The 58489-nt window shown below is 31.4% G+C and overlaps 2 protein-coding genes and 2 long non-coding RNA genes across 4 annotated transcripts in view; 2 read left to right on the top strand and 2 right to left on the bottom strand.

Annotated features, from left to right (window-relative positions):
* Positions 1-666: 666 nt before the first annotated feature.
* LOC129988249 (astacin-like metalloprotease toxin 5) lies at positions 667-26481 on the top strand. Its single transcript, XM_056096468.1, has 6 exons — positions 667-772; positions 2254-2321; positions 5714-5789; positions 5873-5987; positions 8838-9013; positions 26132-26481. The coding sequence occupies exons 1-6, from the start codon at positions 721-723 to the stop codon at positions 26347-26349; spliced, it is 705 nt and encodes a 234-aa protein (XP_055952443.1). The 5' UTR covers positions 667-720; the 3' UTR covers positions 26350-26481.
* On the bottom strand, positions 16427-23420 carry LOC129988518 (uncharacterized). The gene is made up of 4 exons (XR_008785653.1): positions 23286-23420; positions 22097-22268; positions 21223-21322; positions 16427-19916 (listed from the first exon to the last, which is right to left on the bottom strand). It is a non-coding gene; the product is annotated as an uncharacterized LOC129988518 (long non-coding RNA).
* A 10091-nt stretch (positions 26482-36572) lies between the features above and the next one.
* On the top strand, positions 36573-38757 carry LOC129988584 (uncharacterized). The gene is made up of 3 exons (XR_008785661.1): positions 36573-36707; positions 37743-37910; positions 38673-38757. It is a non-coding gene; the product is annotated as an uncharacterized LOC129988584 (long non-coding RNA).
* Positions 38758-54825: 16068 nt separating this feature from the next.
* Positions 54826-58489, bottom strand: part of LOC129988340 (astacin-like metalloprotease toxin 4) — a 10776-nt gene continuing 7112 nt past the window's right edge. The window contains exons 4-5 of the mRNA XM_056096579.1: positions 56629-56804; positions 54826-55264 (exon numbers count right to left, since the gene is read on the bottom strand). Coding sequence (XP_055952554.1) covers positions 55062-55264; positions 56629-56804 — 379 coding nt within the window. The 3' untranslated portion in view covers positions 54826-55061. The remainder of the gene's footprint in view (positions 55265-56628; positions 56805-58489) is intronic.

Here is a 58489-nt window from a genome sequence, read left to right on the forward strand (position 1 = left end):
CGACATTTTTGAGCAGCATTTTCTGTAGAGGTCTTGGGATGGGGAGAATTGGATCCCAAGAAGAATTTATTTGAATCAACTAATCGCTTATTGGATATTTTATATTATTAATGACTTGTTCCGCACTCATCGCATGTGTGTACTACGTCATAACTTATACAGGCTTGAAAAATGTACCTTGTCACATGTAAAAGACTTATGGTCTAAAGACTTAGACCTCTTAACTTAGAAAAAAAGAAAATTATAGTTAATTTACCACAGCTATTTTTTTAGTCAGTCAAAGAAGAACACGCATGTTAAGTTTCATCAATAAATCAACTGTTGTTTCGAGGAGATGATTCAATGAATTGAAGGCATTTTGTTGAATGCATTGTTCAATGAATTGAATGAAATTTTGCATTTTGTTTTCTGAAAATGTCTCGGAAAACGAAAAGAAGGAAAAAAGTAACATGCACTGAAATCAGATTTTATTATAAAACGAGTATGCTGATTCTCTTGTGAATTTTCTTATGACGTTAAATTGTTGTTTCATCATTTCAAGTTTCTAACAATAACTAATCTACCCTGTAACTAAAATTTATCATTACAGCTTTCTTTTTTCCCACGAAAGTTATTCGCACGAAATTATTAGATAATATGCTGAGGATGAAAGTGTACTTTTATGCAAGGTACTAGATTTGTGACCAGAAAAGTCTGATCACTGTTTTCCTTACCTTAACAATGAAACTGTTACTGCTGTTGGGAATCATAGCAGCCGTTTCGGCTGGCCCAGGTAAAAACTCTATGCTTATATGAAACAATTCTTTGTAACTAAGTTTATTAATAATTTAAAAATTTATGTTCAATATAAATTTATAAGTGAACTATCGTTACATGAAAAGTTTTGATCTTGAAATAATTATTGAGTTGATTTGAATTCAGACTCTGTAATTCCGTGCCGTTTTCTGTACTAGCATTGCCCGTTACTTTTATTCTTTCATAATTCTTTTTTTTACTATTGCAATTTTTTTTAATGTACAAGATATTATTTGGAGCACAAAAATCAACTTCTCTGAGTTTTCCAGCTTCTGCTATTGAGTTTGTGAGACAGAATATTTTTCTTTATCATAAAAACAGTTTTTTTTCTCACTGTTTTTCTACATATTGTAGCTTATTGAGTTCGATATAGCTTTATGTTGAAATTTTTTAAAGTCTTTTTTTTCTTCTCAATTCTATCTAAGTATCCCATGATAATAGATGGTCTAGTGAAATACATAACTTGATTGCATGTTACAACTTGTTTACTCTTTCATTGAATAATGATTGAGATTCATTTCTGAGCAAAGTAGATTTTTAATGCCTTTACCAGGGTGGGCTGGAAGTCTTGTTTAAGTCTGAGGAAAGGATAAAAAGAAGTATTATTAAAATGAATTATCATTTCTTCAGTATTAATATATTTTTTGAAAGTAGAAATATTTGTTAGAAAATGTTGATTCATTTACATATTTACTTCATGATTCTACTTTAAACAGTCTATTCGAAGAAGTGCTTGTTGATGTGTTATTTCCTTTTGTATCCAGCAATCTGAAGTCTATTGCTGAACAAGTGCGCTTTCTGATTCTTTCTCTCGGGTGTTAGGATGTATTGGATGCCCTGTTTAAAGCTGTACTGTGAATTATTTGAAAAGTAGTACAGTATTTGAGTGAAATAATAATTCTTCACCATTTTATTTGAAGAAAAAATTACATTTTAGAAATATGGTGATGCTAAGCGAAGAAAAGAATTCGCTTGAATTAAAGCAATGTGACTAACATTTCGAAAAACAATTTCAGTTATTTCATTCAATATTTTTAGGATATATAACTAAAAAAAAACGATGTTCACTCCTAAGATAGTAACTCCCTTTTGCAGCTTCATGATGGACTAAAACAATCACCAAAAATTATAGAACTGTATGTTCGGAAATTAACAATATTGTGTTCTAAATTAAATATTTTGAATTGGATATTTTCACGATTTAATTACACTTAAAAATCTTTAATATAATCATATTGTTTTGATACCAATAAGATCATGCTAAAATGTGACCGCTATAGCATTTCTCTTATATATTTTTGATTTAATTAAGATATATGACTATTAAGAAACTCTTTCTAAAACTGCTGATGACATGCAAATTAGAGAATTGGAATATATTGTTCGGAATTTCAGAACAGAATACAAATATATTTTATAATATATTTTTATTTTTTTTCCTGTCTCTGTCTTTCTCAGTTTCTCGCCATGATCCTATGATCAATGAAGGCCTCTTCGAAGGAGATATCCTGCTGGATTCCAATGATGTAAGTTACTATGGTAACGAATAATATATCCCATCTTTCATACTTTCAATTTTTTTCAATTCTGCAGTTGAAAATAAAAAACAATTTTCAAAGCAAAGCTTTTCAGTTATAAATGAAGAAATCTGTATGTTAAAACTACTTTTTTCTTTTGAATAAAAGGAATGGTTTTAATAATTTTCATTGAAAAAAGAAAATTTAAAAATTTATTTTCTGAGGTACTGATAGTAATCGAGAAGAATATAGCTTCTTTGCGTATGTTAGATTTATTTTGCGTAACTTGTAAATTATGCTTAATTATAATTTTCTATTTGCATTTCGGTGTATTCTCTGCCCAGTCGACATGTTTCTTTCATTTTACAAAATATGTATAGAAACTCTGCTAAATAGGCAGCAAGACCTTTCGATTTATGTACTATAGGTCAATGTATCATTACCATTAATAGCTTGTCTTAAAAATCATTCAAAATATTTTTTTTTAAAGATTTGGTTTTAAATTAGAAGGACAGGAAGAAAATCGCTAATTTTTATACGAAAACAAATAACAGGACGCGAATTGAGAAAAAGGCCATTATATGACGACGATTTCTAAAAGGATGCAACTTATAATTTTTCTAATTTCAAATTTAACTAATGCAAAGTGTTTTTGCATTGTTCATCCTATAAATTCTTTTTTTCGAAATGTTCGAAAAATAAGTGTTTCCCCCCGTTATTAATTTCAAATAAAAAGTTTTTTAAAATAATTAAATTGTATTATCTGCCTTTTAAAATATCGAATTATTTTAGAATCGGATTAATTTTGTTGATATCTCGTTGTGCGTAGTAAAAAAATTTATACTGTTGCGTTTTAATTAAATAATGATAATTCACATAGAAAACATAGTTCCAGAACGAAATCTGTCTTTAATTTGATTTAATTTTTCTAATTGTAAAGTTTGTCACATAGAATTATTGCATATGAATTTATATATATTAATTCATTGTCAAATATTCATTCAAATATTATGATTCATGATATGATAAATAGTTGAGGGAATTCTCTCAAGTTTTCCATATACAGGGCATTTTTAAAGCTCTACATGTGATTTAAGAGTAAAATTTTGAATAATTACAGGTTGAATTCAGCACAAATGCAGACTTTTGTTTGTGAAAAAGGGGCTCCGTTTTTAGAAAAGGATTATCCAAAGGTTTTAACACGCTATATTATAACCATACGCTGATCCTTTAGCAGTGACACAATATAGCGAGGGTGGGGGTGAGGGTGGAAGCGATTTAAAGTCTGATATAAAAATTTGAACCATTTATTTTCATATTTTTAACACACTTGTAATTCCGACCGATTAAAATGCGTACGAAACTTTTTTATTATTTAATAATAAATGTCGGAGATATTTCAGAGGCGCACATTTTTGAGGACAGAAGTAAAGATACTAATTTGCCCTGTGGCAATGAAATGAGTTGGGAAATGTTTCCTTCCTTAGATAAAATAATTGTTGAAATTCATGAGAGATTACAGCAGCTATGGAATTTAGCTTAAAAATTTGCATTTCTAACGTCAGTTACACTATTAAATTCGGACGACACCGAAAGCAACGTATCTAGAACACACATCTACCGAAACTGAAGAACAGGAGTTCAATTTCGAACGAGTTAGATTACGGGCTATCATAACTGCCACAAGCAATATCAATTAATCAAGTAATGTGAATCTATTATCATTTATTGTGAAATACAAGCTCGAAAATACTCTGCCCATTATTATAATAATGCTCCGAATATTCCTCGCAAATGCCATAAGCAATTCCAGCCGTGAATTTCAAAATTGATCAAAATAAAGCTAACTAATTTGGTTGTCATATCTTATAACTGTTGCTATAGTCATTGATAGTAAAATAAAAGATTTTGCTCTGATTCTTATTTCAAAAAAGGACGAATAAAGTTTTAATTAAAAACTGAAGTTTTATTCTTAATTTCATTATTTTTTCAACAAAAATCTATATATAGCAGCATCATTCAAGCTTTAATTGGAAGTTTATTAGTGTTTTATATTTTATTCCCTATTATTCGTTATGTTTCTAAAATTTTATGCTATAATAACTTAGTCTTATTGATGCATGTCAGAAATGTTCTGTATTATATATGTATATAATCAAGGACTATTGTAACAAATGTGTTTATTACATTTTAAAATATATATGTCTGACTTCGGTATTTATATCTTGTAAAACATACAATAACAAATTAATTCGAAAATATACATGCGCAGCTTCATTATTTGTACTTTGTAAAATACACAACAACAAATTTATTCATACTAAAAAATTCCTTAACATTTCAGTAAGCATTGGAGCCTTTTGGATTCAAATATTTAAATAAAAGGACAGCAAATTCGGCTTACGCTCCGGGCAGTTAAAATTCAAGCTATGTCACTTACCTTTAGTTTTAGCTATGGCACGGTGATTTCATCTGTTGCTGAGATTTCGATTTATTAAAACTGTTTCTTTTTTGTAATGTTGACTTGCATGATTCTTTGTTGGAGATGCTTGTAATATAATCTCCTCTTCGTTAAACTTTCTCATCTATAAACCTGACGACACTCTCAATAAAATTATGGGAACATTTCTCAAAAGTTTCAATTTTAGAAAAGCTCGCACCCATTAATATTTGTTCAGAATCTCGTTCCTATCACTTCTAGACGATTTTTCTCAGCAGAAGAATAATACGCAGTGAATAATTTAGTTCCCTTCCATTTTGGTAAAATCAAAACTCATTGTGTATGCGCAAAAGCACTGGGGTTTTTCTAAAGTTAGTAATTACATATTCATCAGTAATATCTTTTCTTATGTCTAATTAACTACAAAATAGTCCGTTTGTGGATAGTTTTAATACCCAAAATAAACAGTCAGGCTATATCCTTACATAAGAAATGAATTCGATTCAAGTGTTATTTCAGTGAAACTAGTGAAACAAATCAGGATTATGTGGTTATTTATTTAAAGCAATGCAAACGTTCAGAATATTAAAAGAGCGATTTCGAAATCTCGGATAGCGTTAAAATCAGTAATTTGGCAACTAATGAAGGTAGGAAATGGCATTTGTACAGGAAAAAAAAGAAGAAAGAAAGAAATGAAACTGTATTTTTTTCTGTCACAAAAACCTAAATGTATCGGAAGCATTGTTTACAATTCTCCAGATGGTTTGGTGGTAGATAGGCCGCTGTGTAGTATAAGACAAAAACCCTCAGCAGCGGTTTGCAAACTCTCAATGCAGTCTTTGTTTTTATTCACTGACCTATTTTAAGTCGCTTCGAATTTTCATAGCATTTTACAATCTGACTAAAATATAAGTTTTATGCCACTATATACATACATGTATGATTTTTTTTTTCTTTGAAGGATAGAAATGCAGTTCCTCGTGACTCACAAAGATGGCCAGGCGGTGTTGTGCCTTACATGATCTCACCAGAATTAGGTAAGATTTATGTATCTAAAAGAATAACATCTCTTTTTCGAGGTAAAGAAATGACCGATGCATTCTTTTGTACATTGTTTTAGCCCACTTGACGGAGAAGATCAGAACAGCTATGAAGCATATCGAAGACAATTCATGCATTCGTTTTGTACAACGGACAAATGAAGAAGATTATGTGAAGATCTTCAAGTATAACGGGTTTGTGATGTTATTTTTTCTTTGTTAACTGCAAATTTTTAGGCATTTTCCAGAAAGATTTGGAGGGAAATGAGGAAAGGTGAATAGATTGTTTATACGCCTGATACACAGCATCTGATAACTTCTTTTTGAGTAAATTTAATTTATTATGAGTTAAGTTTATTTTAGTTTTAATAGTTATTCCCCCAGAGTGATTAAAAATAATATAACAGTATATAAATATGGAACTTTTGGGTATTTTCATATTAACCGCATGCCACAGACTAATAGCGAAAAAAATCTCCAAAGATGTCACGCTAGTTTATTGATTATATTCGCCAATGATATACGGTTAAACCTAAAGTTCGCCAATGAAATGTGCTTATTACACAGATATCAACTTTTGTAAATTCAGTGTTTTCCTCGTCCAAAAAACACTGCTTTAAATTGAATTAAATACGCTATGTCAAAATCCTGTAAAAACGCATATCCACAAATAGCTTATTCATCGATAAGACATTGTATTCCTTAAAAAAAGATTGACTACAAAACTAATAATGTTGTTGTGTTGTGACTTATGGCACTTGATCAGCCCGATGACATTTTAAGCCAAGTGAACGTCTCTTGTTTTTTCAGTAGCGCCAACTAGAGCCAAGAATATGACTTAGCTACTCACGCGTCACAACCCTTTTTACGGGGCTGACTTCATTCATGCATTTCATTCACTCATCCACAGATCGTAATTTAGATCTGATTACCTCTGAACCAGTACTTAAGTAAATTATAAAAATATTGATATATTTTAAATGATAATTCAATGATTTAAACGGAACATCAAATTGAAACATTTTGGCAGCCGTTCTAACGTTTGGCAAAAGTTCTGGGAATATGGAAAGGGTACGGTATCGTATTTTTAACTCCATCCTTATTTTACATAAACAGAATTATAAGATTAACTTTTCCATCTTGTATTATACAAGCCGACGCGGAAGAGTAGTCTGCAGAATTATCTGACGATTTTAGTAAATCAGACATACTGATTACAAAAAAGAAATATTTCTTCCTTCATCTACATGTTTTTCATAAATAAAACCAGTCGAAATGATATTCTAAAAATTTATTTGCCCTCTTTTTAATAAGGAATATTTATTATCTCTCTTCTCGTCGCAGAATTGTGGACTTTGACAAAGCCTGTTTATAGCCCGAGTACTCAGAATAATGTTTTCTGTGTCCCACATATGACAGTTGTGTGTTTAGTAACACAGGAAAATAAAATAAAATCTGTGATTATTAATTGCATCGCATTGGCGAAAAAGAATTATGGATCTTTGGCATGAAATTAGCGCTTTAATTGAATCAGTGTGCATATTTGGCGATTAATACACAAGTACTACAAAAACCGAATATGCGTTTTGAGCGCATTTTTTTTTTCGTAGACCGATTGGAAACATTTTATCAACACTTTTGGTAAGAAAAATAAACAAAGAATGTGTTTGCTAGGCCAGGAATAAGACAGTAATGAAGGCAATGTTTTAAAAAACTGAGTAAAGTATGAAATCTACAAAGAAAAAAAAATGGAATAGTTTCAAAGTCGTCACTCTGAATTTTTTAGGAAATTACAAAGATCTTACTTATGGAATTATATGGAGTAAAAATTGCAACAAAACTTTACACAATTAGGCTAAAATTTACACAAAACTTTACACGGCTATACCACAAACTTAAGAATTTTTTTTTCTTGCATGATTGTCTTGAGTATTTTCCAGAAAATCTTGTTATGCTGAGTCAGAATCTGGCAAGAGATTTTTCTAAGACATAAAATACGAGAAACAATATCAAGAACACTTGGAATAGGAGTATTTTGGTAGGAAACTGGTTAGAGTTAAAAAACAGGCAATGAACCAGTTCCAAGATTTAAAGAATACAAGACTTTTTTTAAAGCAAAAATAAAATAAAACTGCAATTTTTATAACTAACACATTTTTAAACACGTATCTAGCTTTAATATTATCTATTTGATTTTTATCATTTTTGTAAGTAAATTTTATGTTTTGGATATTTTATATAACAATTTTTTTTATAAGTATCTCAAATTCGAAATGTTTAGTTCGAAACAAAACTGCTTTACTCTAAAATATTAAATGGAGACCATATTGTGATATATTACTTCGTAAATCAATCATGAGTAAATTTTTTCCCAAAGGGAATTTGGTTTAAGAAAGTATAAAATGTTTGGCTTCTTGAATCTTGCCTCTAGAATAGGCCATCATTTTAATTAAAATTTAAGAAGTTTCCAGCCGCCTTCGGTGATCTGCTGTTCAATAATCATAATATTAAATTAGTTATGTCAACCACCATTGATTAAAACTATCTTATAGCAATAAAAGAAAATATAATTTTAAAGTAAACTTGGTCAATAAACTTAGAACACTGATTGAATATTATTGTCTGTAAAGAGGCAAAATCGGTTCAATAGTTAAGACTAAGGCTCTAACCAAAGTTTTATTTTGCGATCTCTCTCGAAACTTTAGAATAGCGAGAGCAGATGAGGATTAATGACTGATCTATAAGTCATGAACATTCATATAAATAATAGCTTATGGGCGAGGGTGCTTCTTCAATGTCTTCCACAATGGTGGACGCTCAATGAAGTAGTGTTTTGAAAACTTCCCTCAAAAATGTGGGGGAGGAAGCAGATGCCTATTGACGATATATCTAGAAACATGGACTTCCATATGAAATGAAAATTCGCGAAATCAATTAAAATATTGGGATATGTAATTCTCAATTATTATAATTATTTGATTTGAATTCTAACTTTTTAAAAAGAGAGCCAGATGAAAATATTTTTCTTTTCCTCAATGTCAATAGATGTTTCTCACACTGGGGAAGAATTGGTGGCCAGAATCAACTTTCCCTCGGAAGTGGTTGCGAACCCTTTGGAACTATTGTGCACGAGCTTATGCATGCAATAGGATTTGAACATGAACACAACAGATCCGACAGAGACGAGTATCTTACCATCCACTGGGATAATATTCCTAAACGTAAGTCAGTAGAGTTTTTCTTCATATTTCTTTTACTCAGAATAGTGATAATCTATGCGTAAGATAAAAGTTTGTAGGTAATGAATGGACTTGAAATGAGGAGAAACGCTTTGCAAATTTTTTCAAATATTAATTCAAATATTGAAATAGCGTCTTTGAGAAAAGCTTAATGCTATTTGAATACGCATCCAAGAAGGACCCCCTCCCCCCTAGAAAATTACATTCGTAATACAAGATTACTATTTAAAACAATCTAAACTAGGGGAGTTTTCTTCCCTCGGCTTTATCATACACATTGGCAAAGTCTATCGTACATAAAATATATTTTTACTAAACACCGGCATCTCTTGAATGAATCAAGGGCTCAGGAGTAAGGAGATAGGTAGCAAACCTTCCAAGGCCTTGGTAAGTCCATAAAAACGAGTCCTCTACCCCATCCGACTTACAAAAACAGAAACCGTTACACGCGTAATATACTGAAGAAATACAAGAATGAATTTTGGATATCTTCCTTTCATTATATTTATTTTAAAATTGAATATAGATCTATAGTTTTGGCCACGAAGCAGCATACCAAATTATGAATCTAAGTCATTGAATTCGCAAATATACAGACAAATGGTTATCTACTTAGACTTGGTCCAAAATTTAATTTTTACATAAATGTAAGTTAATTTTGAGGTTTGACAAAGTAAGTTTGAGTAATTGTGTTTGTATTCAAATGGGTAGACAAATAAACTCTTCAAAAGATTTGTATATCAAATCTACAAATTTGGCGTTGAAGTCATATTCAAAAACTCATCCATGCATCTCAATACGTTTGAGTCATCGTGTTCACGTTCAGTTTTAGCGGAGCGATAGACAAATTTCAGATGTGCGCTTTTAGACTCTGAAAGTCTAAAACAAGGATATTAAACAGAGTCTATTTCACTTTCTTTTTGTTTATTTAATATACAGAAAGTAAATCAACGGGGGTGGCCGCTCCAAAATTTTCTTGCACACTTCTCAAATGTTTTACCAACAAACCGATACAAAATTTTACTTAATTACAATTGCTGTTACAAACTCCCATACCACAGTCGATAGCTTTAAGTCACTGCGTTTGAATTATCGCGTTTACATGTTTCAGAAATGATAGACATTCGATCCTTTGTTGGATTTGGCTTAAAATTTGTTAGATGTCTGCACAATAGATCTGTGTACTGAATTTTATTTATCTAATTCTCTTTGCTTTATAGTTATCGCGTTCACTTGTATTCGAACAGAAGGACAGATAGACGTCCACAGACGGACAAATACTTTATTCAAGAGTTGGCAGAAATCTAAATTTGGCAGGAAGATCACATTTCAAATTTCAACCGTTTCGCTCAATGTTTGAGTTCTGTCATAGGCATCTTCAAAAGATGTGTTCTTCGAAGTCGTGGAGGTCTGAAATGGAGACTCGGATTCAAAATTTTCACGAATATTTAAGATTGCAATACTTCGTATAGAAAAGAGTAAAAATGAAGTGACTGGGAGATTATTTACTAAATCCTCGATGATGACCAAGAATGAAGAAATATTATGTTCCAGGCTTGTATTTTCCCTGATACACGAGGAATTCATATAGATGCCCGATTTTGATCCCGTTCGCGTTTTTAATCTTAAATTTAATTGTGAAATTCTTTAATATTTTAAAGCGCATAGCATTTTAAAATCAATTTATAAGTTATAAAATGCGAATAAAGTTAAAATTTATAAAATTAATATTCACTGAATAAAATTCGATGTAAAAATATAAATTTAACAAAACTCGTAACAGATGAACGTTTCTATAGTGTAAAAAGATTTGTTTTCGATTATGGATGCTATAGATGAGCGTAATGAAACTAGATTGCTTAAATTTTAATCTCTGGTGCAAAGTTTTCAATCTTTGCTTAAATTTTAAAAATCATTAAAACTTTTGCTTATGAAGAGCAGACTCAAGAGTTTGCTATAATGATTTTATTCGAGAAGTACCCGAAAATAAAAATTCCCAGTTGTTTTAACGATGAGAAATTTGTTAGCTCTAATTAGATTAGCAGGGGGTAGAGAAACTACTGTAAAGCTTACCGTAAGTGTCGTTAACGAAGGGAGGGAGAGGACAGGCGAAAAAAATCTTCCGTAACCAAAATTTAAGGCAGAACGAAATGAGACGTTTTCGGATTTTAAAGTGGATTCGATTTGCGATCTTGCGGAGGATATGTTCTTGCCAACTAGGATGAATATTCATAAAAATTCGCGCTCACACGGTAAGGAATTTATACAGTTCCTTGTTCTTTAGTACGATAAGTAATTCCAAAACTCGGGGAAAGACGTAAGGAAATGACTGCATCGTCAAAAATTTCTCGATTTTAATCTTTTAGAATGATATTTCACTGATTACAGAAATTAATGTCTGAAGATTTTAAGAAGCCGAAAGCTGGGAAACCGATTTAAAATTGTTGCTCCGTCCGTAAAGTTGAAGTCGGTCATAGAAAACAGTCTCTCTTCCTTTTTCGGTATGCATAGAACAAGTTATTTACTACGAGCATATGAAATTTTGTACGATATTTACGAACATAATGCATCTGTTGACCTACTGAAGAAACAATTCGAGTTCAATAGTTTTAGATTCAGAATAAACGACATTAATACATTCTATTAAAATAAATAATCACTGCAATTAGACATTGTATGTTGTTCCAATTTTATAACGATTTCACTGTTTTTACAAGCGTACCGAGTTATAGTTACGAGATAAAAAGTCTTATCGCAATACATTTGCTTTGTAAAGGCAAACAAGATTTAAAAGAGATTTCAACTACAAAATTTAGATGAATTATATTGATTTAACATTTAGGACGTGCAGAAGAGTTTATGTTCGGCATACAAACTTTACTTCCGGCAATATTTCCTTTATTTACAACAGACATCAACGATATTCCCTTTTATATCGGATATGATTAAATATTTAGAGATGAAACGTTGCTTCTCATAAGGTAAAGTTTAACACTCACTGGAAGAAGGAATTCGCATAAACACCAAATGGGTTATTATTAAATATTTAAAAATTTTGCAACAGTTTAAAAATTCTTCCAAAGGAATTTTCAGAATTTCGTCTATACGACTACGTTTTTACGAAAAAAGAATCCAAAGTTTAATCATTAGAAGGCAATAGCACTCTAGCTGGCTAATCATTAAATAGCAAGTTGCTATCAAAATCCCAGAAACCAAACTGATTATAAACTAGCTGGCATTATTTCCATCATTTGGAAAACAGATCCAAGATTAGACAGGATTTTAAAAATGCACCAACAAACAAATACAATACCACTACCGGAACCTTTCAAATTGAAGTATTCTATACGTCTATTTAAATATAGTCTGAACAAGATCTTAAATTGAAACACTGAAGAATCCGAAATTTAAAAACAGATTTGACAGCGTTGGAAATTTAAGTGCCTACTGTTTGAACAAGATATTCTCGCGGTGACTATAAAAACTGATCTTAAAACAAATACTCCAGATTATAAAGAATTAAGTTTATTGGGTAACACATTTAGTACATTTCAAGAATCTCGCAGTTATTTCAAAATCTATATTCATATCATTAAGCACAAGAAAGTGAATACGGCATTTAAATAATTACAATAGACAAAAGTGCCACATTTACGGTATTAGGCTTGTTAAAAGCCTAAGTATCTAGAGGCAAAAAATCACACATAACGAATATAAGAGATGACAATATAGAATAAAGATTAAAGATAACAAGCTATAAAATTTTACATAAAAGCAAAATAAAAACAACGAGTCATTGTTTGCAGGAAAAGTTTTAATATAAAGGATTGCTTAGTACATCATTAACATGATTTGAAATAATGGCTATATAGAATATACGGTGACATCATAAAATGCTAGATCTCAGTCTTCAAATTTAGTCATTAGACTTGCGTTTAAATTTACCATCACGACCGCTTCCTATGCACTCTAATTTTTCAATACATTTAAAGCACTCGAGTGGTGTACTTGCCCGCCACTTTTTCTAATATTAATGGATATATTTAAGAATTGAATACATTCCATTAATTAGTATAAAACAAATCGATATATTTATTCAAAATAAGCATATTTATTATAAGAGAACTGATTAGCAATTGTACAAGATTTCGTATTTAATTATCCATTCAGAAGTTGAAATATGGCAGTTTGTGGATAAAAACTTGCCGTTGGTTATGACACGCAGATTGGGATTAAATACAATACAAGAAACGAAAGCCTCGCATACATCCTCCAAAATCATACAAGTTCTATAATGCAAGGATGACAGCCGAGGTTTCTCTTGATTAGATACACGAAAGATTAGCTACGATTCGTTACCCAATTGCCACACAAAAATGCGAATCTTAGATAAATAGTTCGTTACATAGGAGTTTCAATTTGAGTATTTGCCTTTTCTGCCATGAATTATTTAAAAGCTTTAAGCATTCATACATTTGTAATTAAAATTAACGTAGAACTAGTAATTCGTTTTTAAGCGATTACAAATTCACGCAAGTACAATGGGAAATTTAATGAAGTTATGACAGTTTACTCGAGAAAATGGTAACCATAATTTTAAACATTGAATACATTTTTTTTTTTTTTTTTTTTTTTTTACAAGATAATACTCGTACACTTCAATTTTATCATTGGAGCTATAAAAGCATTTATTATCAGTTTAGCATTGACAAAATTTACAAAATACAAATGCTCAAAGTTTTAGAGTTTCAAAATAATTAAAATTATATAAAGAACAGAATTTAAGGAAGGCTGGATGATGTAAATACAAATATTCAAATCATTCCGCGTCGATTCTGAAGCTTGTAAAAGTTTTTATTAAAGATTTTTCTGAATACATTTAATTTAGCAGTTTTAAAGGCGTTGCTTCCTATTGGCTCTGCAAGATTAAACGAGGAATTGCTATATTAAAACTTCACTAACAATTTAGGATAAGTGGATTTCGATTGATTTCGCTGGATTTTAAGTTTTGCTTAGAATTTGTTGCGATTAAAATTCACTTATTTATGAGAAAGCGGTTACCTCGATTCGCAGTCATTTGTTTGATTGCCAACTTGTCTTTCAATGTATCTGCCCATTGAAGGTGAAATTCGTCCACTACACTTCTCAAAATTGGTTTTGACTATAAAACGGCTATGCATTCGAACTGCGTATTTCTACTATATGATGCCGTGTAAGCGAATGCCAGTGAAAAATAAGCGTATAAGGATACGAAATGTCAGGTGATGAATCTTACGATTTAGACCCAATATCTGCAATGCTGTAGTTATTTAATTTACTTTAAAATCTGTACCATTTAATGAATTTTAAAAGATGGGCATTTACAAATAACATCTCATTAAGACGGTACATTTACTTAAATTTAAACGGAATTCTTAACTACTCTTCCTGAAAATGCTTAATTTTTTTAAAGCGAAATTTGCAGTCAAGGGTGTGTTATACGTTCTCGGTATGAAGGGGGTATTAAATACTGAAAATTTCTGCACGACTACTTCGGAGTTTCGTTTCTACCGATATTAAAAAATCTTAATAGTCAACGAAAATTATAGCATTTTGATCGCGATAGTTTAAATTATCAACAAAGTTACAACCGTGGTAGGTTATTAAATTCTCAAAATAACCTATGCGTTTTGAAATTTTTGATCGTATTCGTCTTTTGAGCATTGAGTTTCTATCCGGATCTACTTGTTCATCCTAAGGTTTCAATTCCGAAGACATTTTGAATTCGATGGTGATCGGGCATCGAATTCGAAAATGTCTACAGGAATTTTGAGGACTGTCGGTTAACTGGCTAGCACAGCTACCGACAGTCTTCAAGCTGAAGGTTTGAAGTCCGCGAATTTAAAGAAATTAAGCTTACAGGGTTAAAAAATCCGAGTTTAAGAATTTAATTCCATTTTGCAAAATTCTTAAAGGAATATTGGATGAACACTAAGTGTTCAAATTTGCTTGTATCCTATACAGAAATTTATATTCACAAAACCGATTGCTTCGAAATATCATTGGCAGTAAATGATTTCTTAAGATCAAGAATTGTAGTTCCATCGTTTTCCTTGGTGCGCAAGATATCGTAGAAACCTATATTTAAAGTTTAGAATTTTAATAACAGTTGAAATCAAAACGGAATTAGATTATCTATCCCATCGATTTTTGTCAGAATCAAAGTTTATGAACAGTTCTATAACGCTTCTACTAGAATGAATATTTTTTTTCATCACGACAAACTCGGGATTTGAATTTTAAGACGATTTAAACACAATTAAAATTTTACATTCAGCGATAGAAATATCTAGTTACCCAAGCCAAACACGAATTAACCGGATCTTACAAATTTAAGAAACACGTGAAACTCGAGAGTTTGGCGGAAAAGATCTGGGAAGCTACCGCATATTGTAGGGAACTTGTTTCAAACGCGAGATATAGAAGAATGGGTGTTACTACAATGTCCATGGGAGGTCTGATGATCGTAAGGGTTCCATCTTGTAAATATTAAACAGACAAGTTCCGTTATAAAAACGGTCATCTATAGGTCCGCTTCCTGCATAAGCAATACTCAAGTAATTTTTCTACGCATTAAATAATTAATTTAATGAAAGACGCGGCATGGATGTTCCTACGTTGCTACCATGAAGTACACCGAAATTGAGACGTTTCCAATTTTTAATATGAAGTTGGAAGATATTTAGAAGCATTTAAATTACTACAAGCGTTTGCTAAACGACCGAATCCTACAATTGCTTTAGTTTGAAACTTTTTGATCCGATGTTGGCCAGGCATCGCTATCAAAACGTTTCGATTTTTATCAGAAGTAAAAAGCGATAGCGTAGCTTGCCGGCAAAGCTAGGGACCGCTTTGTTAATTCCGTAATTTAATTTTTATTTTAACATTTTAAACTTTTCAGTCGCACGATTAGTCTCAAGTAGAACTTAAAGTTAATTTAATCACGAAAAGGTTCAGAACATTTGTATTATAGGTTAAACTAACGCAGATAAAAGATAACGGACTTGTCTGATTCAATGAATTTAGAGGGGAAACCCGATTGAATTTTAGAATTCTTTTAACATTACTTAACCCGTAATAATTCTGCAATTGCACTTCAATACAATACAAAATTACAGGTATTAAATACTCGGGTTGATACAATTGTATTAGAAATTCTTGTTAATACTAGCAATATACAAGTTTCCGTTTTCAATGCAAGGTAGTACAATTCTCATTAAAGAAATGAAATCACCTATCCAATCTTCAACTACGATATTGGTTTTATTTAAAACGATTGAAATCCACTAATTCTTATAAATTTATCGTTAACTGGCAATCATACTAATCAAACGATTTTTGTAGGAATAAAAGAATAACTTCAGTTGTTTTTATTTTAAGTTGGATTTTTAAGGCAAAGGGGCATTCCTATATAATACGAGAAGCGTATGCAGAATTTTAGAGTTTCAACCTATATCTAAATCACAGTTGTAAAGCGCTGTGTTTACGAACATAAGCTCATTGCACAATAAAAAGTTTTAAACTAGAAAACTGCATTCTAAATGTGAAAAATGCTTAAACTACGATTAATCTGCATTTTGTAGACGTTTCCATCTCAAACGGAGGCGTAATTGCTCTTAATTGATCTGGATTTCTATTGTAGCCTTTGCGAATGACCTATTATGAAATATTTAAACTTATAAATTAGTTTTATAAATAAAAATATTCGCGAATAAATTATTATGCTTCATGGAATCTATTTAATCTATACACCATCCAGCCTTGAGAGTAATATATTAATCTTCATACATAATGATAATTACAGAAGTTCTTGCTCTTAAGATCTTGTACACCTTCGCATTAAAATATTCCATACAATAATCAAATGAATACAATCTTACGAAATTACGAATAGACAAAATATTAAGCAGCTAATATTGAAAATAGTTTTAAGCTTACAATAAAAAAATTTACTTTAATTGGAGACTTTAAAATAAGGGAACTTCAATGAAAACTTATTTCAAAATGTATTATACTTAAAATTAAAGAAAAGTTTGGACTATGGATGTTGGTATGGAAGCCTTCGATGCACAAGCATAGAAAGCTTTGAGGCAAGTCATTTCACGCTAATAACTTGACTGCATCGTTTAAAATTGCACATATCAGAAGAATTCCGATTTAAATCGAGTTGGACGTTAATGAAACATTATGTAGCAAAATTAAAATGGACGACGAAATTTTATTCAAATGAAACGGACGATTGTACGAATTTAAATGTTTATAATGATGGTAATTTAAAAGATATCAATTCAAATGTTTAGTACGCTATTTAAGTGGAATATTTGAAGACTTCCGAAATCAAAGCTTACATTATTGCACGAAAGGAATTGCGTTCGATTCCCGATATGATGGCTTATCACGCAATTAAAGTTTTAATTAAGAATCCAGCAAATTCAAAATTCAAATATTAGTTTTATAGGAAAAAATTCGCTAAACGAGCGGCAGAAGAGAAATTAGCATTGTACTAAAGATCTTACTGAAGTTACTATTACAAAAGAAAATTTAAGCACTTTAATTAACTTCGACATACGCTTGAATGAAATAGAAAATGCAGCTGTAAACGTCCTAATAATTTTGAATGGTCTTCCGAATTAGATCTGAAATTTACCAAGTTTAAAAATGTTCGATTTGAAAAATCATTCCCAGGACTATTTAAATTTCAGAAGACACTGGTTAAAATTACAGAAGCGTTAATTTTAACTTTAAATATCTCTTCAATTATTTAAGACTTAAATTTGAGAATTTTAGAAGATTGCATTGGGTTAAAGCTATCGAAGCGTCATCCTTTTTTTTAGGTACTTAAAACGATTCAAGTTAAATAGAATGCTTGTCAACCAGTTAAATGCTAAGACGGCATTCATTTCGATTTAGATCTCAAAATTCGAGGCAAAAAATCTCAGAAGATGGTATCTGCTGTACTCTTCTCCTTGGAATTGAGAAAATCTGAAAGCTTTTCTACCAATTCTTTTAAACTGCAGTTTTGCTCAAAAATATTTAGACTTCGCAATAATAGACTTGCCTTTCTTACTAAATACAGGATCGCGTATTAGCCTTCCCCATCTGTAATACTCGCGAAAAATACAGGCACTGGAAGGTCTCGTCGCATTACTGCATAAATATTTAAGTTTACGAAAATTAATTTTCCTTGCTTTCATATCCAATGAACGTTACCAATATTAGAAGTATAAATTGCAAGTACGAGTTCAACACTTCCCTCTCCCACTGTACTTGTTTAAGCCAATTACGATCTCGCTTAATTTTAGTGTCTACCGACCTAATCCTCCATTTTTACGTTGGCTACCAACCCCATCGACCATTAACACGTTAAGTACTGGCTCCCTGGGGACCGATACTTTCCATTTAGACCGCCGGTCCCAAACAGCCTAGACAGAAAGTAAACAGGGACCAGCACATAACGTGTTGCCCTGCATTCCAACCTACCCTCTCCCTAAGCGTTATTCGTTCATCTTTCTTATTTGTAATGAACCCGTTAAGTGCAATTTATACTTAATATTGGCATCTAACTCGATAGCTAAAAGTTCTTTGAATTACGGTAACAAGTTATCGTTTTCGTTCAAACCTTGGACTATGTATACAATTTAATGTTTAGAAAAAGCGAGAAAAGCCAACTAATTCAAAAGCAGTTTATCAATGCGTTCTATATCCTGCTAAATGACCGAGTTTAAACGAGATTTAATGTTTAATGCTACAAATTAAGATACTAAGATGTTGCAATTTTAATTCCTCACCGATTTGAGTTCTCTGTAATAACTTTCTATAGATCAAGTTATTTAAAAAGTATCTAATTTAGTATTTGGAGAAGAGTACGTTTATCTTGGTTAATGCTAGAATTTGTAGAATTGTACGATCAAACTAATTAAAAAGTTAGAAATCCTAAAGGAAGTTATCATTTAGTGCAAATTAAAAGCCATTTAAAGTATCACTTCAACTAGCTTTTCAAATCGAATCTATGTTAAAGAAATTAGTTCAGCTGTTTTTTGGAAACGTCGAAAATATTTCTAAATATTCAGTTAACATTGAACTTTATTCCTCCGATTAGAATAATCGTTGGCATCAATTACATGCGTAAAACAGCGTTTTACCTAGACGTGACAATCATTACCCAGCGTACCTAACTGATATTATCTTGAACATTTCAGTACGCCGTATCAAGCGAGGGAGCCAAGAGTGGTAGTACCAATTTAACATATTAAGCGAGTGCCAAATGACTAAGTCTACGATCGGAATTCCGAGCTTAAGTATGTTAAGTAAACAGACATTCTGATCCGTTTAGAGGCTTAATGCATAATTGAGATGTCGGTGATTTATAGTTTGAATCCAACTCGTCTCTTAAACACATCATTAATATTTAACTGGATTAGTAGTTTCGTCCGTTTCATTCGAAATAATTAAACATTGGAAATTTTAATGTTTAAAGAAACTATTTGAAAAATTGCTTAAGATGCATTGAAGTTCCCCATGATACAAAATACTTTACCATCAGTTTAGTTAAAGCTTTTATGTCGAAGTGTACAGTTTGAGGAAGAAAAATTCCATGCATGAAACTGATCAATAAAGACTTGATTGCATGCACTTAAGCCAAATAAATCATTGTAGTACCTTTTCATATTTTGGGAGAGTATTTTTAGTCATTGCTGGTACAGGAGAAATCTGAAGTTAGCTGTTCTAGGTTGATTTCAAAGCATTGAAGAATTGGAAGATTCACAGCTTCATCTGGAATTAAGGCAAGTCTTGATCAGCATGGACAAAGTTCTGGATAGGCAGAGAGCAGACTTTACAAGGAGCCCTAAAAACGTGATTAAACAATTAAAGTTGTAGTTCTGATAGAAACAGTGATCATAAAAGTGTTAATACAATGAAATTTAATCCGGATTTAGAAAATTTCCAACAAAGGAAATTCATTAGTCTACAGCAAGCTATGCGAGATATTTGCAACTTAGAGTCGTTAGCATTTTAAATTCGATGTCGTCTGATTTAATTTTTTGTCCTCTTGAAGGCATTTAAAGCGACTACTTTTCAATCCCATCTTCGTAAGAATTCAAAAGGCGCCAGTGACCTCTAGCTTTCGCATACTTTTATCAAACGGAATCCAAGCGAAAAATGTTTATCCTTTAAAGTGAACCCTTTAAATTTTAGGATTCAATTATAAGAAAATTGTTTACATTATTATTTTTGTACTAAACCAATATTTGTTGTACATTCCAAACCTAAGAGCACATTTGAGTGTCTAAGAATATTTTTCAAAATCGTATTTATGAACAATGAAACATTCCACTGAACCAAATGCCTTTCAGGGCGGCGATAGAAATTTACAGGTTGATAATTAGATTTCATGCATCATAAAATACACCATTTCATAATATACGATCGGAGATTTGGAACCAAGTTAGATGCAGTTTAGATATTCAATTTACGGCATTTTAATAAAAATTAATGCAGTGATTATACATTCTCGCACTTAGAATTGTTTGATAAAATTGAATTCTTTAGACAAGAGCAAAAACTACTTCATTGAAATTTTGTGCTATGCTTTGGAAAGATACGCATATCTGACTAAAATATTTACAATTGTATTCTCGTAGAAGAATTATCACTAAACTGATATTTAGTATCAACCATTTGAAGAGTTTAATCACAATTCCACGTATTCAAAGCAAGAGAACTTGCTTCATTTTTAAGGCCTAGAAAACTATCTACCTGTAGATTAACTCGCATATAAACGTTCCTAACAAGAGTTGATGTAGGCGAACGTATATTGATCGATTACTCGTATTAGTTATGCATAGTGTAAATTGCAAGTCTAATTTCCTTCCAAAAGCAAGTTGACTACGATACTTAATGATAGGTTAAGCACTCGGGATTGCTAATATTACAGCCAGCGCCGAAACGTTCATACTCTTCTCATCGATAAGTGTTCTCAGTAACGCGAGTTTGCTTTTTGCAAAAAATCATTTATCTAATAAACTAGCAGGCGTGGTTTGAATATTTTGCATGTGAGAATTTTATTCGTGTAACTCGACTCAAACGCAGGGTGAAAATTTATCAAAAATTAGGTCAACCTAGAATTAGTCTATGAACTTTCAAAAACTTACCTTTGAATATTTGCACTCGCTCAGAGAGAACATTAAGGCAGGATAATCATCGAATTCATTTTCTCATATCGACTATCGTTTGAACACAGACGGAAGTAACCTATAAAGGAAGACGTCTCCGATTAGATGACAGGATATTAATTTTTTTTTTATTGAATAAATTTTAATCATCGATAAACATGGGAAAGAGCAAGTACGTCTATATCAAGAACTCATTCGTATCAAGATACGAATTTGAATACTAAAGACTTGCAGGAAGACAGACGGTTTCGAGAAGTACAAACAAAGCTGATAAATTTTTGCTCCCTAAATAGTTTCTTAGTGTACATTAAAAGATTCGCTTTATATTTGCATGCGAGTCATTAAAAATTAAAGCTTTAAGTGCAATGGTCGAATTTGCTCACTTCATGCCTTCTCCAAAAATTTGATATAACTTTATACACGCTTCATTATGTGAATTAAACAGCAAGAGTTTGATTAGTCGTTCTCGAAAGAATCAAACGAGAAAAACATTTCTCGTAATTAAAAGGCAAGAATTTTCTAACAGGGATATGGAACATTATCAGTCAAATGATCAAGTTACTTCGGATTAAATTCGTCATGTTCTCTTATAAGAGAAACAATTTACTCATTTTACAAAGAGCCCATCATTTTTCGGGTGGGCAAGGTGGCCCTATCCGAAAGAAGGTTTAGGAGATAGGTCATTCATAATTACAATTATTCGTAAATGATTAACTGGAAATTTTTTCAATAGAAGGTTGGAGGTTTTGACTTTCCAATTATACAAGAAGCAAAGCCAATTATACGTAGCAAATCTCTTTTAATTTTGATGAATTCACAATATAACAAAATATAGAAATTTACCATTTCTTACCTTGGGAAATTCAGGCAGCTTCCTTTTGTAAATCTAGACAATGTTTTCAGTTTCTCGTCTTGATTGGGCTGCCCAAGTTTCATACCCGGTTAGGAGTTGGGTGAGAATGATTCATTGCAAATGTCGATTTTAAACCTACAGAGCAGCTGCTTGAAGCCGATATTTGGCGTTTCTGTAAGAGAAAGAATACGTGTAGGAATATTTATGCTCTTAAATTTAGCACCATCTTGCATTCTAGACGTTCATTAAGCCGACGAACTTCAAAATCATGAGATGAAGTTTTCCAGGAGAACGGAAAACATTGAATGTTACTTTCGAGCAGTTAATTTTGGATTAATCGCATAATTACATTTCCGAATGTTAAGTACGAGTGCAATAAATATAACGTCTTTTCCATCTTTTCGTTGGTACTGTGAAATGTTTCAATACGAAGCGTCTTGAATTTGCATGATCTCCGCTTGATTCATTGACTCCGAAGCAATTTTTCAGAAGTTTTTCCACTGTTATTCCAATAAAAATACATCTTCGAGATTTACAGTTTGCAAGATCTGTATTTGCAACTCAGTACGTGTTCACACACGCGCTGACAGCCATTATTAATTGGAGTTAAAAGCTTAATTTAAAGGTTAGACGAAAGTGGGAATTGAAATCGGGATCCTTTTATTATCGATTTCGATAAGGTTGTTCCAGGGATTTAAAAGTCATCGAAAGCATTTTGAAGCATGATTTATTCGAGATGTGAAGTCAATTTTAATATTAAAAGTCTACCCCGAGAAAGCCGTCTCGCAAATGAAGTCCTCGAACTGATAAAGCTATGGTTTCATAAACCGTCTTGGTTTCCGTTTAGTTTAACGAAACTCATCTCGTGTTTAGAAGAGGTATTTGCATACTTCGTTTTGGTGTTTAGTAACGGCAACAGGTCTTGTCAAGTTCATGAAAATTTTCATACATTTCCTTTTTAATAACAATTTAAAAATATCGTTTCATCTAATCTTGGATCACCTAATTGTACATAAAAAAGTGAAAATTAAGAAGAGTTGGAAACGTTCTAAATTCAGTTTAGATTTTACAGTTTTGGTAAGACAGCAAACGATTTGAAACGACAATAGTTTACTTAGGAAAGGATTAAACCGCATTCAACTCTAAAATAACTGCCTTAAGTTAGTTTTTTCCAATATAAAAATCTTACCTGTTCATGGGAAGGTAATTTTGCCATCAACAGTCACAGTATCAGAAGTACACGCATATAATATATTGATTCGTATAGCCACCTCCATACGAAAATGATACACTCACCCAAACACAAGTAATTCGACTGAAAAATATGACAAAATGTAAGAACACAAACACCGATTAGTCTGTTTTAAAGTATCTTGAATACATATAAGCCAATCAAAATGATGCAAATCGATTTTTTTTCTGTATAGCCATTTGAAATATTTGCATAAAATTAATTCCTGTCTATTCGATCCGATACTTTGATGGCATGGTGGGTAAGGTTATTATTTGATGATACAGGATCGTTGATTCGAGATAGGACTTCATTTTTGATCAGTACTATATACAGGCATACTAAAGACATACATTTAAATTTACCATCATCGATCATCCTGGCTTCGATGTGCAGTGCTGAGTTGCTTTCTATGGTGTCGTTTCATCCTTTATCTGCGGTTCAAAATGCCGTATTCTGTTCCAAAACAATCCTCGGGTATGAATTTGAATGTTAGTTTCAATAAATATATATTTATTTTTAAACTTTTATTGGCTAGTTGATTATAATAATGTTCAGTAACTAAGTTCACAAAGGGACCTTAATCAAATTAAAATTTTTTAAATCCTAAATTTCTTCAAACTTTAAAACGGGGGTTAAATTTTACATTTCCACCTCGCTGTTCATTATAAGGGATTTATGGTAGTTTATAAAATATCAATAACACATGCAAAGTTTTGTTAATTAACTATTATAAAAAGTATTAACTTCGAAATATTAGCAGTTTATTCACTTCGTGTGTTGTTTATTTTTTTATGTACTAGCAGCCTTTGTCGACCAGCTGGTTCACCAGGAGTAATTCTCTCTAAAATTTTCAATTAAATATTTATGTACCTTGATCTCTTCATAGCTTCTTCAGTAAAATATTTTTCAGCTTCATATTTCTATAGTCATGTAACTTGTACTATTATAGAAGTCTATCTATGTATATATATATATATATATATATATCTATATCTATATATGTATATATGTATCTCTCTCTCTCTATATATATATATATATAATCTGTACGCTGCCCTAAGATTTAAAAAGGGAATTAAATGGAAGAGATAAAACTTCAATAAAAGTGAAAACTTTTCTACGGAAATTAAACATATTTAAAAAAAATATGACTATAAAAAATCGATTCCTTTATCATTGTAATCTTATGTGCATCACAGAGTATTTTTTTTATAATTTATGTAATGTTTCAAAAATTTATTCAACAAAAATTCCTCTGAGTCCTCACAAAATTCAGTTTCGCCTTTAAAAAGATTTAAATGTGGTACATAATATTTCATTTTATTTCAATCAATAAATGTACTTCTGAAAATAATTATGAAGGTTTGATTTTAGACAGCCCTTCGATCTTATAACTCGTATTCAATAAAACATGCGTTCAGACAAAAAGGGATAGAAAAATTCTTTGAAAAAATTCTCGTGTCATGGTTTAGGAAAGAACAGAAAAAATATTCACAATTTTCCCTTTTCTACAATCATTTCAAATCGAAGAAAAAGAGGGTAAAAAAAAAAACCCAGAAAGAACAGCAGCAAAATTTAATCCCAATTACCAAAATTGACCCTACTTCTTAAAGAAGAAATAATTTTTTTAATTGCTATATTTTTTGTAATAAATAAAGAATGATAATTTATAATAATACATAAATTACTACATTTATTTCTCTTTTTAACGATGTAAACATAGGTCCACGTCAAGATGACTTTCTCTTGCTATATTTATTACATACTATGGACTATTTAGATAAATATATATTATGCCATGGATTTAAATTAGGTCATTTCAGTTATTGAAATGACTCAACCTTTTCATTCGTGTGTTTTTCTTTGTATATTTTCTCCCATAATTCAATGTGGTTCCGTGTGGTTCAACACAGCCAAAATGGTGTTTGAGCCACGAAGCCATCAATTTACCATATGATCTTATTTTCTTTATAGCATGGTATTACGCCTTCCAGAAACTTCATCCCATGAAAACAGATTGTTGACTCAATTATTAAAATTGCACAACCTTTTCATTCGTGTGTTTTTCTTTATATATTTTCTCCCATAATTCAATGTGTTTCCGTGTGGTTCAACACAGCCAAAATGGTGTTTGAGCCACGAAGCCATCAATTTACCATATGATCTTATTTTCTTTATAGCATGGTATTACGCCTTCCAGAAACTTGCACCCCATGAAAACAGATTGTTGACTAAATTATTAAAATTGCACAACCTTTTCATTCGCGTGTTTTTCTTTATATATTTTCTCCCATAATTCAATGTGGTTCCGTGTCGTTCAACACAGCCAAAATGGTGTTTGAGCCACGAAGCCATCAATTTACCATATGATCTTATTTTCTTTATAGCATGGTATTACGCCTTCCAGAAACTTGCACCCCATGAAAACAGATTGTTGACTCAATTATTAAAATTACACAACCTTTTCATTCGTGTGTTTTTCTTTATATATTTTCTCCCATAATTCAATGTGTTTCCGTGTGGTTCAACACAGCCAAAATGGTGTTTGAGCCACGAAGCCATCAATTTACCATATGATCTTATTTTCTTTATAGCATGGTATTACGCCTTCCAGAAACTTGCACCCCATGAAAACAGATTGTTGACTAAATTATTAAAATTGCACAACCTTTTCATTCGCGTGTTTTTCTTTATATATTTTCTCCCATAATTCAATGTGGTTCCGTGTCGTTCAACACAGCCAAAATGGTGTTTGAGCCACGAAGCCATCAATTTACCATATGATCTTATTTTCTTTATAGCATGGTATTACGCCTTCCAGAAACTTGCACCCCATGAAAACAGATTGTTGACTCAGTTCGACTACTATTGCATCATGTTGTACGGCAGCTACTCTTTTGCTAAATCGGACGAATATAGTATGACCACTAAAGACGGTAGAGTTTTGCCTGAGGTCTACGACAAGGAGACCATGTCTGCTGTAGATGCTCATAGAATAAGGTTGCTCTACAACTGTTAATCAACAAAACAAGTTATTGCATCCCGTTTATTTTTGTTCTTATAAATTAGAGTATGACATTCCCCCATCATTTTCAGAAAATGTGAAATAAATTGTGATATCACTTCAATAAAATTGTAATTTAATTTGGAATTACAGAGTTTCATTTTTTTATACATTTCATCCAAGTAGAATAATAGCTGAAGATTTGGATTTATGAGATATGAATGGAAGGAAAAAATATGACTATACATTATATTACCTTAAAGAAAGCATATTAATTAATCTCTTAAAATCTATTGAATTTTGATCCGATATTTTTTATACACTCTTTTTAGAACGTTATTTCAAGAAGGAATTTTTTTCACGCCATATATTATTATTCTCCTTCAATAAATACATGGAATTGAATTAAATTAATAATATTTTTTGATTGTACACAGTTATTGAATGATGCCTTTAAAGAAATAATAGCCGTATTCGGTGACCAGTTGTTCGCCCACTTTGAAATGATTGGGAAAACAATATATATATATATATATATATATATATATATATATATATATATATATATATATATATATATATATATATATATTCACCAGCCAAAAGCACTGCACAAATTTCGGAAATTTTTTTCATAATTAATCCATACCACCAATGATAACATGAATTTCATATCAAATCAATGGTGCCTTTTTATCAATTATCATCGATTTTCGAAAGAAATTTGAAAAGCCTTATTTCTTTTTGTTCATTCATTGTTTAAAATATCCTCGACATAGCTTGCTAATCCCAATGATTAAATAAAATATCTAATATGTGGATTTTGTCAATTTTTATTTCATATGAAAGCTCAAAAGCCTTCGATGGGCCATCATGGATCATCTGTCTTCTCCTTATCCATTTTCAAAATATATTGCAAAATAAAATGTTAGCAGAATTAATGATTTCATCTATTGGATTGATTTTCTAAATTTTCCCTGCAATTTACTTTCTCCAAATTGCAAGCATAGCTAACCATCTGAATATTATACTATTATTATGGAATCATAATTTAAAATAGTACTTTCATTTTGATAAGATGAATTTCATTCAAAATTTATTTTATAAAATCTCGGAAAAAGATGATGAAGAGGATTGATTGCCGATGTATCCATTGGTGATGTATCGAAGATCATGAATGCTCATATGAAATAAAATTCTTTGAAATGGACTCAGTAGTTAGAGCTGATAAACTCTGTTGAAAGTTTTCCCTATAGAGAATGTATTAGGAAGTTTTGCTTTCAGTTTTCTCAAAAGGAAGCAATTAAGTGGACAGGGGACTCTTGATGACAGATGTAGTAGACATGATCTTCCATATGAAATCAAAATTATCGATACTGGCTCAGTTGGTTTGCCTGGACAACTCTGTTGCAAGAGTTTCCTAATTATTTCAAATGCAAAGATATTAGAAAAAAGATTATTATTTATGATTATTAGATTTCCTTAATATCAAAAGCTTAGATACATCATAAATGAAACTCAAATACAACAATATAGTAAACTGTTTTTCCCCTGTTTAAATCTGAGGATTGTTGATGCATCGTATGGCATCCATCAATATGGAATTATGTCATAACTATTTACAGCCTGAAACAGATGATAGCAGATTATGCTTAAAATTTCACCTTTTCTCTTATGAAATTTGTATGAATTAAAATGAGACAGGCAATAAAATTTATCTTTAAAGTCCATCCCAAGTTAAAGTTAGAACTTTATGCACACTGATTGTGAAGATAAAATTGTACATCTGAATAAAAGACGAATAACATATTCTATGGTTGCATTATAATGGAGTGGTGCATTTACAGTAAATTCATACATTTTAAATAGAAATATCTTTAGAATTCAGAGTACTAGAAAATATTACCCAAATTTTAAATGGAAACGAAAAGGAACAGAACTGAGCATTTTTGTTGCAGAACATATATTAAAAATGTTACGTTTAAAATATGTTAGCCAAGAACTATTTGAATGAATAATCAAACACAATCCAATTGAAAAGACACAATTTTTTTTGTGAGTTGCATATTTTTACAAGATATTCAAAAGAGCGACCATTACTGAATTAATTTTTATATAATGGCACAAGGAGAAAATTGGTATATTCAGCGACAAGGTACAATCTGATGATGACATCTAGCTCGGAGTCTGTCGAAATATTATATAATTGTACTGCTACCCAAGGAATAAACAAAAATGACAAATCTAATATATATATATACACAAAAGTATTAGAATCAAGTTAATAGGAAAAACAAAAAATCAAAAAAATTATAAAAAATATAAAAAAAGAATCCGGCCTGAAGACTTTTTCAAGGGTCACCCTCAGGCAGGGATTCAAAGAAAGGGATTTTTCTGTGAGGAAATACAGACATTGTCTAATAATGATTCCTCGTGACCCGAAAATCCCCTGAAATTATGCTCAAGAGATATACCATTTTAACAGAAAGGAAATATAAAACAACAAATTAGAAGAAATTAACCACAACAAAGTTTGATTTTTTGTTTTTCCTATTAACTTGATTCTAATACTTTTGTATCAATTCATCTGTGTTTTAGAAGTAGCTGCAATTGCGCTCTCTAAATACTATGAAGTTCTTTTTTGGTTTTAGTTTAAATAGGTTATAAATTTTAGTTGCGATTTCGAAACTGTTTTTGTTTCGTTTTCATTTTAGTTTCGTTTTCAAACTTTAAGATTGGTTACTATATATATATATATATATATATATATATATATTAGCAGTTTGCATGGCCGAAGAAAAGTTAAAACTTCCATTTATTTCCCCGCGGTTGGCATAATTTACGTACAAAGAGTAAGTGGTAAGAAATAGTAAGTCTACATCGCGACACGAGTGCAGAAGAGCAAGAAATTTTTCCCTTCGTCGATTTTATTATGAGATTTTGATAAGGATTTCTTTGACACGTGTAGTCTTAGGAAAAAGAAATTTAGATATATTTTAAAGAATGTTGTAAACATTAAGGATTTTTATCCCTTCACTTATATTGCGCATGTTTAATTAATCAAAAAAAAGTTGGAATTAGAACAGGAAATAAGAGAACATTTTAGAATGAAGTTAATATGGGCAAAATTAAGATAAAAATTAGGAAATTAATTAGGATTTTAATTAGATTAAGAGATATCATTACATATATAAGCCACTATTTATAATTTGTATGCCAGATTTGGTATTTTGTTTTAATACTCTCACACACAATCATACAAACGATCAATAGACATATGATAATATTCCTGTGAATCCTTTCCGAGAGATTATCTACATTCGATCTACGTTTTAAATTACAGTACAGATTACCTTAATGATCTACATTTTAAATTGCAGTATTGAGAGAAAATGTTTCACATTTTCTGGCACTTACCCAAAATCTGTAGATTAATATAAAAAGGTTGTATATGAAGAAAACTCTCCTGCTGCAAAATCGAAACATTTGTAGGGTTACAATTTAAAGAAGCTGCTCTCGGTAAGTTGAAAGGCAAAGATACATCTAAGGATTATTTGGCAATATAAATTGTTGATGTTAGAAACAGTCACAATTAAGGCTTGAAAATCCCTTTTCAACCCCCTAACTTCTAAGATATTGCAGTTATCGAAAACCCTTATATGCAAAAGTTTTGTTTGTTTTAATGAAGCTCTAATTTGGCTAATTGGTTTTATTTTTCTATTTTCGATATTAAGAAAGATATAGCGAAATGAACATTTCACCCCCCCCCCATTTCCGCCCCATTTGACCTAGATGAACCATTTACGAACTCGTCCGGGATATTTACATTTTTAACAACATATTCCAAGCATGTTAAAATCGAAACAAGATTACTCTAGTTATTCTGTTCACAAGATGTACAGGGTGCTTTTTTTAAAAAACTGACGGTACTGAGAGACCTTTGTAGCTCGAACTATCGACCGCAAATCCATCAAATTTTGTACGGGGACTATTGGCGACATGCAAAAAATGAATCCGCAAAAAAAAAAAAAAAAAAAAAAGTTTGAAAAGTTGCCGAAGGGGGAATGTGGCGCTTTTGATCAAAATTTTAAGTTTAATTGCATAAAAATAAATTGCGATAAAATATTTAAAAGCTTCAGTAAACAGATAAATGAATAACAAAGAATTAATTTTTCCACAAATGTGCTTTATTCAAAAAAATAACTTCTGTAAATGGTTAAAAATTAAGAAAAAAAAAAAAAAAAGGAGTTTCTATTTGACTTCCTTTTTATTTTTTGTTCTTTTGATTTTATTCAGTAGAATCGCTTTCCCGGGGAAGATATCTTCTATTTTCCATATGACCTCCCTTTTCTTAGACTAAGTATTGCATTCTGTATACCGTACTCTCTATAGCTGAATGCAATATTGCAGGAGGCATGTTCATAACAGTGCGTGTGATATTTTCCTTTAAAAATGATAAGTTCTAGACTCCGCCAAGATAAACCTTCAATTTTAAATAACCCCACAGAAAAAAGTCACATGGGGTTAGATCCGGGGAGCGAGGTGGCCATGCTACATGAAAACAGCAACTAATGATTCTTTCTTCCCTAAAGTGATGGCGCAACAGTTGCTGTACGGATGTACCAATATGTGGTAGAGCTTCATCTTGCATAAAGACAATTTTATCTAAGAATTGCCTTTGCTGGAGTTGTGGGATAACAAAACTACTCAGCATATCATGATATCTTTGAGCATTTATGGAACAGGTCTGCGGTCCTGCTTGGGTTTCAAAAAAGTATGGTCCGATGATTAAAATCTGCTGTAAAACCCCACAAAACAATTACTTTTTGTGAATGGAGTGGGATTTCTTGAAATGCATGGAGTTGTTTAGATGCCCAAATTCTAGAATTCTGAGTGTTAACAGTCCCATTCAAATAAAAATGGGCCTCATCACTCCAGAGAATTGTCCAAGGCCAAGCCTCCTCGACTTCCATCCTGGCAAGAAATGTCAAAGCAAAGGTTATTCGAAGATCATAATCTGTAGGTTTTAATTCATGCAAAAGGCTAATTTTATATGGATAAAATTGAAGAATTTTTTCTTAAAAACTTTCCATACTGTTGAAGCATTGCATGCAGTTGTCGGACAACTCCAAGTCTGCTCCTATTACCAGCAGCGCTCGTCTGATTTCTTTCAACGATTCTGTGATCATATCCTCCGATAACGGTTTCCGTCCACTACCAGGCCGAGTTGCGAGAGAACCTGTTTTTTTACAAATTTTTTAAATCATTGCTTTCACTGCATTAATTGATAGAGGTCCTTTATGTAAATTGTTTCGACTTCTAAATTCGCGAAGAGTGGCCGCTGCATTGGATTGATTAAGATAAAAGAGCTTCATAAGTAATGCATGCTGTGCTAAAGTGAGATGCATTTCACAAATCAATTGATACTTGAAATGATTTTCAATGCCCCGCTTCCTTTTCATAACTCAAAATACTGGCGCTGGTGTCGAACTTTGCATTTTGCAATTTTCCCCTTGTTTTATGCAAAATTTTAACTGTCTTAAAATGTAAAGCTCCACATTTTCCTCCATCTGTAACTTTTAGAACTAATATTTTTTTTTTTTTTTTGTGGATTCCTTTTTCTCATGTCGTCAATAGTCCCCGTACAGAATTTGGTGGCTCTGCGGCTGATAGTTCAAACTATAGAGGTCTATGAGTACCGTCAGTTTAAAAAAACACCCTATATATATATATACATATATATATATATATATATATATATATATATATATATATATATATATATATATATATATATATATATATATATATATTTGTGTGTGTGTGTGTGTGTGTGTGTAGGGTATATAAGGTGTAATTCAAACATTATGTATTTTTTTCACATAAAAGCCTTTTTTGTCTAGATATGAACAATAAAAATTCATTTCAAAAAATCCTGAATCATCACAAGGTTTATGTATATACGTGATTCAATAATAATGTATCTATAACCAACAACTACTTGATTCATTCGGCAAAACAATAAAGAAAAGCGACTTAAAGAGAAATGTCTACGAAAGTTGATAAATGCTCAAATGAAAGAATAAGTTGAACTAATAGCACCTTACTCTTTTGCAAACCTAACAACTCTTATGAATAAGAGAAGAAATTGGGATTAGGTAAAACTACCAACTGGATCAGTTTTACTAAATTATAATCTAATTTTGATGATTAACCTCTTACAAATTTATATTTTATAACATCGTGAATAAAAATACGTGTAACCTTTCATGTTAATATAGACGGGATGCTCTCTGGAAGATTAAAATTAATAACGATTCTTTTGCATTAAGTCTAATACATTTGAACAACATCATGAATAAAAATTTAAAAGAAATTCTATCCTCAAATCAAAAAGTCGTGAAACCAAGAATATTTTTTGCTTGATTCATCTATCTTTATTTTAAATTTTTTAATTAAATCTCAATTATATCGTAACGATAATGCAAACAAACAAAAATGTTTCTAACTTCCTAACAAATGTGAATGAAGAAAAATGTAAAATCTAAAACAATGTAAAGTATTGCTTTAAAATGTACTTAAAACTATTTTTTTAAATTATTAAAACAAAAGAAGATATAAAACTCTTATAAAACTGATATTATTTTTTTCAATTTTTAATATTTTTTGAAGTGATAAGTTTCAAAGTTAATGAAGAAAAACTTTAAAGTTTTCGTAAATTTTTAATTAAAAAAAATCAAATTAATAATTCATTCTAATGAACACTTTGTATTCCAAAAGTAACAAGATGCTAAACTTAGTAGCTGTAGATCAGACTCTATAATTTTTGAATTATTTTTTTCATCATGCATGTCGTAATTTACTTATGCTGTGCCAAACTATACAAAGTGTCATGTCAAAATTGATAATTCAGTAAAAGAATAAAAACACTCACTCAATTAAATTTTATTGCATTTTTCATAAGACCGTTAATGGTCTACTCTACCATCAGTTAGAATGATCAGTTTTGGTACGTATCCTTTCCTACTTGATTTCTGCCATGCTGCTATCTAAAAATTTTATTGCATTTTTCATAAGACCGTTAATGGTCTATTCTGCCATAAATTAGAATGACCAGTTTTGGTACGTATCCTTTCCTACTTGATTTCTGCCATGCTGCTATCTAAAAATTTTATTGCATTTTTCATAAGACCGTTAATGGTCTACTCTACCATCAATTAGAATGATCAGTTTTGGTACGTATCCTTTCCTACTTGATTTCTGCCATGCTGCTATCTGAAAATTTTATTGCATTTTTCATAAGACCGTTAATGGTCTACTCTACCATCAATTAGAATGATCAGTTTTGGTACGTATCCTTTCCTACTTGATTTCTGCCATGCTGCTATCTAAAAATTTTATTGCATTTTTCATAAGACCGTTAATGGTCTATTCTGCCATAAATTAGAATGACCAGTTTTGATACCTGCCTCTTCCTACTTGATTTATGTAATGTCGTTATTTTAAATTTTTTTAATTAATTAAAAATTAAAAGAATTTTTGGCTTTTTTTCGCGATAACTTCCGAAAATATTACAGCACAAAATTGATTCTTACTTCACCTTAAGGCTCAAAAAATAATCTTTTCAACGATACCAATGTTTTAACCTATAATTTAGTTTCTTTTTTTTAATGAATAAAACAAAATATTTCTGAAAGCTTAACCTGCATGAGCACGTTATGAATGCATGGGAAAAATTTGCATTTATCAGAAAATTGCCATCATGTTAACAAAAATGTAAATTGAAAGATTAAGTTAACTCTTACTGCAAACTAAATCTAGGAAAGTATAATGTTCAACATGTATTTGTATGAAATAGAATAAATATGAAATTTCATTTTTCTACAAAAAATGAATGCGAGAAAAAGTGTTCTTTTACGTTTTAAATTCCAATATTTCAGTTTTATTTAAGGTATAGTACATAGTTTAATGTATACAGGATATTTATTCTAATCAGAGCTCAACAGCTCATTTCTAAAACTTTATTAAATGGCTTTTATATTAGCGAAAAAATTATCTAAATGAAATAAATAATTATATTTTGCGTATTTCGTATCAATAAATGCTCTAATGAATTACAAATTTTAAATTCTTATGCAGATCCTCTGTTTTTGAGTCATATTTAATAAATATTCTTAAAACACTAATATTTTAAAAAAGATCCAAATTTTGTAATTAAAACTGATCAATTTATGAAAATCTGAATATTTCTATTTTATAACAACGTGTGATTTTAGACCTCTTCATTCGACAGTGTTAAAGAAAATACGCTACGCAGCGCTTGGACTTTCCTCAAGAATGATTGCCTAAAATAATACTGATTGTCCTAAAATAATGATATTCAAAGCTTCATAATTCGGTCAGGTTTGATTTCCTAAGATTGAAACCTTAGATTATCTAACTTAATTTTATGATTTGTAAGGTCGGGGTATTGATCTCAGAAATGCATTTATGGATTGAAATAAAAAAAATATTAGTTACAGTATTTAAATCTTTTTGAAGGTAAAACTGAATTTTATGATGTATCAAAGAAATTTTTATTAAATAATTCTTTGAAATATTGCATAAATTATTTAAAAAAATATTTTCTGGCATGCATAAGATTTTTATGCTGAAGAATTTGATTTTCCATAGTCCTATTTTTAAAAAAAATATGCTTGGTTTTAGCATTTAATGAAATTTTATCTTTTCCATTTCAAATTCACATTTAAATCTAATGGGAGCTATAAGAAAATTAGTTTAGTTATATTAACGTTCTGTTTTAAAATAACACAAGGACTATCTTGGTATGGAACTCGTAATTTTGAACCGCGGTCAGATGTCGAGGATGACACCTGAACTTCCAAACTTCCACATCACACCAGTGGGAAAACGTGTGACATCGACGAATTTAGCGTGCACCATACTCACTTAAACGACGGTTCTTCGATGGAATCGTGTCTCAAACCTGAAGCCCTCCGGTTTCGAAGCCGAGACCTTGCAACCAAGCCACTGCCACTCCGACAGAAAATTACAGAGACATATAGAACAATGCGTTAAATATCGTAATGCTTCTATAATAGTATGAGTCACATGACTATCGAAATTTAAAGATTAAAAATATTTTGCTGAAGAAGCTATGAAGAGACCAAGGTAAATGAATATTTAATTAAAAATTTTATAGAACATTACTTCTGGCTAATCACCTGGTCGTCAAGGGGCCGCGGTGGCCTGGTGGTAAGGTCTCGGTTTTGGAACCGGAGGGTTTCAGGTTCGTTACCCGATTCCACCGAAGAACCGTCGTGTAAGGGGGTCAGTTGCACGTTAAATCCGTCATGACCAAACGTCCTCCCGCTGGTGTGGTGTGGTGTGGAGAGGGGGGTGCCAGCTCAGGTGCCGTCCTCGTCATCTGACCGTGGTTCAAAATTACGAGGTCCGTCCCAAAATAGCCCTAGTGTTGCTTCAAACGGGACGTTAATCTAACCAAACCAAACCAAACCTGGTCGTCAAAGGCAACTAGTTAATAAAGGAAAAAAAACATGACATGAATAAAATACTAATATTTGCATTGTTTTTACAGTAGTGAATTAATAAAACTTTCAAAGTGTTATTAACATTTTACAAACTACCATAAATCCCTTATAACAGCGAGATGAAAATGTAAAATTTATCTCCCCGTTTTAAAGTTTGAAGAAATTTATGATTTAAAATAGCTTACTTTGATTACTGTCCCTTTTTGAATTTAGCTAATGAATATTTTTATGTTCAATTAGACAATAAAAGAAAAAAAAACAAATTTATGTTTATTGAAACTAACATTCAAACTAATACACGAAGATTGTTGTGGGATTAAATTCAGTCTTTCGAACCACAGACAAATAATAAAGCAAACCAAAACAAGCATCTGAGCACAACACAAGATTTTTCGATCGACGATGGCAAATTTAAAATGCAATATATATGCATACAGTACTTACAGAATTATAAGTGAAATCCTATCTCGAACCAACAATTCTCTATCATCAATTCATAGCCTTGCCCACCAAGCCGTCAAGACATCGAATCGAATAGAAAAAAATAAATGTTATGCAAATGTTCCAATGCCCATGAAAGAAAAAAAAATCGATTAAGAGCCTTTTGATTGGTTTATAGATATTGAGGATACTTTAAAACAGACTAATCGTCGTTTGTTTTCTCCTGTTTTGTGATATTTTTAAGTTAAACTATTTGTATTTGAGAGTGCGTGTTTCCGTTACCGTTACCGTTTCATGTGAAGGCGACTATACGCCGCAATATGTATATGCGTGCTTCTGGTGTTGTGTTTATTGATGGTTAAACTGCTTTCTCATTAATTGGTAAGATTTTTGAAGTTTTTATTGAAAAAATTTTCCTTTTCGAGTAGTTATTTTACGAGTTGAAAGCTACGTTTAATCTTCACGTAGTAAATAATTGATCGAAGTCTTTGTCGCATCACGTTAATGTTGTAACACCTGAAATGATTGAGCATTTGAAATTGTTTCTTAAAGATAATTTTTACTGTTCATTTAAAATTGACTGAAGAATATTTTTAATGAAAATTAAAATATTGTAGGAAAGGATATCGGTGAAAGTCGATATTGACTTGACAAAACCTGTTGACGTAACTAATCGCCAAATTAAATATGCAGATGGTAACTGCAAACTCGAAATAAAATTATGTTAAATTGAACAAAAACCAGGATGGTCTGCAACTCTATAGCATTAATAGTTTCAGGATTTCATTATGCGAGACGCTTTTTTTGGTGTATGTTCTTAATTTTAAAATTAACTTCACGTCTGGAATCTCTAAATAGTGCTCCAAAACACTGTATGAGGAATTCTCCACCCAAACCATTGCATCGCAATTGACACTAAACGAAGATTCTAGTTTCATTTTAACTTTTGTTTGGTCACTGAAGCGGGATTTAAATAGTAATTATTAATGAATATCTGACAGGACGTATAAATAAGAATTTTGAAACTAATTGTCATAGACGTATTTTTATTGGAGTAACATTTCAGTGAAAAAACGGGTGCAAAATTGCTTCGGAGTCAAGGAAGAAAACGGAAGCTTAATTCGCTATTACGCATGTTGGAACATTCGAAAGTACCGACGGACAAGTAGAAATGATCGGTTATATTTGTTGCATTGACAGTTTCACCTTAGTACTAGGAAATGTAATCAAAAACATAACTCAACATTTATTGTTCCAAAGTAAGACTCAATGCTAACCATTTCTCCTAAAAATTGGTCTCGTGACTTTAAAGTTCTTTGGCTTCATCAGTTGATGATAATTTCTAGCTTTCTAGAAGTTGCAAGAGTACAGAAGTTAGGCGCAGAAATATTCTTACTCGTATTCTTTTTCTTACAGAAATGCCAAATAGCCTCAGCTGCTCTACTGACTGAAAATACACTTGCATTTGATCATTCTACGTGCAAATCCTAACCGGGTATGAAGCCTCGGCAGCCCAATCGAGACGAGAAACTGGAAACATTACCTTCAATATTTTACTAAAGGAAGTTATCTGAACTTACGAAGGTAAGAAACCGAGTGAATATAAATATTGTTGCATTTATTTATCGAGATTAAAAAAAGACGCTGCAAAATTCTGCCTTGAATTTCTTGAATAATTGGGAAGTTAACTCCAATCTTCTATCGGAAATATTTCCTGTTATTCGTTCTTCATCCCCTAAACCTCCTTCGGCAGGGCCTCCCTTTTTAACAAAAAGCATTTCAGAAACGAGAGGAATCGATTTTTTCAAAATGTTTAAGAGCATAATACATTTGACTCTGTATAAATTTCATCTAAAGAGATTTGATCATAACGATTCATATCCCAGTTAGGAAACTCTTGAGATTCTGTTATCGGGAGAAGCGTTTTTACTTCGATTTCTTGCGAGAATGACAAGTCAAACTTTTGCTTGCTTCATATCAACTTAATGAAGCATACATCTGAAGAAATATTTAAAAAGGTTGTATCAAATTCTCGGAGACGGTATGAAACGGACAATATCTTGATGTAAGCAAATCCGATAACTGCACTTAAAGCGCTACTCTTAACCCCCATATAATAGAAAATTGAATCTTGCAAATTACAGCAAAACTACTTGAGGAGACAAAATTTATGAATTTTGTTTGTACTTGAATCGTACCGCTTCCTGAAATCTTAGTATTGCTGTTCTTGTCTTACGAGTGACTTCATCGGCTAGACATATCCGTTTTATCAAAGTTTTCGCACAATTTATCTGAATTGAATGAATATAAATTATCTTGTCTGATCACATACGTTTTCCTTTATAGGTTATCGTTTGAATATACTGACTAAATGCGAGTGCGATTTCGTTCTTAATGCGTTGTCTCCAAGTGTGGGTGCAAATATTCCAAGATAAGTTTTTGAAAGTTCAGCCTCAATTTTTACTCGCCTATAGATTTCTGATAAATTTTCACCTTGCATTTGATGCTACGCTAGATAGTTTCACATGCTTGATGTAAACTAGTATTCGCGTTAATTTCCCTTAGTGAACCCTAGTCCTTGTTTATTTCCACTTGAAATGGAACAGCGACACTATTTCATGCCTTAGATTCGATAACAATCCCCGAGGAGACATCTATTTTTGTCGGGAGTGAATCCGAATTTTTTACAAAAAAATTCGGGTTAGTGGAAAGATTTGTCGATGAGTATAATAGTGTGGACTTCTCTGCACTGGTTGTAACATTACTAATCCTGTTTATTTTTATAAAATATCGTATCCAACGTTTACTCGATAGGAAAATAGACTTCAAATTTTCACTATGTATAATTTATACCATGCAATCGATAAACATCAATGCTCGCGTTTCTTTCAATTCTTATTGGGAAACATTCATACGCAAGTTAATCTTGCAGGTAGAATCTTCTAAGCCAAAAAATTTGAATATTCTCCTTTATGAAACGACACAAGATTAAACTTATTGAATTGCTGATACTAGGTATGTCTCTAGTGTTAATTCTGCAAGAATTCGACTTCAGATATTGATTAGTTTGCTATGCTCTTTCCCCTCAAGGCATAGCCGCAAGATTTCAGTCGGGTACAATTTTTTACTCCTAGTTAAGTTATTAAACAAAATTGCAAGAAATGCATAATCACTGTTTTAAGAATGTTAAGCTTTAACATTGAATTTTCACTTATTAAACGGCATTAAATTTATCCCCATACCTAAACGTACATTATGAAATGGCATGCTTCTTAGCAAAGATTTATTAAGTTCCTAATGCATAATCAGATTATCAACTTGTAATCAAGTTTCTATCGACGTTCGGAAAGGAATTCTTCTCATTAGAATGCTTCATTGTTCACAAATCGGATTTGGAAAATGTTAATAATTAATGTGCTCGGATGTGGAACGGACTACAAAGATAACCCTAAGCGTTGTCGCATTACAAAAATGAAGTGGAAACATTTTTCGTGGACATCCCTACATTTTAAAAGATGCAGTGTTAAAATTTAAGGGGTTTACAGTCTAACGGATAAACCATTTACAGTCTAACGGATAAACCATTTTGTGCTTAACTCCGTTTGGAAAAAGTATGAAAGCCAAAGCTCAAATGCCTTTTGAATCCTTCCGACGGTAATTCTAAAGTAATAGCTTAGATGCCTTGACGAGACTTATTTTGCCTGGATTGATATAGACTACTGAAATCCCTTTGTTCAAAATTTTATGTAAAGATTTCATAATGTATTTCTTTTATAATCACACTGACTATATTGAATTGAAACCTTTCTTGTGTTTCTAGGACTTCCTGTAAACTCTGCTCATTGCCTATCCAGAACTTGGCCCATGATCAAGGCATTCCTTTATCTCTATAAAGTCACGGATCTTGCATCTTTTCAAACCTCTCAAGTCAACAAACCAATTAACTTCAGATACTTCTATACCAAGAGTGTATTTTTTCCAAAGTCATCCAAGTATGATGCGAGGTACTGCAATGACTTATCTGACTTAATTAACTCATGAACTTAAGCACATGAAATAACATTTTTAATGATCAGTCTTGTACATGGAACTGCCTTTTCTCAATCTGTGCACTTCGATATAAAGGATCTAACTAAATAGATAATAAATACACCTGTATCAATGTGGGAACTTCAATGTATCTTATAGCAACGCTTTCGTATTTAGTTTCTTTAAATATTAAAATTTGTCTTCAATTTTTAACCATTTCGAATGAAACGGACAAAATTATCCGAAGCTCTGCACTGAAAACCAAGTTAGAAAATAATGGCATGTTCAAACCACGCGTTAGATTAAGAAACTGAATCGATAAATACGATATCCATTTCCTAACAATTCTTCAAGCCTGTAAATGGTACATCCTCTAAATCGGTTTACTTAACGTGTAATTCAAGAGTTGTAAAGCTCGAAATCATAAGTCTATGATGATTTGACTCTTGCTTAAGGTATTGCTAAATCGGTACTATCACTCTCGGCTCTCTAGGTTGATACGTTCTGATATCTTTAAAATAGTCTGAAAGAGGTACGTCTGGTAACGATTGTCGCGTCTAGGTAAAATGCAGCATAATTGATGGCAACGAATCAATTTCTTATCGGATCAATCTCTCAAACGAGTTTAATGGTAGCTCGATATCTTGAATTTTGTTCCCAAACGCCAAATTAGTTTCTTTAACGCAGATTTGATTGGGAAAGCAAATTTAATTGATATTTTAAACGGTTTTTCATTTGCAACAAGTGATAACTTCCCTTAGGATTACTAATTATTAAACGAGTGTGATCATACAATCGTTTCGCGAATTCGGCCATTTTTACAAAGATAAACGTACTCTTCTCCAAATATTGCATTAGAGATGCCTTTCAAATGAGTTGATCTACAGGAAGTTAATTGCATAGACAGCTCAAATTGGTGAGAAATTAAACTGGCGAAACCTTATAATTTGTGGCATTTACCTTTATTTAAACTTCGTCATTTAACAAATATAGAATGCACCATGAACGGCTTCTGAATTGGTTAGCTGAAATTTTTTCTAATTTTTAAATTGAGTGTCAAGTGTAAGGCTTGAATCGGAACGATAACTTGTTGGCTAACAATTCCGTAACAGTATGGACGGTTACAGATGCCAATATTAAAAGTATAAATTGCAGTTAACTGGTTCGTTACAAATGGGAAGAAAAGATTATCGAATAACACTTAAGGAAAGGATATTTTAAAAGTAGGGCAACACGTTAAGTAATATGCTGGTCCCTGTTTACTTTCCGTCTGGACTGTTTGGGACCGGCGGTCTGAACGGAAAGTAACGGTCCCCAGGGAACCAGTACTTAACGTGTTAATGAGGGACTGGGTTGGTAGCAATCTTGGAAAGTGAAGTTAAGTGAATGGAATTAAAGCGAGATTTTAATTGGCTTCAACACGAGTACGGTGGGAGAGGGGAAGGAGTTGAACTCGAACATGCAATTTATACTTGAAATATTGGTAATTTTCATTAAAAATTAGTCAATTGAGACCTATGTGGTAAGACGAGACCACCTTCACAATGTCTGCAGAAATGGTGAATATTAAATAGGGAAACGCTGAGACCCGATTTTGAGTTTATCAAATCTAGATGTATAATCGCGATTATGTTTAAAGGCATCTTTAAATGAAATAGCTTTCGTATGGGAATAGTCTTAATAGGTAAATCTAATTCCAGGAGAAGAGTACTGCAGGTACGCAATTTAAACATAACTTAGATTTTTTGGCAGATATCCAATCGAAATGACTGGTTTATTAACGTATTTAAATTGCCGGTAAATATTCCATTTAATTTGAATCGTTTTTAAGTATCTTAAAATTGATAACTCAGTAACTTCATAAAACATTTCAGTCTTATGAAAGTTATTTAAATTTCAGGCTATTAGAACTGAAGAGATTTGGTGATTGAAATTTTAACGTTTCATTAATTGCCTTCAGTATTTTCTGTTTAAATAGCTAAAAGGAATGATTCTTTTAATTCGAACATTCTCTAATTTGGCAAGTTTTGAATTCGGAAACAGGTTACACAAAACTATCCGTATTCTATTTCATTCAAGCTTATTTAGCCTATTTCACAATTGATTCAAAGCGTTCTCCAAGTTCCATTTGGATATAGGAACCGGCAAGACCCTTAGTACGAAAGTAACTCCAGGAACTCGTAGAGCAATATTTTTCCCTACAAGACTAGTATATTTAATTCTGATTATTTAATTGAATTCTTTAAAACCTTAATTGCAATAAATCGTAATTTCCTGATGCGAGAGCAACTCGTTCACGGAACACCCGTCAGTTTTGTTTCCGATATTTGTTAAATATTCCGTTTAATTAGTGCACTAATCGATATCCTTTAGATTGCCATCTTTATAAGTGTTTAAATTCGTCGTCCGTTTCATTTGAATCTAAATTCGTCGTCCGTTTCATTTGAATCTAAATTCGTCGTCCGTTTCATTTGAATCTAAATTCGTCGTCCGTTTCATTTGAATCTAAATTCGTCGTCCGTTTCATTTGAATCTAAATTCGTCGTCCGTTTCATTTGAATCTAAATTCGTCGTCCGTTTCATTTGAATCTAAATTCGTCGTCCGTTTCATTTGAATCTAAATTCGTCGTCCGTTTCATTTGAATCTAAATTCGTCGTCCGTTTCATTTGAATCTAAATTCGTCGTCCGTTTCATTTGAATCTAAATTCGTCGTCCGTTTCATTTGAATCTAAATTCGTCGTCCGTTTCATTTGAATCTAAATTCGTCGTCCGTTTCATTTGAATCTAAATTCGTCGTCCGTTTCATTTGAATCTAAATTCGTCGTCCGTTTCATTTGAATCTAAATTCGTCGTCCGTTTCATTTGAATCTAAATTCGTCGTCCGTTTCATTTGAATCTAAATTCGTCGTCCGTTTCATTTGAATCTAAATTCGTCGTCCGTTTCATTTGAATCTAAATTCGTCGTCCGTTTCATTTGAATCTAAATTCGTCGTCCGTTTCATTTGAATCTAAATTCGTCGTCCGTTTCATTTGAATCTAAATTCGTCGTCCGTTTCATTTGAATCTAAATTCGTCGTCCGTTTCATTTGAATCTAAATTCGTCGTCCGTTTCATTTGAATCTAAATTCGTCGTCCGTTTCATTTGAATCTAAATTCGTCGTCCGTTTCATTTGAATCTAAATTCGTCGTCCGTTTCATTTGAATCTAAATTCGTCGTCCGTTTCATTTGAATCTAAATTCGTCGTCCGTTTCATTTGAATCTAAATTCGTCGTCCGTTTCATTTGAATCTAAATTCGTCGTCCGTTTCATTTGAATCTAAATTCGTCGTCCGTTTCATTTGAATCTAAATTCGTCGTCCGTTTCATTTGAATCTAAATTCGTCGTCCGTTTCATTTGAATCTAAATTCGTCGTCCGTTTCATTTGAATCTAAATTCGTCGTCCGTTTCATTTGAATCTAAATTCGTCGTCCGTTTCATTTGAATCTAAATTCGTCGTCCGTTTCATTTGAATCTAAATTCGTCGTCCGTTTCATTTGAATCTAAATTCGTCGTCCGTTTCATTTGAATCTAAATTCGTCGTCCGTTTCATTTGAATCTAAATTCGTCGTCCGTTTCATTTGAATCTAAATTCGTCGTCCGTTTCATTTGAATCTAAATTCGTCGTCCGTTTCATTTGAATCTAAATTCGTCGTCCGTTTCATTTGAATCTAAATTCGTCGTCCGTTTCATTTGAATCTAAATTCGTCGTCCGTTTCATTTGAATCTAAATTCGTCGTCCGTTTCATTTGAATCTAAATTCGTCGTCCGTTTCATTTGAATCTAAATTCGTCGTCCGTTTCATTTGAATCTAAATTCGTCGTCCGTTTCATTTGAATCTAAATTCGTCGTCCGTTTCATTTGAATCTAAATTCGTCGTCCGTTTCATTTGAATCTAAATTCGTCGTCCGTTTCATTTGAATCTAAATTCGTCGTCCGTTTCATTTGAATCTAAATTCGTCGTCCGTTTCATTTGAATCTAAATTCGTCGTCCGTTTCATTTGAATCTAAATTCGTCGTCCGTTTCATTTGAATCTAAATTCGTCGTCCGTTTCATTTGAATCTAAATTCGTCGTCCGTTTCATTTGAATCTAAATTCGTCGTCCGTTTCATTTGAATCTAAATTCGTCGTCCGTTTCATTTGAATCTAAATTCGTCGTCCGTTTCATTTGAATCTAAATTCGTCGTCCGTTTCATTTGAATCTAAATTCGTCGTCCGTTTCATTTGAATCTAAATTCGTCGTCCGTTTCATTTGAATCTAAATTCGTCGTCCGTTTCATTTGAATCTAAATTCGTCGTCCGTTTCATTTGAATCTAAATTCGTCGTCCGTTTCATTTGAATCTAAATTCGTCGTCCGTTTCATTTGAATCTAAATTCGTCGTCCGTTTCATTTGAATCTAAATTCGTCGTCCGTTTCATTTGAATCTAAATTCGTCGTCCGTTTCATTTGAATCTAAATTCGTCGTCCGTTTCATTTGAATCTAAATTCGTCGTCCGTTTCATTTGAATCTAAATTCGTCGTCCGTTTCATTTGAATCTAAATTCGTCGTCCGTTTCATTTGAATCTAAATTCGTCGTCCGTTTCATTTGAATCTAAATTCGTCGTCCGTTTCATTTGAATCTAAATTCGTCGTCCGTTTCATTTGAATCTAAATTCGTCGTCCGTTTCATTTGAATCTAAATTCGTCGTCCGTTTCATTTGAATCTAAATTCGTCGTCCGTTTCATTTGAATCTAAATTCGTCGTCCGTTTCATTTGAATCTAAATTCGTCGTCCGTTTCATTTGAATCTAAATTCGTCGTCCGTTTCATTTGAATCTAAATTCGTCGTCCGTTTCATTTGAATCTAAATTCGTCGTCCGTTTCATTTGAATCTAAATTCGTCGTCCGTTTCATTTGAATCTAAATTCGTCGTCCGTTTCATTTGAATCTAAATTCGTCGTCCGTTTCATTTGAATCTAAATTCGTCGTCCGTTTCATTTGAATCTAAATTCGTCGTCCGTTTCATTTGAATCTAAATTCGTCGTCCGTTTCATTTGAATCTAAATTCGTCGTCCGTTTCATTTGCCCCATAGCATTTTAGTAATGTTTTTAATTAAATTGGAAGTTCCACGAATATGCAAATTTAAATGATGTAGTTATTTCTAACATGGAATAGTTCTTTAAAAATTGGCATCGCATAATTGTATATCGGAGACTTGCATGCCAACCTAGTCCAAGCTTTTTCTATATATTTGTATTATAAGTAGAATAAATTTTAGAATCAATTTTCATTGAAGTTCCTCGAGTATTTTAAACATAATTGAAGTAAATATTTTTATTGTAAACTAAATTCCATTTGCAATATTATCTGCTTTATAATACTTTGACTGTTCCTAAGATTGTATTAATTTGATTATTGTATGGAATATTTTAAAGTGTCTAGGAGTACAAGATAACTTAAGTAGAAGAGCTTCCATAATTATCATTACATATTAAGATTAGTGTACATTATTCTCAAGGCTGGATGGTGTATAAATTAAATCGATTCTGGGAAGCATTCTTAACTTAATCGGGGATACTTTTATTTAATTAAATTGAATCATCTGAAGCATTTTCACATTTAGATCGCAATTTTCTAAATTTAAACTTGTCTTATTATGCAACGAGCTCATAAAATTCATAAATGCAATAGTTTACAATTTTAAAAGCCGAAACTCGAAAATTCTGCATATGCTTTTAGTAATAGATTTTCATGGCAAACGGCCATCTGAATATTAACCTAAATTGAATCCGAAAATGAATGCAACTGAAGTGATTTCAAAGATCCTCTTACTCCTACAAAGATAGCTTTAATAGTACCGATCACCTAGCACCTAGTACCTAGTTAACGATAAGTTTTCACGTATCAATGGATTTCAATTTTAAATATTCTGTATATCATTGAATAAAATTAATATCATAGTTAGATTGCAGTGAATTCAAAACGCAAACTTGTTTATTGCTAGTATTAACTCGGATTTTCCTAATATAATTTTATTGACCGATGAGTAATACCTGTAAACTTGCACTATATAGAAATGTAATTATTGCAAGATTATTACGGAGGAATCAATGTTAAAATAATTAATCTATTGAAATTCAAACCGGTTTCCCGTTTAAAATGTGTGAACCAGACAAGTCCGTTATCTTCTTTGCCTGAAATAGTTTAACCGAGAGATACAAATACGTTGTGATGTTCACAAAGAATTTAATCTTGGATTTTAAATTTTCTCGTCGCATAATAAATCTTGAGCAGTAGAACGTAAATTATGAAAGTTTAAAGTTAACTGTTTGACAAAGTGGTTCTTAGCTTTGCCGGCAAGCTACGAGACCAATTTTTTGCTTTTAACAATAATAGAAACGTTTTGATCGCGATGCCTGGCCAACATCAGATCAAAAAGTTTCAAACTATAAATTATTGGTTTCGGTTGTTTCAGAAAAACCTGTAACAGTTTAAAAGTTCCTATATATATATATATATATATATATATATATATATATATATATATATATATATATATATATATATATATCCCTAACTTCACATTAAAAACATTAGAAGCATTTTAATTTCAATGCGTTTCGTAGAGGCAAGATAGGAAATTTCTTGCACCTTCCCTGATAAATTAAATATTTAATGTTATAGTGTACTATTACTTGAGTAATACTTCCGTAGTACTCGGACCTATAGTAAATGTTTTTATAATGACGGAACTTGTCTGGTTAACATCTACGAGATGGAACCCTTGCAACTACTCATCTCCCATGGGCATGTATTGCAGTAGTGAGTATTCTTCTGGAAGAATTTGCATTTGGTAAGAAAATTGTAGAATATACCTGGCATTTGAAATGAATTCCCAACATGCAGTATGCTTCATTTGTAGCTTTATCCTAAATCTTCCTCCAAACTGGCAGGTTTCACATGCTTAAGTTTGGGTTCATTCGTGTTCGACTTCCCAACTAGGAACTTCTATCGCTGAATGCGAAATAACTTTAATCGGGTTTAACCGCTTAACTGTTTTGCCCGAGTGCCATACGTGCATCGATTTATCGAATTTTGATAGTTGTAAGCAAAAAATAAATCATTCATAACGATTATAATTCAATATTAAAATTACTTCGAATACATCGATAAGTCAAGTATTCAATGGATTTCGATTTGAATCAAAATAAGAAAATATTCCCATAATAGAAGGTGTCATCTTATTAGATAGTAATGAAAATAAAACAGTTAAGGGGTTAAGTCGTCTTAAAAGATGAAGTTCAAATTTCCCAATTTCTGAAATATTTAATTTCGGAACTCTTCCTAAACTTTAATTTTCAGACATTAGATTCGTTTGTTTAAATTAGCTTGTTGCACTGGTATTAAAATGCTGAATGGAATGATAATATATTTTGGACCTTGTTTAAGAAATCTATGGCCGATTAGTCATGGTATCTTTGTGAACATAAGTTTCTGTATCGGATACAAGCAAATTCGAACGCTATTCATCCAATACTCCTTTACGAATTTTGATAAATGTCGTTAAATTCTCGTAACTGTAACTTTTCCTTATGCAACCGTTTTAGGATTAAATTTGGATTTGCCGACTTCAGACACTCAATTAGAAGACTGTCTGTAGCTGTGCTAGCCAGTTAATCGACAGTCCTAAATTCCTGTAGACATCTTCGAATTCGATGCTTGATCACCATCGAATTCAAAATGCCTTAGGAATAGAAATGTTATGAATAGGTAGCGTAGATTCGGATAGAAATGTAAAGTTCATAAAGTGAATGCGATTGAAAATTCCCGAAGACATAAATTTTGAGAATTTAGTATCGACTTTTCAACGATCTCTTACGCCTGTAATTTTAAAGAATTTTTAGCCTTTTGTTGGCGTCTATTAAATTTTAAATCTCCGTAAAATGAAAGTCGGAAGTAGTCATGCAACTATTTACAACCGGATTTATGAATACACCCTCTTTTCATGTTGAGGGTATATAACGCTACTTCCATCGAAAGCTTTGTTCCCTTAAGATGCATCATTTACTTTAGAACTGTTTGTTTAAATGTCGGTAAATTTACCGTCTTGCTGAGGGCTACTCTTATTAAATCCCCTCTTATGCTTCATTTAAATTAATTTTAAAATTCAAATTAAATAACTTCAGCATTGTATGCAGTGGGTCTATTTCGTGGTAGAACTCGTCACTTGACATTTTGTATCCTCTTTTGCGTATTTTTCTAATATGCGCTTTCTTCCCACCACATGATATCGTTCAGGTAGTTGTGTAGATGTAGAATACAATGAATTCAGACAGCATCTAGCAAAATTTTGACGAGAAAGATTAAAATAATGATTTGCGAACAATTAAGAGCAGTTTTATGGGCAGAATGAAAGTGTTTTCTGAAGGAAGCAATGCCAGAATTTTTACCATTCTGCTTTCAACACCAAGCATTGATAAATTGAAAGATAAATTGGCAACAAGACAAATACTTGCTAATTGAGGTTAATGCTTTTTCTTAAGTAAATTCAATCTCGGTATGTCCCAGTCAAAACCTAGAATCCAGCTAATCAATCGAAATTTATTCTAAATTGTCAGTAAAATTTTAAAATGGTAATTCCTCTATTAATCTTGCAAAGCCAATAAGGAACAACGCCCCCAAAATCTCTAATTTAACCTTTCGAAATTTTTTTAGCAATAATAGAATCGTCAGCTTCAGTAAACCCAGCTTCAGAATCGTCGCGGAATGATTTGAAGATTTGTATTTACATCATCCAGCCTTCCTTAACTAGTTAAAATTGCTTAAATTAACAGAATCCTGAGACTTCTAAGCTTAGAGCACTTTAATTTTTTAAACAAAATGTATCAAAGAATACTAGACTGATAATGTTCTTATAGCTCCAATTATAAACCTGAATTGTACGAACATTTTCTTAAGTGTATCGAATGTCAACTCGAATCATAGATAACTGGAAAAAATGGCAGCTGTCGATTTATTTTTGCCTGTTTGCGTAAATTTGTAATAACTTAAAAATCTAAGTTAACGATTTACTGTACGTAAATTTTAATTACAAACATAAAAATTCCTTTGATTTAACTCGAGGGAGAAAAAGCGAATACTAAAGCTGAAATTGCTATGCAGTAGACTTTATCTAGCGAAGATTCGCATTTTTGTCTAGTAATTGGATAATGAATCATAACTGAACATTTTTCATGTATCTAGTTAAGAGAAATCTCGGCCATCATTTTTGCATTAGAGTTGTAATGAGGTACGCCGGCTTATCAGGTCTTGGAGATTAATACGTGCCTTAACTTTTGTATCTTGTATTGCATTTAATTTCCATTCACGTGTCATAATCGACAGTCTTTATCTATAAAAGGCCATATTCTAATTTGAGGGTGCATAAAATGAAATGTGAAATCTTGTACAAGAGAAACATAAATTTATAAGTAGTTCGTTTCTAATGTTAAATGTACATTGATTGTTTTACTCTTTATATTGCTTTGTAAGCTTGAATTGAATATTAGATACATGTACTAATTAAAGTGACATTTCCATTCATATTGGAAAGTGTAGGATAAATACTTTACTCTGTAAATTTTCAAATTCATGACTATATGTAACCTAAATGGATTCTATAGGAATCTGTCAAACTCGCTACAGAGTTTCAAACGCAAAGTCTGATTAAATATTAATTTTCATTCTTGAAATTTCATCTCCTTTTATGGTATGTATCCAGTATTTCTAATCAAGTGAATGAACGATGTCCGATGCACTCCTTTAATAGTTTTACTGCAACCAATGAATCGCTAGCAAAATTTTGCTTGTATGCAAAATAGTTTATCTTTAATCTTGACTATCCTATATTGTAATACTTGTCCTTATTTTCTGTGGGTTTTGCCTCCAGGTACTTAGATTGCAAGAAATCTAATACCACAAATTTTATTTCTGACTTTGTCTAATGTAATAATTCATACTGAATTTAATGATATGTATATCAATTTTGAAATAATTGTAGAATTCTTGAAATGTACTAAATGCGTTCCCAATAAACTTTGTTCATTATAATTTGGAGTATTGTTATCAGTTTTGTCAGTTTGGATCTTATTGTAAAAAAAATGCAATAGATCTTGTTTGACTAGCTCGCATTTAAATTTCCAATGCTGCAGGTCTTAGTTTTAATTCGATTTTTCCCGTATTTCAGTTTAATAAGTATCTTAAAACTTTTATTCGGAGAATTTTAAACAGAAAACGCAAGTTGAATTTGAAGTTGAAATAGCAATATTTAGTACCTTGTTTCTTCGCTCATATTAAAATCTAGCCTAACTGCTAATATTTTTCATGCAAACTTTCGCTACTATCTCTAATTAGTTTCCCAAAAGATGGAAATAATGATGGTGCCAGCTAGTTTATAAACAGTTTAGTTTTTAGAAGTTTGACCGCAATTTGCTATTTAATGATCAGCCAGCCGAAGTGCTATTACCTTCTAATTTAGATCTTCTTTCTCGTGAAGTGTTGTAAACATACAGGTGTAATTTGGGAAATTTCCTATGTGAAAGTTTTTAACTGTTCAGAATATAGATTGAGGTTTGCCCCATTTCGTATTTATACAAACTTATTCAATCTGCAACGATTTAAAATTTGATGCTCGTGAAAATTTAAAAATGTTGCTCCAACATTTACTCGTGTCAGATATTAAAGTGAATATCGTCAATTTCGGTTTTAAATAAAATTTTATCAGAAATAAAACTTGCGTACCAAATTTGGGACCAACTGAGAATATTTAGAGTAATATATAGTTCTGTATATTGAGTAATATATAAAACAAATGAGTAATTTTCTAAATTTTAATACTGAAATTTGTAAAATTTGTTTGCTCTTAAGAAATGTGTTGGAATACTATAAATTTTTCAGTGCTTAAAAAACTTAACATCAACGATTCTTAGTTTTAAAGTAGTTTCACTTTCATTTATAATACAAAACCTAGTGAAAACCTCTTCGGAAAGCTCATCTATTTGTTTTAAACTTGTATTGATGCATTGTTACTCGATAAACAATTGAATTTCCTCAATATTTTGCAGATTTTATTTATAAAAATTTAAAATATTTTTTGTATTTTAAAATCGTATCGCATTTCAATGTATTTCACAATAGAATTGAAGCTATATATGATGGAAAATCTATGCGAATTCACTACTGTAGCAAAATAAACGCCTGGGATGTAATTTTTTCCTCCCCAATCGTCATCGGTGATTTAGTGGGCTGCGGTGGCCTAGTGGTAAGGTCACGGCTTCGGAGCCGATTCCAGAACCATCATGCAAGTTAGTCTGGTTCACGTTAAATCCAAACGTTCGCCTGCTAATATGGTGTGTAAGTTTGGAAGGGGGGGTGCCAGCTCGGGTGGTGTCCTCGTCATCTGACCGCAGTTCAAAATTACGAAGTCCGCCTCAAAATGGCCCTAGTTTTGCTTTAAAACGGGACGTTGATACAACTCGGTGATTTAGTAAATTGGTTCCCAGTCCCTTCATTTTAAGTTTCGTATATGATGTATAAAGTATTGTAATCGGTAAAAATTCAATCTCGAAATTTTTTGCCAAATATCCATTTTAAACCCGAATTTGGAAAAGATATTTTTGGAAGGTGTCCATACATACACCTCAAACGCTTCGAGCTGCATGGATGAAATTTGGTCTTAAGACCATATTTTCAGATTTCTATCCGAACAAAATTTATTCGGTGAAAAATGGTCTGCTTGGTCGGATATTAGAATAAAAGTGTACCCGATTACTACAAAACGATCGAGCTAAATGAATGAAATTCGGTACACAGTTTAAATACTTATTCTGTAGACACTATCAAATGTTGAACCAAGTTTCAGAAGCATGTAAACGCATAATTCAAAGGCAATGACTTAAATTTGATTTGTGATTGCAATTATAGATCTGTGTTAAATAGCGGTTTCAATCGGTTGCGAAGAAAGGCGTCTAAAATGCAATTTTTTGGGGGATGGGGAGGGGATAACTACCACTGGTTGCTAAATATACAAAAAAAATAATGAAATTGCTGAAACATTAGATTTTGTTTAATATTCTTACTCTAGATCTTTGAGACTAAGATTTCTGAAATTATATCCATTAATCTACTAAAACTGTATGTGTACAGTACAACTCAAACGCATTGAGATATTAGAATGAGTTTTTATGTCTTAACACTGATCGCTGTAAAAGTGATTTTAGCTATCGTTTTAGTTTAGAATTTGAGATATTATAGATGTCCCAGAATCTACTATATTTTGGAGATACGGGCGGTCGTTGACGTAAGGGTTGCTTTATATATATATATATATAAATTTTAAATAATTGTTCAAAAAAAATAAGTAGTTGCAATAAACAGCTACGTTATACATTCGGCAAATAAAGAAAAGCTACTTGGATGCATCTACGAAAGCTGTAAAATGCTCTTATAAAAGACTATTTTAAGCCAATAGCACCTTAATGTTTTTATAAAGCGAAATAAAAGCGTTGACAACAAAAGCAGAATTATTACATTTTTAACAAGGGAAAGAAGTGTCATCGGGTAATCCCCCACCTCCAACTGAATCGCGTTTACTCGGTTATAACCCGATTTTAATAAATATTCTAAATTTATTTGTAAATCATATCTTGGAAATACACGTGTCCCTTCATGTTAATCTAGGAGCGCACCATGGAAGGTTAAAATTAATGTTTGTTATATTTAGTTTAGTGCAATTGAACAGTATGATTCATAAAAAGTTGCGAGATTCGACCCTTCAACTGAAAAATTGTCGCTTGAGTGTTTTTGGATAAATTCGTCTATCTTTATTAAATTCTTGAAATTAATTTTCAATTTTATAGCAGCGATAACAAATGTTTCTAATATCGTCGCAATCCAAGTCAGTATAAATATAATTTCTAAAACAAGGGAAAGTTTTCTGTAAAATATACTTAGAAATATACTAAAATAAAATAGATACAATCTTATTTTTCAAAATTTAGTGAGGAATAAAAATAACGTTTCCCCAAAAAATGTTCCAAAGTTATTTGAAAGAAAAAAAGACGGCGTTAAAGTCTGAGTTATTTCTAATAAAAAACAGATTAAAAATTATATATAATGAGTATATACTCCCAAGAAATAACTAGATACTTCATTTGGTAGCTCTAGATCTGACGTCCTATCCTATAAAGAATTTTGAACGATTTTCATCAAGCGCCAACCAATAAACAGTGTTATGTTAAAATTGGTAATTCAGTAAAAGAAGACTTCCTAAATAAAATTTTATGAAATTTTTCTTGAAGGCGTTAATTATCTTTTGCTGACATAAATTAGAATGACCAGTTTTGGCATCTGCCATTTCTTAATGGATTTCTGACATGGCGACATTAAAAACTCACCGACTTGATCAAGCTGCCATTAAAGGGATAACTCTTTCTCGTGCTTTTCCTTCTTTCCGACAGTTTTGAAAATGCTCATTGATACTAAATTTTGATAATAATGGTTTTTATTTTAAATTATTTAGAATAGAATTTATACGAGGACTTCCTGTAGTTTTGAAAATGTCGGGTGGTACTGACGGTTGGAGTGACAGATTTTACATTGCATTATTTAAGATTGGATTGTAGTGCATATGTATTATATATATTTTTAGCAGAAGCCGAAGAGTGAAGACACTTCCGAATTTTACATTTCGCTTTCATTCCATCCCGGGAGGTATAATGAATGTAAAAGGACGAACGGCGAGGCGTATCGACAGAGAATGACACAAGAGCGAAAAGAGAAAAGATCTAACGAAATATTTATTCGCATGATTATATATTGGGAAATTTTGATAGGGATTTCTTTACACGTGTCGATTTAGGTAAGGGAATTATAGGGATCTTTTGAAAGAATGTGTCCAATTGAACAAATTTTTATCCCTTCACTGACAAATTTCCACTGAGTGTGGAAATTTGTCAATGTCAGCAACTTTTACAGAGCTTCTGTTGCATTAAGTAAAGAAGGTGGAATTACATCAGGAAATAAAAACATTTTAGAGTGAAGTTAATATGGGTTAAATTAAGCTTAAAATTAGGAAATTGAGTTTAAATTAAATTTTGATATATCATTACACGCACACTATAGTTTTATGAATCAGACACTGCAATGAATTATTTTCACATTCGGTAACCGCCTATTTTTTATAATGCATTTGGTATTCTTTCTTTAATCAAATTGTTCATCTAAAAGTGCAACAGAACTATGTAATGTTAGTGAGCGCGGATTCTGCAGAAATGAGATATTTGAAACAGCAATATTGTAGTTAGCAATATACATGCAATCTTTTTCAAATTTAAAAAGAATGGAGAGAAAACTTTACTTTTATATGGAGATTTTTATTAAAAAAATTTATATAAAAGTATTTAATGTCATATAAAAAATCACAATGCACTCATATTCATAAATTGTACAATTGCAGATTACAATAAGCTCCATCTTTTGAGAAAAAGAAAAAAAAAATTTCTTTCCAAATCGAAAATACTAAAATTAATATATACAAAATAATCATATTCGCAAATTAGTTCATAATGCACAAATTTCACTGTTAGCAAATAGACAAGTAATTGTACTCTCTACTTGTTACTAGACAGACTGTTGTAATTTCAAGATTACAAAAGTCTCAATTTTTCTATGTCCGTATCAGATAGCTCTTCGTTTTCTTCTATTTCTTCGCCATCCCTTGCTTGAATGGTCATTTCGCCATTTCTTGAGAACGCATAGCTGTTATACATCATAATGGATTCGAAGTCGATTTCGAAATCCATCCACTCATATTGATTTCGTCTAAGTTTCTTGAATTGGTTTTCTTGCCCTAAAAATAAGTTTATTTTTACAATAAGCGATTTCAATAAATATGCATGTATCGATCCATGTTACATATTATCATAACGAACTTTAATAAAATGCTTCCTTTTAGATAATGTTTCCAGCTTTCAAATTGCAATCGATAAATATATTTTCACTGCGTGCATTTTTCGAAATTAAAACAAATAATTGATGCGTCGGCATACGTTTGCTCTTGTTTTGTGCCATAAATATGCATGAAAAAAATATTTCCAGACGATTTCCAGTATTTAATAAATAAAAAGTTGTAAATTCGTATTTAGGTCCTTTTTCCGCATTTTCAATGTTAATAATCCTTATAGAGAAATCGTTAGCAAAACTAAAAGTAAAACATAATTAAAATTAATTTTTAAAAATATACACTTTTTTAACTTGTTAAAATCTAGAAAATCTTTTTTTCTTTTCAAAAATCTGAAATATAAATCGTAATAAGTGTCAGATGTTGACATAAGCACTAAGAAGAAATTATCAAAATTTAAATCACATTTATGTTATTTTCCAAACAGCATTTGAAATATGAAATTGGTTTTTATCTCGAAACTATAGCATAAAAAAAGCATAATTCTCAATAACTTTTCAACTATTACATTCACGTTATAATAATGGAAGCGAGATTCACCTCATTCGGTGAATAGAACAAGCTGATTTATCATCTAATCGAAATTAATTTAGACTAAAAATTTAATTATAGAAATTATCGGGTAATCCGAAATGTTTTGCTAAATATCATTTATAACTTCAACTTGCTATTATTTTAAAGTCACAAAACGTTTATTCGTAAATTAACTTTTCTTTATAAAGTATTGCCAGGGAAATAAAATACCGTACAGGTGGATTGGAAATGAATCTGCAGAAATTAGGCCAATTTCTCGGTCATACAAATTATGGCATACAATTTGTCATAGAAACTGCGATGAAAGGGAAAAGTTTAAAATGACTTGCCATACTTTATTACTTACGCCATGCTTCATTACTTATGTCGTGCTTCAATCATTTAAGTTGACTCGCCATGCTTCATTACTTGCGCGTAATTGAATTTCTGTAATGAATAATTAAAGAACATCTAATACTAGATCAAAGCGTCCAGTGTATAAGATTATTAAACCTCTATAATGATTTACTGGTAATTTCTGTTCTGTTCAAAAGATGATTTTATTGTTTTCTTTTGAATTAAGAAAATTAATAAAATCCACGTATTAAATAGCTTATAGCTTTGTGTGATGATGCAAGTTGAGATAAACGCTCTCCAGATGAAAGACTTTTCCGAATCTTCCGATCTACAATCCTAAAAAAAGATGAAAAACAAAAGTTTCAATTTGTGCTATATCTTACCATCTTCTATGTTCCTCCAGTTAATTATAACGTAATCACCTCTATCTGGTCTGTTATGTTCGTGTTCAAAACCAATAGCGTGGAGCAGTTCGTGGAGTATAATCCCGAAATCTGTACAGCCCATTCCAAGAGAGATACGTGGTCGACAGTCATCGCCTGTGCCATTGGTCCAGCACCTGTTAAGTAATTGAATTCCAAACAGGTTAAATATAACTTTTCTTAAGTTGTGAGGGGCAAAGAGTTTGTGATAAGATTTACCATTATTTTTAACGATACTTTATTTTCTTTTGTCTCTTGCTTTTCTTTTTTTTTTTTTAAGACACACGGCTAACCTGTAATTATTTGAGAGTGTTTTAATATTTTAACAATCTTTTCCGTGAAATTGGAGATTTTCACAGTTATTTGGAAATGGCTTTATATTCATGTGGTTTATAAATTCTACTTAGGGTAAAATATATTATTTTTTCCACGTGTTTCTCTTCACAAAAGTTGGTCTTAGACATATATATTTTAGATGAAGTAATGTTGTAAGATTTTTGAAAGGAAAAAAAAATATAAAAAGTGCAAAATCTGTCTTTTTATATTAGACCCCGTCCTTTTTATACATTTAATACTTGCTCGCATATGTCGTATTTTAAAGAATGTAATCTAAAGCGTTGAATTCTGCAGGAAAAAGAATTCTGCAACTGTATGAAACTAAATTAATGACTTTCCCAAAAAAATTTAAAAATACACTTTTACAAAACACTATAGTTCTAAAAATAAAGACTATCTTCAGAAAACCTGGGAGACAAAATATGAAATTAAAAACGTTAAGTGCTTACATAAAATTTTTAAGTAAATCGAAATTTTATAAATATTCCATTTTTTTTTTTTTTTTGAGCGGTTGGAAATTTTCCTTCTTTTGATTTTTATTGATTAACTTTTTTATCGAAATGTTTTCATCACCTCTTGTTTTAATATATTTGATTTACTTATATTTAACTAAAAATTATCTTTCCGCATATTATCAAACTAATAAAAATGGGTTTGTAGACAAGGCTTTTTATTAATTTTACTTTTTATGTTTTGATTAATTTATAATTCATTAGTATAAATATCAAGAAATATTGTAATTAATTTTTTAAGAATTTACTTTGTAATGGCATCACTATTATACAGTATAGAGTCAAAATTTGATTAAGATTTTAGATATGTTTTTTTTTCCTAACTAATTGAAGCAAAAATTTGACACAGAAATATAATTATAATCACAAAATCACATGTCATATTTAATATATTTGTTTAAGCCATTCATATTTTGATTTACCGTGCATGCTTGTGTCAATGGCTTGAAGGATTTAGTTCCGATTTTGATAGGTAATCACATTTTAATTACTAAATTTGCGTATTTTAATCAAATTCTCTTTATTTTGTATTTATTCTGTTATTTTATTTCTGGACAGCGCGACACATATACTTCGTCTTAATGGAATTCACTCAAAATTTGATAGAAACTTACAAATATGGTATAAAAACCACATACCAAATCTCATCAATCTAACTGAAAGATACCTCTAACTTTTGAGGTATCGAGTTCTGAAGCAAACAGATAGACATAGCGTCAAAAAATGTGTTTTTCGAATGCAGAGAGATCTAAAATTGAGATTTCCTTAAAACTTTGAGTTTTTTTTTTTTTTTTTGATAAATACAATATTTTCTCTACTTTTCGCATACGAAAAATTAAAAGCCCTCAAATCAAAAATCTTCGATTATCGTTAATCTTTCTTTCTTCTCTTTTCATTACAGAATATTCCCAAACATGGAATCTCAAGGATTCCTAAATTTCCGTTAGTTGGAAAATGTGGTTCATTTTTTAAAT

The sequence above is a fragment of the Argiope bruennichi genome, chromosome 1 (genome assembly GCF_947563725.1).
Source record: "Argiope bruennichi chromosome 1, qqArgBrue1.1, whole genome shotgun sequence".
NCBI classification, from domain to species: Eukaryota; Metazoa; Arthropoda; class Arachnida; order Araneae; family Araneidae; genus Argiope; species Argiope bruennichi.

What these genes read in the sequence shown, in the direction of transcription:
- LOC129988249 (XM_056096468.1), top strand. Translation starts at nt 721, where the DNA reads ATGAAACTGTTACTGCTGTTGGGAATCATAGCAGCCGTTTCGGCTGGC. An exon ending in CATGATCTCACCAGAATTAG is followed by an intron (nt 5,790 to 5,872) that starts GTAAGATTTATG and finishes ACATTGTTTTAG; the next exon opens with CCCACTTGACGGAGAAGATC. An exon ending in AAGATCTTCAAGTATAACGG is followed by an intron (nt 5,988 to 8,837) that starts GTTTGTGATGTT and finishes CAATGTCAATAG; the next exon opens with ATGTTTCTCACACTGGGGAA.